Here is a 72089-nt window from a genome sequence, read left to right as displayed (position 1 = left end):
TCACAGTATTATGTTTGTTTGAGAGAATCATCCTGATGAAAGAAAATGGTCAGCAATCTATTCTATGCAAGGTAGAAATGATGCTTGTTGGCAGTATGGATTTATCTAATGATATGGAAAATGGCCATATCTTCTTAAAGATGCTTTATAGCTTTATTGCATCCATCACCCTTTGGCGAGTGAACTCTTTTTTAACTGCTTGTCACCCAGGAACCACTGAAATACCAATTTAGATTTAAGTTGTAGAAGTTGTTCATAGTCAGAGAAGCACAAAAGCAGTTGCCACCTATCTCCTAATGCAAAAAGAACTTAACCCTAAGTTAATAGATGCAAATGTATTTTAGCTTATGTCCTGGCTGATTGAGAAGACTTTTGTTCACATAAATCTTATCACTATGGTTACTAAGGTATAGGAAGATTGTCCCATGCTCTCATTAGTGTACAAATTTAAGAGTAAAACCAAAATTCTATTATGAACATCAGCAACACAGGGAAGCATTGTGTTTAATTATGGGTAAGTTGTTGTCTAAAGATTACTGAAACTTCTTTTTTACTTTTTCTCCAAGATTCATTTGATAAATTTTGGTGAAGCATTCATTACATGCAATGTATAGAGTTGGGTTGTATTTTACACAAATATATTCATTTCAATTCAATTTACACTTGTGAGTATCTACCATGTGCCAGGAATTTTGCCAGAAGCTGAGGATGTAGTGATGAATTAAATGGTCCGTCTCCTCAAGAAACTGACAGCTTAGGGAGACACTAATGTACAATTAAATAATGGAAATACAATGTGACATTTCCATCAATAAGAGCATATCCATGATCTTGTTGTAGTACCTGGGGATGAGGTATTAACTTAGATGTAAGAAATGGCTATATTTTTAAGGATCTGCATGAGTTTTAGGAAGGTGACAGGTACTATTTTGTATTCTCTTTCAAGAATTGGTATAGTCTCATCCTTTCTTCCCCTATTTCCATTCTTTTAAATTAATTTTCATTAACAAATTTTACAATAGCCTTAATCTCTCACAGAATCTAATAAATTGTAAACTCTGGAGGTGTGTCCAAGCTAGCATGTGAATGTACTAAATGCTCCACAGGCAATTCTATTGTCTATAGAGTGTGAGGATCCTGCCTTGACCACTATGATATACCACCTGATAAATAACTTATTTCCAACTGGAATCTAAATGAAGATTAGTATGGTCACAGAGACTAATCAATTTGTCTTAATCCTGGCTTCACATTTGAATTACTGAGAGTTCTTTTTAAAAAGCACCAATGTGCATGCCTCACTGTATACCTAGCAATTCAATCATGCTCTGCAGGATGGGCCCTGGATTTAATGCTTTAAAGTGTTTTCATATGCCACCAGGGCTGAGAACCACTCATTGTCTGAACCTCATGTTTGTAGAGAGGTCTGGTTATTAGTTAGGAAACTAACCTGAGCTGACTTTTTAGGTGGACCACGTACAGATGTGGAAAGTTGGTCAGGTCAGAATGAGCATTTTCAAGAAGAAATGACCAAGAAATGCATTAGATAATTGGATGAATGGATGGGTGAATGGATGGATAGAATTTTAATAAGTAGAGATCTAGATAGAGGGAATTCAATGCACACTTGTTGGGTATATAGGAGACCATATAGTGCAATAGAAATAACTTTTATAGAGAATACAGAAGATTGTTTATAAACTTAATATTCTCTTTAAATGTGTTATTTGGGGAAAAGTCATTTAACCTTTAGGTTTATTTTTCTCAAAAGAAAGATATTAAAGTATGAGTGCTATGTTTTTAGCTCTAAATTACTAATTAAGCATAATAATCACAAATACATACTTATCTGTAAAGTAAAGAAAGTGGGCATGGTCCTTAAATCCTTGAACTTTCCATGTGGTTTTCTATTGTCAAGTAATTCTGCATACTAACCCATTACAATTTAGGTTTTCCCATTTCATCAGACAGATTGTAGTTTAAATTTGGTTGCTCAAATAGGAATTAAATTTAAATTCAATAAGACATTTATTCCATAATGTGCTAGCCAAATGCCATCCAGTTATTTAAAATGTATTTAATTAAATTTGTCATCCAAGTAATTATTGCAGTATATTGCTTAAACTAGAAATTATGTACATGCAAATCACCTTTTAATATAGAATTATGACAATTAGATTCATCTCCTTACATTTACTTTAAAAGAATTTTATTTATCTAGATATTAATTGATCTAAACCCGCCTGTTTAACGCCATTTAAAACTAGTGCTTATATAACTTTGTCACCAAGATCTGGAGGTACTGACACTTCCTCCAAGGAGAGGAAACATGATATTGAACAGAGACTCTGGTTTTCAAATCACATCAGAGCAACGTGGATCCAAGCCCAGCTCTGATGTTCACTAGTCAAATGAATGTAAGAGAGATTCTTAAATCTCTCAATGCCCATTTTCTCAACCATAAGTTAGGAATGTTATCCCTTATCTTACAGAATTGATAGTTTAGAATTACATATAACATACAGTCTATAACACACAGGGAGGACAAAAAGGTGTGGCTACTATGATCATAATTATGCAAAATCTAAGCTAAACAAAAATGTTGTTAAGCCCAAATAAATTAACTGATACATGATGTTTAAAATACAGGTGTTTGTTTTTTTTGTTGTTTTTTTTTGTGTGTGTATGCATGCTTCATTCAATATATTATTTATTAACTAGAGGCCCAATGCACAAAATTTGTGTAAGAGTAGGCCTTCCTTCCCCTGGCTGCCAGCACCAGCTTCCCTCTGGCACCTAGGACCTGGGCTTCCCTCGCAGCCTTGGCTTTGTCTGGAAGGATGTCCAATCTAATTAGCATATTATGCTTTTATTATTATAGATTATTTATGGTAAATGCTCAAGAAATATTTATGTATTTATTTATTTATTCAAATTCACTTCTAATATATTCTTGAGCTAATGGTCTCATCATGATATTTATAAAGTGGTAGTTCACAATGCCAATAAAGATCTCTGCACTTTTTCTGTTTTGCAATTTGAATTTTCACATAACAGTCTTTCATAAAGTAAAACCACAACCAAATACCCTGTAGTTATCTTCTTTTATTTTTCGTTAACATACCAATGAACTATTTTTACTTCTAATTCTAACTTCCAATATCTAATCTGTGCCTACTAAAAATGCCTCAATGCAATTAACTTGTTCCTTAGCACCCTACCTGAATTACTTTTTCACTCTCACTTCATGGATGAGAAGCAGAATCATTCTTCTTACCAACTCGTCTTCTTTCCTTTGAAACAGGGTAACAATGACATTGTTCCTCCCTCCCTCCGCACTATGAGACAGTAAAGGGGAGACAGATAGGAAAAAAGATAACTTGGTTTCTGAAATACAGTCACTATAACAATAGGCAGATTAACATGATTTTAAAAAATGAAATGTTTAATCAATTACCTCCTTGATAGAAAACATGGTATAAAATATTTTGTTCTGACCCATTCTGTTCCAGAGAGAAACCAGAAATAAACTGTTATACATGTTTTATTCATTTCTGGTCAAATAAACAATAATTTATTCATCCTATGTTTTTAATTCCTATATCACAAAATGTATAGTGTTTTACTTAACTGTTGAGCTCTTACTATAACTTAAACAACTAGTCTACGCTGGAGGGAGGTGAGTAGGTTTTGGAAAGAAGGAGCTAAAAATATAAAATCTAACTTTGCCCTCTGGAGTGTCATGGTAGATACACTGGGGAAAGATGTGTGGAGAGAAGTGACACGTGTCACACATAAAGAGTGCAATTTGCTAAGCATTTGACAGCAGAGGAATGGTTTGTGTTCAGCGTAGCTGGAGCTTAGAGTTCATCTGTAGAATGGAGGAAGATGAGGCAGGTAAAGGAATTTGAAACTGAGCTGAGAAAATCCTTGTCACTCACAAGTTAAAGGCATAACCTTCACAAATAGGCTTTATTACATAGTAAGCAGAAGTTACCACAAGCACAGGAAGAACCATCTCCTCCTTCCAGGAGATAAGGCAACTAACTGACCCTCAGTATTGCACAAGCTTGAATATTTAGGTCACATACTAACTCATACAATCTCCATGCCTACATGGAGCCTGAAAGAATCTTAAGCTTTTTATTGTTGGACTAGTCCATTTCCAGGTTTGTAACACCTATAATCATATTTCTAAAATTCAGTGTTCAAGTTTTTAATAAAATAGTTCTTCATATTATTGGATGTTCAGGCCATATACTGGTATTTGGAGAGGATGGAAAATATGTACATTGTGGGCACAGATGAACAGGTAATTGATAAAAATATGAATTTTATATGAAATTCCTGTAAATAAATAAAGTTATAGAAGAAAACAATAATGCCTATAAGAGATGCATCTTCCAAGAAGTATATGGATCAGACTTCAAATACTATAATATCCACTAATTCTTAGGCATATGCAGGCGTTTTGACAATCTTCTGATTAAATCTTTCTCTTTCTCCCCTTTTGGTAGGCTCTAAATCAAAGTACTGACAGAAACAATTTCAGGAGGGAAAATGGAAAAGTACATAGGATAGTAGGAGTTGCATTCTTGCCTATGCATTCACATGATTTATATTCTGCTTGACTTCCGTAGTGCAAAATAAATAAGAATTTCAAGCCCCTTTTTACTCTGAAGCAATGATTTTGGCTGGTTGGAGAAAAACAGATTTTAGCATATAAAGTAATGGTTTTATTTGGTAACCTTTTATGTTACCATATAACTATTAACCATGTAATGACCTAGACCCATATATCAACTTCTTAAGGACAAAATGTCATTACTGAATCAGAGTAAGATCACCTTACCTTCAAGCATCTGAAAAACACACTTATTATACACCTACATTCATCCATTCATTTGTGGTTGTTTTTTGTTGTTGTTGTTGTTGTTTTTTCAACAAATAGGTATCCAGGCCCACAGGGATTGTCATGTGGACCAAATTTGTAATGAAGGGAGAAATGGGGCCGTAAGGGTCCAAGGTGGTGGATTGAAAAGATTACTAGTAGATTCAAGAACACAAGGGAGACGCAGTGAGTGGGATGACAGATCGGTCCAGCTGTACCAGCGGAGGTGCCCCATTCCCAGTGCAGCTCTGACACACCCTATGATAAGCAGGTACACAGAAGCAAGCAAAGGAACAAGACACAGCAGGAGACATTGCGTGATCATAGGTAAGTGGCTCAACATCTCTACTCCCTCAGTGTCCTTGTCTGTTAAATTAGATAGTAACCCCCATTTATACTTGTAGGGGGCATAAAGGCATTTGGTAAATGATCGGGTATTACTGATATGTAGGTTGTCATATCTAGTCCTCTTCCATCTTGAAAAAATGGTACTCAGGGATGAGGGGGGACCACACCTGAGCAGGTGAGGATATGCAGGAAGGGTTCTCCTTTGTAGGACAAACTGAAATCACAAATCATCTTCCATGAGAGTAAAAAGCATGTGCAGCTCAGTGAGGAAGAACATGCAGATGACAATAATTCTGATCATGGTGAAAAATAATTGTTCACAGGCAACATGGAAGCAGAAAGACAATAATCGGTTTATCAGACTGTTTTGTTTTTTTTTAAATATATAACCACTTGGAAGACCTATCAATTTGTCAGTACATTCATGTAACCCACTGCATAAAATTCTCCCTTCAGACATAACAAAAGCATGAACAAAATCAGTATTCTGCTAGGATTAGTGGCATTCGGCTTGATAAGCTGCGTGGGAAGCTACTTGTCAAGGCCCCGAGATAATGAAAATGTCTCTCTTCACATTACAAAGATACTACTTATCTCCCATAGTTTGGAAGCTATAAAAATTCTTACACTTTTTGTATTTACATTCGAGGCTTCCACATACCGGGTAAGTGCATGACATTTTGTTTCTGCTATTCTTGCCAGGATATCTGAAAGGATTGTGTAGGTTGCTGCTATGTTTGTTTTGGGAACCAGCCAAGAAGTGGTTGCCTGTAACTTTAAAAGACTTTTGAAAACTTCAACTTTTTAGTTGTGACTGTTGACTATTTTTTCCCTCAGCCTGGAGACAATGATAAGAAATTCCAGGTGTTTACCATGGCTCTGATAAAGAGGCTTGCAGATAATAGACTTCTGTGAAAGCACAGCCTCCCCGTGAACAGGGGTTAAAAGGGCATCTGCTGGTTTATCTGAAAGTAAGCAACCATAAGACATAAAGTGTAGTTAATGTTTTTTAAGAGCAAGATCAAAGGAAGGGACCCATGAAAGAGAATTTACACCGAGTTTCCCCGCAGAAGATTTGCCTCTTTGAGGACGGCTTTTTGTTTCACATGGACACCGTTTCTGTCCAGGTAGAGAAGCATATTATTTGAAACAATATCCTTTAACTCCATGCATTCCAGGTTATGTTTGCACAAACTGCTACTGTTTCTTAGTGTTCCAGGCTGTGATAATCATTGGGAAAAAAATAACTACATAGGCCAATCGATTTGTTAAAAATGGTAGTTATCAGAGGGAAGGGGAAAAGGGGAGTTAGTAGAGGGTAAAGGGGTCAAATAAATGGTGAAGGGAGTATTAATTTTGGGTGGTGAGTGCACAATGTGATAGACAGAGGATGTATTATAGAATTGTACACTTGTATGGGGAGTCCCTTGTGGTTTTCCACCATTATGAGCAGTTGCAGTGAATAGCTGCCTATTCACCTCTGTGTATCTTTGTGTTTCCCTGTAACTTAAAAGTGAAATTGTTAGATTATAGCATAAGCACATTTTAAAATTTTCTAGACTCTACTAAAATATTCATCAAAGAAAAGTCCATCTCCTGCATTTCCCAGAAGGGCGGTTTCAATTTCGCATGTGCATACGTGCCATTTATATATCATCTTTGGTGAAATATCTGTTCAAATCTTTTGCCCATTTTTTTAAAGTTGGTTATTAGTTTTTCACTGTTTCTTTTTTGAGTTTTTGTTGTTGTTATTGTTTATTTATTTATTTATTTTTTTAAATATCCTGGTGAGAAGGCTAACCCCTATTTTGTAAAACTGCTATTTGAAATTCTCTGCTTTTTAGATGGTCCCTTGTTCTGTGAGTCCCTTATTCTGTAAATTAACTTTACTTTTTAGCTTACTTGAATAATGATGAAGATAAGCTTGGCTGTCTGACCTTGCAAGCTGCTTTGCTGCCATCCCTAGCTACCCCGCCCCCATGCCAGGTGTCTCTTATCTGTGCTCAAGGTTGCAGGCTTCCAGCAAGATATCTATCAAGCATGTATAGGGCTCTTTTGAAAACTTGCAAAAGTGAGGAAGCCCCAAACAAAAACATTAGAAAAATATAAAAAAGAGAAAGCTTCCTCCATGTCTTTGCTCAGAATTTGAGAAATCTTTCCCTGAGTCTGCCAGCATAATAAACTGTGTAACTCCATTCCTCTGGGCATTGCTTGGTTTTTCTCCAGTCTTCTGTAACATTGGATACAAATCATTTGTTTTATATATGCTAGCAAAAATTTTATCTCAGTCTTTGGCTTATTTTTTCATTATATTAAGAATTCCTTTTGAAGAACAGAAATATTGTATTTTGATGAACTTCAATTTTCAATTTGTTTTTTATGTAATATGCTTCTAGTGTTGTATTGAAGAAATCTTCGTCTAATTCAAGGTCAGTATGACTGTTTTCTTTTAGAAGTTTTGTAGTTTTAGGTGTCACATTTAGGTCTCTTATCCATTTGGAGTTAGTTTTTTTGGATATGGTATAAGATATAAATTGAGGTTCACCTTTTTATATTGCTATACATCACTATATTTCTATACATCACTATATTTTATATTGCTATACATTTTATATTTCATCACTATATATTCAGAACACTATTCTTTCTCTACTGATTTGCCTCTTTAGTTTTTTCAAAAAGCAATTGTCCAGAAATATTTAAATGTACTTCTGAACTCTCAATTTTGTTCCAGTCATTTTTTTTCTATCTTTTTGCCAATGCCACACTATTTTTATTGCTGTAACCTTATAACAAACCTTGAAATCAGTTACCCATTCAACATTGGTCTTGTGTTTCAAAGTTGTTTTGACTATTCTTTGTCCTTTATATTTTATATGAATTTTAGAGTCAGATTATTTGTAATTTTAATTTCAGGTTATTTTTACAGGGAAATAGAGCAAGAGAGAGAGAGAAAGAGAGAGGAGAAATTTAATTTATATATACCAATAGTATAAAATTGTTTTTCTGTTTACTATTGTAACTTGCATCATAGTCTTTCCTTCTGGCTTTATTTTTCTACTTATAGATATAAGTCCTTTAGTAGTTATTTCAGTAAGAGTCTATTTTAACAAAATCTTCCTAGTGTTTGAATGTCAGAAAATGTTTTATTCATTCTCAAAATATAACTTTGCTTGGCATAGAATTCAATGTTGATAGCTAATTTTAATTAGAATTTTAAAGATATTTTCAACTCTCTTCTGGAGATCTGCCATATAGATGGGAAGTCTATTCTTCATCAGTATATGTCATAAGTCATCAAGGTCCAGAACCCACACAGCAATTAAATCGGGAAAATTAATATAAAGACTTATTAACTGTGACAGGGGGTTAGAATATCGAGAAGTTGGACGGTGAGAAGAAAAGCAAAATATAAAAGATACAAGAATAGAAAATATAAGAAACTATTTCTAATGTCAAGATTGAGATCCAAACCTTGTTGAACTGTGAACATCCATGACTCGCTGCCTGACACAGAAGCTATGGTGGTGCCTCATTGGTAGAACCTTCTGAAAGTCCACCGTCTAGGATGCTGAGAAAGCTGCTCATGGGAAGGCAGGCCATCAGAGGCACTCTGCTATGCAATCTTCTAAGTAGCAAAGATTGAGCCCTACCAAAGAGAGAGCTGGCCTTTGCCCTTGGCTCTTGGGTCAGATTCTCACAGATGTTGGGCTGTCCTGCCTTTGTTTATCACATATTGTCTAACAATATGAAGTATGTGGGCATTTTGGGATATATGGTATTGGCTCAACTTTCACAGAGTTTTGACACTAAGGTCAGCAACACAGATGGTCAACTATGTATATGTGACCCAATAAGACCTCTGGACACTGCGGCTTGGGTAAACGTCCAAGAATGGCATACACACAACATATTGTCACACATCATTGCTGGGAGGAGCTAACACTGATCTTGACTTCACTGGGAAAGGATGCTGGAAGCTCTGAGTCTGAAACTCCCTGAAATCAGCCTCTTCCCTTGGCTGATTTTAATCTGTATCCTTTTGTTTTAATAAACCATAACCATGAATATAACAGTTTTCAGTGTTCTGTTAGTACTTCTAGTGAATTATTAGACCTAAAGGTGGCTTGGAGAGTCCTCTAAACTTGCAATTGGTATAAGAAGTGAGAATAGATTTGTGAATTATTCCCTAACTTTGCACCACTCAAGAGAGATGCAGAGGGAAACACTGATTGGTGCTGCTGACAACTGCACCCTGCAGACCTTGGGTACTAGTGGAGCCACCTGTAGTGCAGGAGTGCAGCTCTGGAGGGCTGCCTGCACTGCACTGCAGAGGCGGGATCTGGGTGAGCTGCCTCTGTTGCTGGAGCCAGGTCCTAGGGAAGCTATTAGTGTTGCAGGAATGGGCTGTGTGCCCAGGAGCCCAAGGAGAGCACACTGAACCAGGAAACAAAACCTCTATTTCCTGCCATGTTTCTCCAGTGCCCCTTACAAAGTTTAGCATCATGCCAACTGGCAAAGGAACAGATTTAAAGTGGTCTATCTCTGGTTTTGCATAGCAGGTAATGAAGGGTAAATGTAGAACTGAGAGAGCATAAATATATAGTTGCCACAAAATTTTAATTTTTTTAATATATTTTCTTTGGTAATTTTTTTCAATTTATCTTTATTGTTTAAAGTATTACAAATGTCTCCTCCTCCCCCCCCACCCCATTGATTCCTTCTAGCCTGCCCTAGGCCTTCATCACACTACTGTCTATGTAGATGAGTTATGCATATATGCATATAAGTTCTTTGGTTAATCTCTTTGGTAAATTTTAAGGTGTTTTGTTTTTTTAAAACTCTACCCTTCTCTTCCCTTCTTTTTTTTCCTTCCTTCCTACCTTTCTTTCATTATTGTTCATTCTTGCTTGGCACATGGTGAGCTAATTTAAAGTAAGGATACATACTTTTATATATTTCAAGAAAATTAACATATATTATTCTTTTGATACAATCCCAATTTTATATTCAGTTCTCCTAAGACTGACACTGGAAAGTTCTTAAACACCTTTTTCCATCTTCAATGTCTCTTAAGTTTTCCTTCATTTTATTCTAGTTTTCAATCTCTTTGTGATGCATTTTGAAAGATTTTTCTCAGTGTTTTGTTTCAAGTACAAATTTTCTCTCCATATGTGCCACTCTACTATTGATAGTCTACTGAGGTTTTAGTTTTATATATATTCACATTGGTTCATTTTAACCACTTATTTTTATTTATACACCTAATTTTGTGTTCTTGAATGTCTTTACAGATTAGAGATTTAAAATATACTAAATATCCCTATTTCATTTATGTAAATTCTTCAAATTATTCCTGTGGTGTGTTTTTGCAGCATTTGTCTTTCTTATGTGTTCTATAATTTTTGTTTTAGAGATGATTTTCAAGTTCCTAATAGTGAACCTTTCTTTAATATAATTACCCATTGGCTTCGATCTTGACCCAAAGAATGCCATACTCTGAGTAAGCTCTTTGCTTAACATTTAGTTTGGAGCTCCAAATGCATGAACAACAGTGGTTTTCACTTTTGTTTCCTTTAGTAAGTCAGTTTATTCAAATTCATATGGGAAACCTAAATAATCAAACATCTGAACTTTTCTTTTTGAAGAGAAAATAAGTTTTTTCCTCTTCAACTTTCCATCTTAAACCCAGAAAATTCAGAGGCACCCTTCCCCCTAAGCATCACAGCTCAAAGGATGAAAACTTGTGGACTACTGTCTAAAGAATTTTGAGTACCTTGCAAAAAAAAGTTTACTAAATATATATATGTTTAGTGCGTTGACATGACTGAAACATTCTGAAGTCCCTGGATGATAGGCATCACATTGAAATATGTGCAGAGACTTGTTAGGAAATCATATTAAGATAGGCAATTTTTCAGATGTAAAGTGAAATGTTGAGAGGATGGATGTATTCAGATATTGAGTTTACAGAAGATATTAATGAGGTGTCATTTCTCAGTGCTACATATTAGAGAAGAAAGAACATGCAGAAAAGGTTTATTAGTTGCTAAAATGATGTGACTCCAGTGTTTAGCAATTCATTACATTGATATGTTTTCTCATTACTTCTAAGTATAAGTAACTCTGTAGTGCTTTTAGTTATAAAAGGTCAAGACAGGTATATACTGTTATATAGCCAGGTGGCAAAGTAAGGAAATAGTTGCTTCTTTTGTCTAATAAAGAGGGAAGCTTAGACTCAGTTTGAGGATTCCCAGTAATTGTGACATCCCTAACTAGTTAAAAAAATAATCAGATCTGAGTTTCTTAATGGTCCAATTCAATCTCATGCTAAGACCAGTGTCTGGGTCCTAGCCCCCTGACGTTCTCCCTATTGTGATATGCATCCTGCACTGATTACATTAGCTTCTTTCTAAGAAAAATCACTAAATTTATTGTTTATTATTACAACTTTATACATTTCTTTATAATTTTACTATGACTATCTGGACACACTTGCAATATATAGTTTTGCTATATATGTTTAAAAATTTTATGTAAATGCAGCTTGTGATTTTTTTATACTTAACATTATGCTTGTGAGATACATTTATGTTGATCTATAAAAATTTATCAGTTTTAATTTTTACTTCAACTGCCATATAATATCCTTTATATTGAAGATAACATAATAGATTTATTCCCTTTAATAATGTTTTTCTATTACAAACAATGCTGCAATAATTATTCATATGAATATACCTTTGTGCATCACCGCAAGAATTTTCCTAGGCATATGTTTATAAGTGAAATTGGTAAGGAGTAGCATATTTGCATCTTTAATTTATCTGATATTGTAAGATTGCTATATAAAGTGATTTCACCATTTGCTTCCCACAGCAATGTATGGTTTCCATTATCCTTTTTAAAAAATATATTTTTATTTTTTTCAGAGAAGAAGGGAGAGGGAGAGATAGAAACATCAATGACAGAGAATCATTGATTGGCTGCCTCCTGCACACCCCTCACTGGGGGTTGAGCCTGCAACCCCAGCATGTGCCCTTGACTGGAATTGATCCCGGGACCCTTCAGTGCTCTATCCACTGAGCCAAACCAGCTAGGGCTCCATTACTCTTCATTTTACTGAAATATGGCATTGTCAGGTATCTTACCAGGTGTACCGGTTAATAATGCGAATTTTTTTCAATAGGTGGAGTTACACATATGTTGATATATATGCGATTTGATATGTATGCTATTTTGTTGCATTGACAGCAAGCTTCAAAACTTCTTATGTCAAATTTTCTGAAGGTGTTAACATCATAGATATTTTTACTCTTAAAAATGTCGAATTTCATATAAAAAAAAGAGCATTTGCGGGAAGTTTTAATTCATTACTTTATTTTGAAGAAAAGTGCTGCTGAAAGTTATCGTATACTTCGGGAAGCTTATGGTGAACACGCTTCATCTCAAGATACTTGTGAACGCTGGTTTAAATGCTTTAAAGGTGATGATTTCGATGTGAAAGACAAAGAATGTCCAGGTCAACCGCAAAAGACCAACAACTACAAGCATTATTGGATGAAGATGCGTGTCAAACTCAAAAACAACTTGCAGAAAGATTAAATGTTTCTCAGCAAACAATTTCTGATCTTCTACAAGCAATGGGAAAGATTTTAAAGGAGGGGAAATTGGTGCCACATCAACTGAATGAACGACAAATGGAAAACCGAAAAGTCATCAGTAAAATGTTGCTTCAACAGCACGAAAGGAAGTCTTTTTTGCATTGAATTGTGACTGGCGATGAAAAGTGGATTTATTTTGAGAATCTCAAACGCACAAAATCATGAGTTGATCCAGGTCAACCATCAACATCGATTGGAAGGCCAAATCGCTTCGGAAAGAAAACAATGCTCTGCGTTTGGTGGGATCAGAAAGGTGTCGTGTATTATGAGCTTCTAAAACCAGGTGAAACCATTAATACTGATCGCTACCGACAAGACAACAAATAATCAATTTGAACCACGCTTTGATCATGGAATGACCAGAATGTGCCAGAAGACATGGCAAAGTAATTTTGCTTCATGATGACGCACACTTCAAAACCAGTTAAAGACACGTTAAAAGATCTTGCCTGGGAAGTATTAACCCACCTGCTGTATTCACCAGACCTTGCTCCTTCAGATTACCACTTGTTCCGATTGATGGCACACTCACTTTCTGGGCAGCACTTCAAAACGTACGAAGAAGTGGAAAATTGGGTCTCTGAATGGTTTGCCTCAAAACAAGAAAAATTCTATTAGGACGGTATCCACAAATTACCTGAAAGATGGGGGAAATGTGTAGCTAGCGATGGGCATAACTTTGAATAAAGCACTTTTGATGTTTCTCTTGAAATTATCATGTTTTCTTTGATTACAAAATCCGCATTATTAACCGGTACACCTAGTAATTGTTGCTAATCTTATGGGGATAAAATGTTATTTCACTATGGTCTAACTGGAATCCCCTTGATTATTAATGGATAACATATATTTTCCTTTTTACTGATCATTTGGTTTTCTCTTCTATGAGTATCTGATCATGTCTTTTCATTTGAACTATTTTTCTTTCACTTGCTTGATTTTTAGAAATAATTTTAATTTTCTTCTTCTAGCTGGTGAGCTATCTTTTACATTTTTATGATATTTCTTGATGCAAATACTTTCTAATTTAAATAGATGTTTATTCATTATTTATAAATTTATTGTATTTTTAATGCTTTCTGTGTCTTGTTTTAAAACAAGGCATATGTTGTCCTTTGAAAGGTAAAAAGCTTCCATCCATTTTCATGTTTTTAATCTAGCTGCTACTGATGTATGTGTGAGTAATGGAAGAATTCCAAATATATTTTTTCCATTATGGCATTCTGTATGTATTTGTTGGAAAAATGAGTGAATCCTCTCATCTGATTCTTATTAAATAATTTATAAATGTGTCATACTGGCCCAAATGGAAGGAAATTATCTTTGTACCATTACAATTTCAGTAGGTTGGCTGAGGGAGCAAGTATAATTTAGAAATGAAGTAAAACACAAATATATTAAATGTGGGTAAAAGTTTTTAAAATCATGTTGGTAAATAGATGAATAATATGTGATGAAAACTCTTTCACCCGAAATATTTTCTCTAATCAGAGTCAACGTTACTTGGCATGAAATGCAGAAACTTTGCAATTTTCTCCCCACCCTTCCATTATAAATTTGTATTTTCAAGAAATTAAGATTTTAAAAGTAGTATGTCATAAAGATATTTACCATATCTGGTGCTCTTCATCTGTTTCTGAACATTTGAGTCTCTCCCGTTTTATACCCTCTCTGCTTAGAATTTGCTGAGCTTCTTGAATCTGCCTTCATCAAATTTATAAACTTTCTAGTCACTCTTTTTTCAATTTTTTTTGTCCACTTCCCTTTCCCTTTCTTCTGTGACTATAATTACACATATGTTAGATATTTTCAGCTAGACTTTATGTGGCCTTTGTGTCTTTGTGTGTGTGTTTATTTTTATTTTTATGTATTTATTCCTTTTTCTCTTTTCGTCAGTTTGGATGATTTCTACTGACCTATCTAAGTTTATTGACTTTTTTTCTGTCATCTCCATTGTATTATTAAATCCAACTAGTGACATTTGAATTTCTAATACTGGATTTTTTTTGCTTCTAAAATATTTATTTAGCTGTTTTTATGTATTCTACTTATCTGCTAATGTTTCCCATCTTTTCGTTTATTACAAGTGTATTTTCTTTTACCTTATTAAATATATATTTATATCACCTGCTTTAACGTCATTGTCTGATAATTTCAACTTCCAATCCTCTCAGGGTTGGGCTGTTGATTGTCTTTTATCTTGAAAATGGCTCATATTTTCTTAGTTATTTATAGTTAACATAATTTGAATTGTAGCTTAAACAGTGTAAGTGCTATCCCATGTAGACTCTAGATTCTTCTATATTCCTTAAAGAAATTGAAGTTTTTGTTTTTTCAGACAATTAACTTGGTCATATTCAAACTAAAACCTTGACTCACCTGTGGTGGATGACATCTCAAATCTAAGTTCAATTATTTTATATTTGATGATCTGCTGGTAGCTTTCCCCATGCAGCCATAGTTCAGGAATCAGCCAGTGACCTGGACAGAGTTTATACAACTGGGAAATCTCTTTGTTTAGATCTCTCTTTCCCATTATTTTCTCTTATTCTCCATCATCCCTGGTTGCCAGCTTCATTCCTAATTTTTCAAGACATATGGACAGCCGGCTTTCTATCAGAATATTAGAATTTTAGCCACTCCTCACTCAGCTAAATCCATAAGAGAAGCAAAAATTCCTTTTTTTCTATTGACAACTTCTTTTCAGAATCTGCCATGCCAATCTTATTTCTTCTCCTCCAGAGCCCTCAAAATATTTTGGTATTTTGTCCAGAGTTTATAGCTATTATTAGCAGAAAGGCTGTTTGAAGCTTTTGGAGCTTATTCAGCCATTGCAGAACGGCACCAACATTTTTAAAATTGAATTTATTGGTGTGACAATGGTTTGAAAAACCATACAGGTTTCAAGTATATAACTCAAAACATCATCTGCACATGTGCCCATTGCCCCAAGCAAAATCTCCAACATTTTTTCTATAGATTAATAAAGCATTGGTATGGTATGAAGTTTTTTAAATAAAAATAAAATTATTAATTCTTATGATTTATTCTCTCTAGATAAGAATATAGTCATCTGTCCAGCTTGTGTGTCTCAGTGGTTGAGCATTGACCTATGAACCAGGAGGTCACGGTTTGATTCCCAGGGTTTGCGGGCTTGATCCCCAGTGTGGGATGTGTTAGAGGCAGCCAATCAATGACTCTCTCTCATCATTGATGTTTCTATCTCTCTCTCCTTGTCCCTTCCTCCCTGAAATAAAATATATATTTAAAAAAAGAATATAATCATCTTAAGAAGCTATTTATTTATTCTGGAAAATGCTACATTTTTCAACACACGTAATAAACTCCTTTTGGAATTACCTTAAGAGCCTTTGACATATTTTTTAACTTACTAAGAATTGGCGTTTATTTAAATAGTTTCGTCCACTTCAAGAAGAAATTTGATATTTTGTATACAGGCAAAAAAAAAATATGTGGATTTAAGTCAAATAAACAAGAAGAATATTATGTACTGAATTGTGTCCCCCTATAAATTATTTTGCAGTGCAGCACCCAGGTGACTATATTTAGAGGCAGGACCTTTAGGAGGTAATTAAGATTAAATGAGGTCAAAAGGGTGGACTCCTAATTTGATAGGACTGGTGTCCATATAAGAAGAGGAAGAGATTCAGAGTTAGCTCTCTCTCTGTGCACACAGAAGAAGGGCCATGTAAGGACACAGGGGAAGGTGGCCATCTGCAAGCCAGGAAGAGAGGCCTCACTGAAAATCAACCCTGTAGTATCTTAACCACAGCTTTCAGGACTGTGAGAAAATAAGTCTCTGTTGTTTAAGCCACCCAGTCTGTAGTATTTTGTTATATCAGCCTGAGCACACTAATGCAGTGGCATAACTTGCTTATACCATGTTTTGAAAGTTAAAAGCTATAAGCATATAATGCAATAAGAAAAAAAAAAAAAAGCTCAAAAACATTTGTACAGTGACAACATGCTTAGAGTCCCCAGAGTGTCCTAATGCAGCAACATTTAAGGGGAACAATCTCTGTGCTGACCACGTGAGCTTTGGGGAGGAAACAGCTTCATGATTTTAGAGTGATGCCTTGCATGTTATTTATTCTTTTAGTAACACTTTGTTAGACTACTCCGGAATGACACATTTCGAATTTGTTTTAGACTGTAGAAGGGTAAAAAAAAAATGCTATTTGTAGATTGCCAATTTTAGCTTTCTGCAAGCTTTCAACATGAACGAATTTCTGTTTCAAGCAGATATTTATTACCATGTTTAGGAACCCTTTGACCTTAGGGTGAAAAGATATTTATTTGGCTTAAATCTGCAGAACTGTCATGAATGCACAAGATAAGTTACTTAGAGAGCTTAGGAGAGATAAGAAAATAATCACTCATTACTCTGCCATCTAGCAGCTGTGACCCCGGTGCTAAGTGTTTGTATGTGTGTGTGTGCCTTTGAATTTGCTAAAGGAATTGCACGGTAAATCACCAACAATAACAGGAGAATCAATACTCTCTCTCACCTCTTTTGTGAGATGCAGAGCATGGCCTGAATCTGTCCGAAGGAATTAAAAGGCTCAGGGTGTCAGGGAGAATGGCAACAAATAGACCTGCCACGCTGTCCATTAGCAAAAGCCCCAGGTCTCCGCCATCGCCATTGTTCCCACTCTCAAAGGGGAACATTGGGGACCTGCCACTTGGAAATGAAAGGTGGTCTGGCTATTCACAACAGAGATTACTTGCATTTCTAACCAATAAAGTGTACACTCATTCAGCGATAACATTGAATAAACTCTGTGGAAAGGAAGGATCATTGTGTTTCACCATGATGGGGGAAATGACATTTGATCAAAATAACAGATAGAGGAGGTTACTTCGAAACTCAGGAATGCAGCCCCCAGCTGGATTGAAAGTTTCCATCACGTGTGCAATCCTTCCTTTGGCAACGGCTAATGCCCAAGGCTTTCTGGGTTCTTTTGTCTTTGTACAACAACAGCAGCCCATCATGCATCTGGCCAATTGTGCAGTGGGGTACCACAGGGAGGGATTCCATCCCGGCACCAGCTGCCGATGATTTTATGGCTACCAGCATGAGGATTGATAGCTCCCATAAATTTGACTCCAGCTAGTGTACCCACAGATGCCATTCTTATTCTTATCTTGCAACTTTACTAAATTTTAGCCTGAGAAATATCCTGCAGCAGTGAATTCTGAAAGCTGATTATGCACCACATAAAAAAGTCCTTTTATCCATTTTCAATCTGGTGCCATTTGAATTCCATCCAGTTTCTGCTCTTTCTCAAATTAAGGTGAATGGGAGGATGGTATATAATTAGGCGGTGTTATACAATTCATTACTTCATTCACCTTAATCTTATTATCTCTGCAGACATGCTAGGTCAATTCCAGCAACATTTGAGCAGAAGATGTGGTTAATTTTAAATGAACTGAATATAACTAATAATACAGTTGATTGAGATAAACTCTAAATTGAAAGAAATTGTCGTAATAACTTTATTATGATATTAACATTGGCAGGAGGAAAATAGGCATTTTATAGACAGGCTCCCGGGGCCAGGGTGTCTCTTTGTATTTGTGAAAAGTGGTGAAGACAAGGAAAAATATCTGTAGATCCCCTATGTACTTTGCATTGGTTGTAGGTGAATAATAGATTGTAAATTCTCAGTTGTGTGCTTATGAGCCTCTCAAAGGATGAACTGTAGCACACATTAGTAATAGATCAAAAGTTTGTAGTCAGCAAGTTCTAATATTTGACATTTCTAGAATAGAATGTTAACAAAGAAATAAGTGGAAGTATTTTGGAGAATTGCAGTCTGAAAAAAGATAATAAATGCCTATATATGCCCATAATGGAAATAGAATTAGATTGTTCTTCTGCTAAGAAAATAAAAGGAATGTTTTGTACATAGTAAGCATTGTGTTTAATACAAATATGAAATACATATAATTTAGGGTTTAACATAATTCTTCTTTCATCCACAATAGCATACTAGGTTATATGTTTGTGAAAAACTACATTGCATATTTGCAGTGTTCCTATACCCTGATTTCTGCACTAGTTTCCTCATTTATCCAGCATTTTTGGTACCCTTAACAACTTCTTCTTCTTCTTCTTCTTCTTCTTCTTCTTCTTCTTCTTCTTCTTCTTCTTCTTCTTCTTCTTCTCTCTCTCTCTCTCTCTCTCTCTCTCTCTCTCTCTCTCTCTCTCTCTCTCCTCTCTCTCTCCTCTTTCCCCCTACCTCCCTCAACTTTCTTCTCTGGTGTTGCTTATATAAGAGATTACAGAAATTCATGCCTAACCAACCATACTATTTTCTTGTTGAGTTTGCTGACTTATCTGTTTTCTTTTTAAAATTAAACTTATTGGAGTGACAATCCTATATAATAAAAGCCTAATATGCAAATTGTTCCCTCGACCAGGTGTTCAACTGCCTGCTATGATGTGCACTGACCACCAGGGGGTGGCGCGGAACATGGCAGGCATTGGTGATGCAATGCTGGCAGTGGGGAGCAGTGGAGGCTCTGCTGGCCCCGATGGGCCCTGATGAGAGTGGGATCATGGCAGGATGGTGGAGCAGGTGAGCTGGCAGCACTAGGCCAAGACAGGTGTGAGTGGGGGCTCGATTGCCCCACAGACATTGATCAGTGGTGGCAGCAGGGAGCAGGGCTGCTGCCTGGCTTCCAGGCTCTGAGGGAGGTGGACTGGGGCCCCAACCCCAACCGATCATCCCACAGATGGTGTCCAGCAGCTGGCAGGCCCTGATTGCCTGATCAGGGCCAGGCCCCGAGCTGAGACAGGGAACTGGGGGTACGTGGAAGGACCAACCTCCTGCTGTGCCCAGGTGGGGGGCTGTGACCTCTCCCCAGCTACCTGGGGGCAGAGGTGATGGAGGCAGAGGCACGGTGAGAATGTGAGGTGTCTGCCGAGCTCACTCTCACTCCCCCTGCTACCCTCCCCTGGTAACGCCATTGGTCTTGATCCAGCATCTAGAAGGGTTCAGGAAACCCAGAGAAGGGGCTGTGCATAAATTAAATAAGAGTCTAGAGACGAAACATAATTTTGGAAGGCATTTTGGGGCCAGAGGAGCTTTAGGTAAAGGAGCTAAGTTCTCCTCGTCTCAGGACCCCTTGCTTTTTATTAACACAATTTGTCCTAAGGCGAGGTGGAGATATACACATCAAAGGGTAGGGTTAGGTACAGAATCCATTGTCAGATTGGGGAATTACCTCCGGCTGTTCAGGTGTTTGGCCAGGAGGAGGCAATAACATGTAGATTAAGATGCCTGGAGCTGTCTGGCAGCAAGCAATCATCCTTTTCAGGTTTGGGGAAATGCCTTTAGCCATTCCCAACAGGCGATAACATATGTGACTCAGCCCTTGTTGAGTCCCCAAGTTCCATCAACCTTTTGATGAAACTCTTGCAATTATGACATGCTGGAACTGGCTTCCAGCACCCTGGGACACCAGGGCTCACATGCCAGGGTGCCCACAAGGAGCCCGCCCCACACCCATGCAGCCTCTTCCCGGTGAGCTGGGCTGCAGCCACTAGGACCACAGGGGCTGGTTGGGCTCTCTGTGGGTTTGCACAGGAGCCAGTCTGTGAGGCGGACGGGGAGAGAGCACACTGCCCACCCAGCTTCCGTGTGGTGCTGCTGGGTGGCCCAGAGGCCCACGCTGTGCCCCAGCCCACAGTGTCCAGCTGTACTCACCTCATCTCTGCATGGGCACTTGGGCGCCTTGACTGAGGTGGAGTGGGGTACATGGGGGCCCGGGGGCTTAGGTGCTGCCCAGGGCCCAGAGGTCAGCTGGGACCTGCCCTTCCATGCCAGATGCTCGCACTTCGATCACCGTCCAGGCCTAGGGACCGCATCCATGCACAAGTTTCATGCACTGGGCCTCTAGTTTATATATATAAAACCCTAATATGCAAATAGACCGAACAGCAGAACAACCGAACAATCGGTTGCTATGATGTGCACTGACCACCAGGGGGTGCACGCAAAACATGGCGGGTGTCAGCAGCAGGCGGCAGAGCGCAAAACATGGTGGCATTGGCTGTAGCAGGATGGTGGAGCAGGTGAGCTGGGGTGCCAGACCAAGGTGGGGCGCCTGTCGCTGTCATCAGGGTGAGCATCTAGTGGTTACTGAAAATTCTTTGCTCCTTCGAGCTGCGGTCCCGCCTGGTGCTCACACCTGCTGCTGGTGCCGGCCCCTTCGCACCCACTGCCAGCACCAGAACTGCCACTTGAACCTGCTGCCGGCGCCCATAGCTGGCCCCAATTGCTTGGTATGGTCAGCAGGTGCGAGCGGCAGCTGGTGGCCCTAATTGCCCCTCAGGGCTTCTCCACCTGCCCCTGCTCCTGAGGGATGATTGGGGCTGGAAGCCACCTCTCACATCCACTGCCAGCGATGGCCCCGCTTGCACCTGCAGCCAACACCAGAGCCACCGCTCGCATCCACTGCCAGCCCCCAGTGCTGGTCCTGATCGCTCGGCACCATCAGCAGGTACGAGAGGCAGCTGCCGTGCCCAATCGCCCCTCAGGGCTTCTCCATCTCCCCTGCTCTTGAGGGGTGATCAGGGCCAGCAGCCGCTGCTGGCACCTGATGATGGTACCAGCCCCGCTCATACCCACTATTGGTGCCGGCCCCAATCACTTTGTGCTATCAGCGGGTGCAAGTGGTGCCGGCGCCATCAGCACATGGGATCGGTGACGGGGGGAACAGGGCTGCTAGCAGACAGGGGACGGGGGCCATGACAGGAGGGGCCATGCGGGGCGTGGAGGGTGGGCCGAGACCCTCTCCTCTGCCCACTGCAGCCTTGTGGCCCACGGTTCCTTTCAAGGTGCATGAATTCATGCACTGGGCCCCTAAAGTTAATAAAATTATATAGGTTTCAAATGTACAGTTCTATGATATATCATCTATATAGTGCACTGTGTGCTTACAATACAAAGTCAAATCTTCCATCACCATATATTTGACCCCCTTTACCCTTTAATATCCCTTTTCCCTTTGGTAGCCACCATACTGCTGTCTGTGTCTATGAGTTTTTGTTACTGCTCAGCTATAAGAAAAGATGAAATATTGCCATTTATGACAACTATTGCCATTTGAGACTATCATGCTAAGAGAAATAAGCCAGAAAGAAAAGGTCAAGAACCAAATGATTTAACTTATACATGGGATATAAAACTGAAAGAAACAAATGAATAAACAAGACACACAAACAATAACTTATCTGCTGTCTTATGTGGACTCTGAACGGCCAAAACCTCAGACTGGTTTTTGTTCTAGCCCAGAGCATGTATGAAGCTTCCTGGCTAGAGAGCTCACTCTCAACATCCCTCTGCCCTCAGTAATGAGATTTTTATTCTTCCCCAGCTTCTGACTTCCTACTTGAGTACTTGACCACCTGTCATGTTTTATCCATCTGATCTTCCTTTGCTGATGTATCTCTTGTTTGTGCCTTCCAGTTTTCTGATTTCCCTAAATCATGACTGTCCTGACTCCTACATCACTAGCAGTGTATGCTGGCACTTTTGTTTCCCTGTCTAGTTTCTGGTCCACTGTCTCACCTAGACTCCAATTTCCCACCCACACCTCATTACTTCAGCTATGAGTTACAGTTGAAAATAATCTTGTTTTTTTTTCTAGGAACCATGTTTATTTTTATACCCTTCCTTTTTTATATAAATTATGGAATATACATGGTCCTTGTGAAATATTTGCAGATTACCAATAAAGTAGAAGAAATCAAACTAAGCAAAACAAAGCAGTTATTCTATGATCCAGAAGCAGTATGGACATTTTGTCATTTCCTTTCTAGTTTTTAAAAATATATATAATTCAGACAATGTTAAAGGGATTTTTAAAAATTCAACATTATACCATACACATTTTCATATATTATTTTAAAAATGTTCACCCACATAATTTTTAATAGCACATTGTTTCATTTTGTAAAATTTCTAGTCACTTAATTATGCCTATAAATCTACCACTAATATTATTTCTAAAAATGTATATAAATAAAACTGATAAATATCCTTGTTGGGAAGTAATTGTATGCATTTCACATACTTTTCTTGGATAAAATGAATCAATTTGAAATGATTTCTTTAAAGTATATAACTATTTTAGGGGATTTAATATATATAGCTTTATTATATAATGCAAATGGAGCACAACCACCTCTGGAGAACTACTCTCATTAGGTAGGAGAGTAGGTGAAGAACTTGGGCATTGTTATATGTTGGCACAGTACAGGAGAAACAACGTGTGCAAGTTTAAACTCAGTCAGGTCCTTATGATAGTACATGCACATTATCCTAAGATAATGTGTCCCATTCTCTATTTTGTCCTGTGACTGATGATGAAATGTTCTCCCTATATCTGATTTTTAGCAGTCATGTTTGGCTGCATCGTACAATTTCGAATTTCCAATATTTTCTCTATTCTCACCTCTTTCTCTGTTACATTATTATATTTTCTTCCTTCTTACTTCCATGTTTATTCCTGACCCATCTTCTGCATATGTCAGCTAGCATTGTGTCTAAATTGTTTCTGGTGAGAAACCTGCATTCAGCTGACCTTTAGCAGTTTGACTGATATATGTGGAGGCATTTGTTGGTGCTTACTCTGTTTGGGGTTTGCTGAAATCTTTGTATATTTGTTTTTCACCAAATTTTGGAAATTTCTGACTTTTTGGTCTTCAAATATTTTTCTGAAAGTCCCTCTAGGACTCCAAAACATCTATGTTCTACCTTTTTAGTATTGCTCCACAGATTCCTGAGGCACTATTTGTTTTTTAATTCTTTTCCCCCTCTGTACTTCTTCAGGATCTTGGTCTGATAAGAGCTACTTGGCCATTATCAAAGGTAGAAGCTTGGCTATGTTTTCTGAAAGAAATTCTTATTTGTGCATGTCTGACTTTCCTTCATTTGCAGATGAGATCTAGAGCAGGAATTGTAGAACCTGAAGAGACCAGATTTATGGCTCATCAAGGGAGAGTCCTGGAGGGGTGGCTTGGCTTTCCATCTCACAGCTGAGTCCAGCTGCTGGAGGGGAGACTGCTTCTTTGTCTAGATCCTGCCAGAGGCTTTCACAATGAGTCGAGGTATTGCTATTATAATTCTGAAGTAATTTCAAACCCCTTGTGTCTGTGAGTGGAAGTGGATTGGGGCGGGGAAGCACGGCAGAGTTGGAATATCACCCTCTGTTTTCCAGGAGCTGGGATACTCATTAACTGCCATGAAGCAGACAGAATGGTAGGTCCAGCCTATGTCAATGCATCTTATCTCAAAGTGCGGTCATTGAAAAATGGTGTCAGAATCTTCTGGAATAGTTTACAAAAAAAAAAAGACAAGATTCTTAGCCTCCCTGACCTGCTGAATAATAAGCTCTGTGGATCTCTGCATCTATAGGGGGTGCTCCCACATTCATTAAAGTTGGAAACCACTGCTCTGTGTCAGTGCGTCTGAAGCCTGGCTGCACATCACAGTCACCTGGGAAGCTTTTAAATCTTACAGATTCCCGCACTCATCCCGAGGTTCTCTTACTTGGTGTGGTTTGGGACACAGGCCTTCGTATTTTTAAAGCTACCTGGGTGATTCTAAAGTGCTGTCAGTGTTGAAAAGCACTGCTCTTTGTGAGTGGTAGTTGCTGTCTCGAGGGTCAACAGAATGACTTCTAAGACTTGGAGGCCAGTGGGACAAAAGATAACAATAACCAGCAACTCCTTCAGGATGTTTAGGCCGAAAATACACCCATGAATAAAGCACTGCCTTCCTTTCAGAGACTCATTGGACACATCCAGGAGGATAAGATGATGCTGTGAGGTCATTTCTGATTTGTAAATCCTAAGTCAATATTGAACATGTTTCTTTATTATAGAACCCAATTCATAATATTCCAGAGAGAGAGATATGGCATGCCCCATTTCTCAGAATTAATAAATGTGACCCTTTTCTCTTGTGCACCACAGTAACATCTTGCACAATCAAGTCTGGGGAGTATTTGTTCTAGGAGGCATTTATATAGAATAAACATTCTGGTTGATCTCACTTTGGACATTATTATTTACAATATAAGTGATGTTTTTTACTATCTGCATTTTTTTTTATCTTGGAGTTTTCCTCTTTAAAGACAATTTATTTACTCACATAGCAATCTCAGCATTTGCGTTAATTTCTCCCCTAGGTTGATACAATGACGGAAGATGTCACCTGGGTGCTCAAAAGGGGGTTTTACACTATTGTTGAGGAACTCCAAAATTATAGATTGCAGAGTTTATATAGAAACTGATCTTCCAGAAGCAGGGTCAGAAGATTTTCTCTCTAATGGGAACAAATTCTTTCTGGGAAGAGATGGGAAGATGCCTAGGTATTTACAACAGCAACCCTTTAAAATGTAAACAAATGACTCCAGATTTTATTACTCCATAAATCTTTCTGGAAAATAAATATCTATATTTTTCTAGAGGTTTCTGTGTTAGGATTGCTGGTCCATCATCCCTTAACCCAGATTTCTAGAAATCCTTGCTCTAAAAGCCCCAAGCAGGCAAAAACATGGAAATATTAATATTTCCTTCATAATGCCATCTACTCTCAACCTGGGGACATCCTCACTCATTCAAAAAAATGTTTCTGATTTAACAGCATTTTTAAATATTAATCCTGGCGAAGTGTTCCTTTCATGAGAGGACTACCTGGAATAACTCTGAGACATGAAGACAGACATACTAAGCACCTTGTTACTTGAAAAACATACATACAAATAGATTCCCAACTGTTTTAGAGTAGTTAGGGTGACTATAACAGAACACCATAGATTGGGTGCCTTATAAACAGAAGAAAATTATTTCTGAAAGTTCTGTAAGCCAGAAGTCCAAGATCAGGGTACCAGCATGGCCCTCTTTCTAGTTGCAAACTGCCAACTGCTCAGTTGCATTCTTACCTTCCTCAGTTTCTTTTACAAGGGCACTAATTTGGGACCTAATCGCCTCTCACTTCCTAATACCATCACATTAGGCATTAGGTTTTTAACATATGAAATTTGGGGGACATAAACACACAAACCATAACACCAATCATGCAAAATATTTACGTTTCTCCAGCTATACTTATCAACCTACCCTTTCTCTAAGACTGTCTCTCACCCCAAGATAGTAGAATTGTTACACAGTCTTTATATGAGCGCCAGTGCTAATTAATGGTTAATTAATTAAAGCTACTAAATCTCACCATATAACCTCCTTCTCTTACTTAAGTTCAATACAATGTTTCATTGACACCTCCATCCTCAGTCAAACATGTGCTGCACAATAACAACATCCAGTCCCTTGATAAGGAGTCCCAATTATACGTCTAAACAATCACATAGTCATACAACTTCTGTGGGCCTCTGCCTTTCTTTGAAGCTTTGATGGAATGGAACTAAAGAGATACCTGAAAAAACAGACAACCACTTCAGTGTCCTTAAAATTTTGGGAGCTTTCTAAGATTCTATCTGTCATTAAAAATTCTATTTGGTCTAGATATGGGTAATTACAGACTCATCCATCGAAGTTACTCCAGCTCTATAAAATCTAATTTCTTGATGAGAACATATAGGTTTGTAATGTTAGTAATCCATAGCTTGAAAATTATCATTTGCAATAAGAATTTACACAATGTCCTAATAACACCATGATATTTTTTTCTTAATGTTTTTCAAGTCTCAAAAGAATATCATACAGCATAATGGTTAATAGGATGAGCTCTGACCTCAAACTGCCTAGGTTCAAATTGTATCTCTGCTATTTCCTAGCAGTAGTAGGTATATTAATAGGTATGTTATTTAATCTCTTTGTCCCTCAGTTTCCTCATTACTAAAACTAGGTCATTGTTATCTGTGTCAAAGAGTTGTTACAGGATTACATAAATTAAAGCATGCGAAGTGTTTAAAACACAGCTTACCCTTAGTACTCAAGAACTATTAACCATTATAATACAAAATCTGTAAGTCTAGTTTGCCATTTTGTCTGAGTATATTACGTTTTTACTATTGTTGGATCTGTGTCTAATAACACTTCTTTCAGATAATGTGGAATTGACTGTAACAAAGGCATAGTTTAGGGGGTTGAAATATAAATGTAAACCAGAAATGTAAATGGGAAATTGAGTACCAGGCCTAATTCACCCTATGAAAGTTGGGTAGGTGTGGAGGGAGGATGGTAGCAAATGATTGGAGATGGGGTGGGAGTGGGACAAGCCAGGCAGCAAGTCAACAATAGATTTTTCCTGACAAGACATTAATAGGATTGAGACCATTTAAGCCATAAATCTCAAGTCAGAGCACAGAGTTAACCTGGGATGAAAGTGAATCAGTTATGACAGTGGCTGTCAGACAAGAGACTGTGTTGATAAATGCCGACAACTAGGGGTACTGCTCTTTCTGCTTGCTGGCTCTTATTGTCCTAATGGTACCGAAGATACTTTGTCCCTAAATTTTCTTACAGGCATTTCAAGGATATAGAATCTGCTGGAAAGATAATTTGGGAGAGAAATCTTTGATAATATTTTCTTCCACCAGAAGAAAAGCATTCACATGCCTATCTGTTTCCACCTCACTAGTCCTCGAGGCTCTGGGTATGCTGTGATCATGGAGTCCTCTCCACACCTATTCTGTAGCTGATATCCTCACTTGGTTTTATGTAAAATGTTTTACACATTGCATTTTGTGAGTTTATTCTTGGACAATTCTCAGTTTTATTGCAAAAAATTTTATGTATGTATGTATTTAGGGCAGTTTTTTAAAAAATATTTTTTATTGATTTAAGAGGAAGGGAGAGGGAGAGAGAGATAGAAACATCCATGATGAGAGAGAATGACTAATTGGCTACCTCCGGCTCACCCCACACTGGGGATCGAGCCCACACATGTGACCTGACTGGGAAGCAAACCGTGACCTCCTGGTTCATAGGTCGACACTCAACCACTGCGCCACGCCGGCTGGGCAGTGCTGTTTTAATTTTTAATTTGACTTTGACCTTGGTCAATTTGAGGAACTTCCTTTTCTCCATGGTTAAATACTTTATTTGTGTTTTAAAGACTATTTTTTTCTTCATGACAGTCTCACTAAAGTTTATTGATAAGCCATGCAGAGCTGATTAATTTATTTATTTAGGTTTATTCAGATATATCATGTCTATTTGCATGTTGGTAATTCTAATTCACGTGGTATGTATATACTAGGCCTCCAAGACAGGGGCCTGGAAATAATCTCCAAGTTTTGTGTCAGTCATTAAGTCACCTCCTTTTAGGTAACGTAGTGCAACAATTTAAATTGCTGTTCAATTGAATCATTTAATTAGTTCATTTTTTTCTCAAGGTAGAAAGGAGTTCACCATAATAGGAATTTATTGGCTTTACAAAAAAGAGTTTACAATGCACTAGCATTCTATTTAATAGCTATTGTTATTGTAAGCTATCTTCAGGCTTTATATGTAAATAGTGATATAAATTAGAGTTAAGAAGGTACATAAACATTGTATTCTGGGCAGCGGGAAGCAGAGTGCTTATCAACTAGATTTAATTCTGGTAAGGAATGAGCCATAGCTGCTATGGAAATGACCAACGGCATGACCAGAATAGTCAATATCCCTGTTAGGCAGAACCCCAGATTGTTGTGCATTGATTAAAAACTACATAGGACTGCAGCTTCCTGATTTAAGGATAGAACTGAGAAAGGCTCTTACTTCTGATGCAGGCCATTGACACATGCTGTGCATATTTCCACGGACCAGCCACAGGTGACCCAGCTGCTTCCTAAGCAGTGTTAAATTAAATTGCAGACTGGTTAGCAACTGTGTGTAGGAATACATGTGCTTTGTATGCATGTGTGGGTATGCCTGTGAGCACGTGTGCATCTCGGGGGAAAGGGGCACGGAAGAGATTACAGTGCAGCTGGCCAAAGACATTATATTTTCCATGACTGCTTTTATCTGAGGGATGGGGCTTCACCACCAGACCCTCTCATGGATCTGGCTTGGCAAGTAGTTGGATACAGTTTTTCCATATCTGTTTAAGCTCTGTATCCCAAAACATTTGTGCTTGCCTCCTCTGGCTCTAAATAAATCTCCTATTTTCATACCTCCATCACAGCAGTTGGCCAACTGATCCTTCAGAATAGCAGTAGATGGCCAAATAAGTCGCACCATCTGCTGCAATTTAGAGGAATCCTCAGTGGTGCTGTGACAGCTGTCTGGTTTTGAGGCCTGAACACCAGAATTCATTTGTCAGAGAGGACACATATCCACTGTTAAAATCACCATTTTCTATAAAAAGAATGGTTTTTCTAGCAATGCAATACCCTATTTTTTTAAATGGAGGTCAGACTTCTGCCAACTATTGTCCGTTCTTCAAAATATAGCCCCAAATTTGGATGTTGACAAAATAGTCCTTCTGAGCAATTAGATTTAAAACCCAAACTCTCAAACCATGCTTTAATGTATGAAAAGTCATTACACCCACCCTAAGTGTCTAATTACATTTATTTAATACACAGTTCTTAATAAGCTTGATTATCTGGTTTGTGAGCACGGAGTATCATAGAAGCCGCAAGCTAGAATTAGGGGAGTGTTTTAAGTGACACAAAGTGAATAATTAGACATAAGCCAAGAATCTGGTGAATTATTAGGCAGAAAATATCAAAACACAACCATGATTTTATACATATTACAAGGACATATTCATGTTTTCATTTAATAAACATCTATTAGTAACACAGGCAGTTTTCTAAATACTGCAGTACATAGAGGAGTTAATAAGACAAGACCTTTGCAGTTAAAGAGTTTGAAGTCTAGTCAGATGGGCTACCTCATTAATAATGCAAGGTAGGTTGTACAAATACCTTCAGAGGAGCAGATAATGTAACATGAGAACTCAGGCTAGGCTTAAATTACTGCAAACACAGGAACGATTCATTAAGGCTGTGACATTTAAAATTGACTTTGGAAAAAGTGTGTATAATCTGAATATACAGACAGAGGGCGGGTGACATTCTATGTAAATAAAAAGGTGTGGGAAAACTTTAAAGCCCAAAGAACTATGGGAATAGAGAGGACCACCAGGGGACTGAAAGCTCTATAGGGCAGAGGCTGTGCCTGCCCTGTTCATTGCTGCATCCACAGTAAAAGGACTGGCACATGGTAAACTCGTAATATTTTTGAATGACTGATTGAATGAATAAAGGAACAAGTAGCTTAACTGTATTTTATACAAAATGTCTAGCATTAGATTAATAACTAAAACGTACAGGACTAAAGGAAATTCTACACATGTAACCATCACAATAATCAAGATGCAGAACATTTTCTTCTCCCTAAAATGTTTCCACATGCCTCTTTATAGTCAGTTCTCTCCACCTGCCGTTGGCCACAGCCAAACACTGTTCTGTTGCCACTATAGATTAGATACCTCTCTTGGTTTTTTTTTTAAATGTTTATACATATACTAGAGGCCAGGTGCACGAAATTCGTGCATGGAGGGGGGGTTCCCTCAACTCAGCCTGCACCCTTTCCAATTGGGGACCCCTTGCGGGATGTCCGATTGCCATTTTAGGCCTAATCCCAGGGATCGAGCCTAAACTGGCAGTCAGACATCCCTCTCACAGTCCAGGACCACTGGCTCCTAACTGCTCACCTGCCTGCCTGCCTGATTGCCCCTAACTGCTTCTGGCTGCCAACCTGATCACCCCTAACTGCCCTCTCCTGCAGGCCTGATGTCGCCCCCAACTGCCCTCCTCTGCTGGCCAGTTTGATTTTGATTGGTCCATTCCTATGTCAGCATCAAAAGCTTCACCTCCTAGGCAGACATTGGCTCCCCACAGCACCCAGATTTGGTTCTCATTGTTCGGTTCCTATGCCAGTCATTGTCAAAAGCTCTGCCTCCTAGACAGCCATTGGCTCCCCACAGCACCCACCTTTGGTTCTCATTGGTTGGTTCCTATGCCAGTCAGTGTCAAAAGCTCCACCTCCTAGACAGCCATTGGCTCCCCATAGCACCCACCTTTGGCTCTGATTGGTCAGTTCCTATGCCAGTCAGCATCAGAAGCTCCACCTCCTAGGCAGCCATTGACTCCCCACAGCACCCACCTTTGGTTCTCATTGGTCGGTTCCTATGCCAGTCAGTGTCAAAAGCTCCACCTCCTAGATAGTCATTGGCTCCCCATAGCACCCACCTTTGTTTCTCATTGGTCAGTTCCTATGCCAATCAGTGTCAGAAGCTCTGCCTCCTAGGCAGCCATTGGTTCCCCACAGCACCCACCTTTGGTTCTGATTGGTTAGTTCCTATGCCAGTCAGCATCTCCAGGCCTATCTCTGGGCCTGATCAAAGAGGCGGGGCTTAACAGCAGCCCCTTCCTAGGTGGGGAGAGAAAGAAAAGCCTGGCTTCTGGTGAAGATCAGAAAAAAAGAGGGAGAGAAAGAGAGAGGTAAGTACACTGATCAACAGCTTCCACTGAGGCTGCAGATCAGACCCTGACTCACTTTCTGGGTCTCAGCCACCTGGGCAGTCAGTGCTGGGTTGACAGGCTGCAGCTCGGCAACCCAGCGCTGACTTCCGGATGGTCTGCATTTGGTCGCAGGCTCTGCCCGGCCCCTTCCCAAGCTCCAGGCTTTAGGCTTGGGAAGCGCCCCCCTCCCGCCCCGCCCCTCAAATAGCAGGCTCGGCCCCTTCCTCCAATGGCCAGCTGAGAGTGACCTGGGTGCCGAGGAGGTTCCCCGGACCCAGGTATGTATGCAAATTAACCTCCATCTTTGTTGGGTTAATTTGCATACTCACTCTGATTGGCTGTGGGCATAGCGAAGGTACAGTCAATTTACATGTTTCTCTATTATTTGATAAGATTGGAAACAGACACATTGGTGACCTAGTTTAGGGAGTGAACAGGCATGAACCTTTAAAAAACTTTAATATTTTCAAGAAAATGTTTGAGAAGATAAACATTTCACCAGACAAGAAGAATTTCTTTTTCAAAAAGGTATAAAATGAAAATCCTAGAAATGAAAACGAAATAATTGAAATTAAGAGCTCAATGTGGGTTTTAATAGCAAATTGAATCAGCAAAAGAAAGGACTAGCAAATAGGAAAATAGGTCAGTAAGAGGATATCCATGATGAAATCATAAGAGAAAATAATTTAAAAAAAAGAGCTTAATCATACGTGAGAAATAGTAAAGAGCTTTGGGCTTTTGTTTTAGCCTTAAGATGTGAGTGCTTTCTTTACTCCACCATTATGCTTCTGAGACCTTCCACTGGTTAAGTGTCTGCTCCCAAGCTTGCAGGGAAAGTAGTTCCAGTATTCTTCTCGAGCATAAAATAAATATGAGTCAGATGGTGAAGGTAGAGCCAGAGGGCAGAGTACAAATAAACATTTTCAGAAGGTGAGACCAGTCATAAAAAGCTTATGTTATTTTAAAAAGGTCAAATGAGTAATTTTTATGCATACTTTTAGTTAGTATTTAATCACATTAATAAAAGTGTAGTTTACATACAATAAAATATACACATTTTAAAATAAGTCAATGTGTTTGACAAATGTACAAAACATTTCTATCATCCCCCAAAGCAATTTCTACATATTTGGGGATTTTTCAGATATTATTTTTTAATTTGTCATTTATTTCCACAATGGTCAGATAATACATTCTGTGTAATTCAATCATTTTATTGAGATATGTTTTATGACTCATCATATGGTGTCTTAGTAAAGTTTTGTGTACACTTGGAAAGAATGTGTATTCTACTTGTTGAGTGAAGTGTTTTATCAATGTCTGCTAGGTGAGTCCACATTATTCATATCCGGTAAGGACTGATATACTGCTTACTTGTTTCACTGAGGGAAGAGTACTATAGTTTCACACTAGAATTGTGCATTTGTTTACTTTTCCATTCAGCTGTTCAGTATTTCCTTTAAAATTTTGGAGCTTTTCTGTTAGTCATATATCTAACAGAAATAATACCTAAATAGAGTTGTTATTCTTCTTAATGACTTGATCCTATTATCCTTATCTAACATAGCTCTATGAAAGGTGAAATTCCTGTCTACTTTTATAATATTCAGTAGAAACTGCTACTTTCTTATGATTAGTAAATTGTATTGTATATGATTTCTCATCCTCTTACTTTAAAAATATACGTGTTCTATATTTCTATGTTGTAAACAGAACATAAGTGGGTGTTGCCTTTTTATCAGTCTACCAATCACTGCATTTTATTTGGAATGCATATGCTGTTTATATTTTTATGTGGATGTGTTTAAGCCTAGAATAATTCTATTTGCTTTATTTTTATTGTATCTTTTTCCATTCATTTCTCTCTTTTTCTTGTCTTTTTTCAGATTGAGCATTTTTCAATATTTAGTTTTATGGCCATTCTTGACTTACAAGCTATATCTTTCTGTTGATTTTTAGTGATTGGTCTAAATTTAACAATATGGAATTTTAATGTATCATTGTCTTCAAATATTATTATAGTACTTCATGTATGACATATAAATCTTACAATAGACTTCCATTTTCCCTCCTGTTCTTTGTGCTATTGTATTCATATATTTTCCTCTATATATCTTACAATGCATTGTTATATCTAATGCTACAGACTTAAATGAAAAGAAATTTTTAAATTAGAAAAAATATATTTTTAGCACTTTTAACAATTCTCACACTCTATTCCTTTTGAAGTCCCAGCTTTCCATCTGAAGAACTTTCTTTAGTAAGTCTTTATAGTTCAGGTCTCCTGACACTGACTTTTCTTATGTATTCTTTGTATGAAAATGTTTTTACTTTCCTTTTATTTCTGAAGGATATTTTGGCTGTAGGTAAAATCCTAAGATGATTTTTTTGTTTATTAGTTTTCAGCAATTTAAAGATTGTTCTTCCTTGTCTATTGATTGACTTTTTGTTGTTGTTGTTGTTGTTTGGCTGATGAAAAGGCAGAGGTCATTCTTATCTATGTTCTCCTACATGCACCATGACTTCTTTCTCTGGCTGCTTTAAATGTTCTCTTTATCATTGTTTTCCAGCACAGGCATTGGTATGATTTTTCTCTCCATTTATTTTGCTTAGGATTCATCAAGCTTCTTGGATATTCATCGGTTTTGAAAAAAATTGTAGCCATTATTTCCTTATATATTGTTTTGGCCCAATCTTCCTTTTCTATTTGTATAAAATGACATACATGTTTGGCCACTTGATATTGCTATACACATCATTTTGTTGTTGTTTATTTCTCTCTGCCTGTACTTCAGTTTAGATAGTTTCCATGTCACTAAATTCACTGATCTATTTTTCAGTATTAAGTACACATATACAGTTAAATCCACCAGTTAATTTATTATCTGAAATATAATTTTAATCATCATCTATTAATTCCTTTGTTTCTGTCATTTCTGTGCCTGCTTCATGAACAGATTTTTTTTCCTGGTAATGGATGACAATTTTCTATATCTTCACATGTCTATGCAGTTTGAATCATATGGTTGGCCATTGTGGTGTTATATGTTATACACACACACACACACACACACACACACAAATCTTTTTGTTTTTTAATCGTTGAAGTTTATTTTGGCAGGCAGAAAAATCACTTGCCAATCAACTTGAGCCTTTTAGGCTAGTTTTAATGGTTGTTAGGAAGGTTTTAGAATATCTTTTTTCTGAGACTAGTTTAGCATTACTAAATAAGGTCTGGCCCTCTGAAGTCTCTAATGAACACCTGAGATTTTACAGAGGATTTTACTCTCTGGCTGGTTGGAAGATGAATATCTCCTACTCCTGTGTGAACTTGGGAATTATGTTGCTTACCAGATCCAGATAGTTTTTGTTTATTTGTGTTTTGCTAAGTATCACAGAGTTTCAGTTTATGAATGTACATACTGGTATTCAGCAACTGACCCAAGTAGACTCCTCTACAGATTTTTGGAGAACTTCCTCTGCATAACCACTCCTTCTAGTTTACTGGCCTGAAAATTCTTCCTGCCTCAACCTTCTCACACTTAAGTCACTGTTTCCTCAACTCAACAAAACTACATTGCTCTGCTTCAGTCCCACCTCTCAGCACTGAGTTCTGATAAGGGCCTACAGAAGTAAAGCCAGGAAAATTATAGTGCTTAACTCATTTGTGCTCTTTCTCTGAGAAATAAAAGTCCATCGGCTCTTATTTTTCAGTGCTTGATAATTGTTTCATACATTTTTATTAAATTTAATTTGGGGTCAAAGACAATGTATTCTCTTTTTTTGAAATTTCAAGTTAAGTGTATATGGTGGCAATAAGAAAAACAATTTCTTCCACATTTGATTCAGAATTAAAATTTTTATTTGTTTTTAAGGAAATTAATAATGCAATATCCTACCTAATAAAATGGTAATATGCAAATTACCATCACTCCACTACGCCCACGATTGGGCCATTGGGAGGCTGGGGGCGGGATTCGGGGTGGCCAATTGGGCTGGCGGGGGAGGACCGGCACTGCGGGAGGACCCATGGGGCAGGCGGAAGGCGCCAGTGGTGGAACTCGGGGTTGCTGATTGCGTGGCTGCCGGCACCAGTTTTCCGCCAGCACCAGTTTTCCTCTGGCCACCCGCCGATTGGAGCGCCTCCGGCCAGAGCGATCAGCCACCCCGAGTTCCTCCACCAGCAGCGCTGGAGGAACTCAGGGTGGCCATTGCGCTGGCGGGAGGCGCTCCAATCGGCGGGTGGCCAGAGGAAAACTGGTGCTGGCGGAAAACTGGTGCCAGCAGCCAGGTGAAGGAAGGTCTTTTGCACAAAACTTCGTGCAACGGGCTTCTAGTTTTAATATAATAAATCATTGAAATGCCAAAAATTATAGACAGAAATAAAATGTAAAGTTGATGCAATTTTGTTTTTTAAATTCTATTCTTTGAAAATTAAATCTAGTGTCAGAAAAGAATCCCTAAATAGTTGGTTCTCAAATTTATTAATTTATAAAAATCAGCTAGAATATTTGCCAAGGATCAGATTCCCAAGTCCCATGTCCAGATATCTAATTGATTGTTTGGGGGAAGGCCAAGGTAATACCATTCTTTAGTATAATTCTTGTTCATTCTGATGTCGAAGATCCAAGAAAATATACAGATGAAATGTCCTTTGCTGTTGATATTTTCCTTTTGAGTGACTATTTAATGACAAATGACCATATTGATTCTGCAAGATGAAAGCATAATTTATGTGTTGCAGTGCCTAGAGGCTATGTGGGTCTTGTGTTCAATCATTCCAAATAAGCAAAAATGAAAAATGAAAGTTATATTTTCTTTCTTATGTGAACTTTTCTCCTCTCAATTCAGAAAACAAAAAACGATGATATTTAAATTTAAAATTAATTAAATATTATCACACAGGTAAGTTAGAAGATGTTTTAAGTGCCTTATAATCACACTGAAGATATATTTGAAATGTTTAATGCAGCTCAATTGAAAGCCCAAACCACCTTACATTTAGAAGATAATATTTTTTAATGCTATTTGTGACAAGATTTTATAGCATGTCAATTCTGGTTTTAATTTTTTCCAAAAGGTTGTTGACATCAGGCAATATGACATTTGCTACTATTATTTACTCTCTGATTAGTTACTTGGTTAACAAAATAAAGAATATTTTCTCAGAAGTAAGTCTCTGAAGCCCACTGTGTCCAGGCAAGTATGGGAGAGTGAGCACATTCTCCCCAGACTGAATCCTCTACCTTCTGTCCAAATCAGGTGCCTTGGGGTGGGGCTATGGAGTCACCATACCCCAGATAACCCTAAAGAATAAAAGCTGCAGAGTTTTGGCTTTTTAAAATTTTTATTATTTTTCCCATCACCATTTATTCCCCCTATGCTTTATCCATCTCCACCCACCCTCGTTCTCCTACAATCACCACACTATCGTCCATGTCCATGAGTTCTTTCTCTTTTTATTCTTTTTTGCTCAATCCCTCCACCCCCTAATCCTCCCCACCAGATCTGTCTGTCTGCACTCTATCTATGAGTCTGTCTCTATTTTGCTTATTAGTTCAGTTTGTTCATTAGATTCCACATGCAAGTGAAATCATATGGTAGTTGTCTTTTTCTTACTGGCTTATTTCACTTAGTATAATGTGCTCCAGGTCCATCCATGCTGTGCCAAGGGGTAAAATTTTCTTCCATTGTGTCAACACCCCCACAAATGATAAAGAATACATTCAGTGTTATTGGGGTACATTGTATTCCTACACTGTCACCTCTTGGATGATGCAACTCCGTGGCATCTTTCAACATTCCTATATTTGCTTGTGAGGCCAACAAAAGTTTCAGTGGAAACAACAAACGCCAGGCTTTTTATACGACCTGCAATTACATCAATGGAGACTTCATCCTCTCTCCAAATTGCCAGTGGGTGTGCAATCTACAAAGGTTAGCCAGCGAGTGCGGAAGGGATAAAACAGGACCATTTTGAGTGGTGTTCTCCAGACCTACAGAAATCATAAAACTGGGAAACCCAAGTCAGGTCAGGGACCAGACAATTTGCCGCCTCACTGGTAGAATTCCAGCCACTAATTTCCTTTCCTCTTGACTGTTCACAGCATTTGACAATGCTGTGTCAAAAAAAAACATGTAGTTACTGCTAAAGAGGAAGCATTGGGAGATGCTCAAACAGCCAGTTGAATACCTAGTCTTTCCAGGATCAGCCCCCCTGATACAACTTTTTTCTTTAACAAAAAGTAGAAAAGCTTCTTTGAGTGACTGGTAGTTACAGTTAGTCTTTGCTTTTGCCATGTCCATATTGGGAAGATTTGTGAACAATGCAGAGAATGAAAATGAGACAGATGCTACAACTGAGACTTACTTCCTTTAAAAGTAACAGAAATTAGAAGAAAAAAACACATGCTTAAAGATAGAGACTTTATAGATGTACCACAGACACTTGCATACCCCTCACTTACACAGGACTTTCCAGGTGCAGAGAGCTCTCATGATGTAATTACCTAAAATGTCTAAATTCTGTTTGTTACAAAATTCACCTGGGCTCTGAAAGCTCTCTCCTAGAGGAGTTTTAAAGGCAGTATATTATGCTAAGTGAAATAAGCCAATTATTTGGAATCTAATAAGCAAAATAAACTGACGAACAAAATGGAACCAGAAGCTTGGATATATGGAACAGACTGATAGCTGTCAGAGGAGAGGGGGAGGGAAGACTGGATAAAGAAGATGAAGGGACTAGCTAAGGAACATATATGCATTTCCCCATGGACATGGACAATAGTGGGGTGAAGGCCAAGGGAGGGGGAGCTGGAGTGGGTGGAGCTGAACAAAGGAGCAGAAAAGGGGACACCTGCAATAATGAGATGCATATGGACCTCAGGATATACTCTAGAATGTAATTTTTAGAAGCCATTATACGAGTTTCTTCTGTTACTGTTCTTTTTGCTTTAAGTAGCGGGTACTAACATTTTGCTGTTAATTAACCCAAACTGAAAGAGATGTTTTCTCTAGAAATACAAAAATGGGCAAATTGTTTCAGTACTAACTACCATGCTGACCAAGAGGATGTTAGATTGAGTGGGAAGTCCTTAATTTAGTTCTATCTAAGTCAGTGGTTTCCAAGTGTGGGTGCTCATGAGAATTGTCTGGGACTTAAAATAATAGCAAAGCCCAGGCCATATCCCCAAGATGAGATTCCAATTTAATTTGTTTGCTGTGTTCTCAGGGTATTGGCATTTTTACAATAAACTTAAATTTTTTTTAATACTTTCAGATTCACAGAAAAGTTGCAGATATGTTACAATGAGATCCCATGTGCTGCTCACCCAGTTCACCCTCTTGTTAACGTTCTACATACCACGGCACATTCGTCACAACTGAAAAACTAGCACTGGTTCATTACTATCATTTAAACTCCAGACTGCACTCGATTTCATTCTATTATCTACCCAGGCCCTTTTTCCGTTTTGAAATCCCACCTAGCATATGTTACACTTTGTCCTCATGTTTCCTTTGTCTTACCTGGTCTGTGACAATTTCTCAGTCTTTCCTTGTTTTTCACGACCTTGAAACTGTTGATGAACATTGGCCAGGTACTTTGAAGAATGTCCCTCAATTTGAGCTTTTTTGATGGTTTTCCTACAGTTAGACTGGGATTATGGGGTTTTTGGAAATAATACCACAGAGGTGAAGTGCCTTGAACATTACTTCTCACCTAAGACTGAACTTTGGTCACTTGTCCAAGGTGGTGTTTGCCAGTTTCTCCCTTGTTAAGTTATTTTGTACCCCTTTACCTCCCCATACTCTAGTTTTTGGAGGCAATTTATTAAGTGGGAGTTTGGATTTACCTCCTGCAAGTGTTGCCAGTGAAAAATGAGTCCTTTCGCTGTGTCGTGAGAAAAGAATTTCAAAGGTATATGTATGGAGAAGTTTAAACTTGAGGGCAAGATTCTATTGGGATTCAGGGCAATTAATACACCCTCGGGGACATAGAGGGTGGGAGCTCTAAAGCACTGCCACCAGGAGGCTTTAGTTAATCCTCCATGTTTCTTCTTGGTTCAGGTACAGAACAAAGCACCGTTCATACTATCCGACCCAAATTTCTAATTTTTCCAGGGGCTGGGTCAGGCCCTCCTCCCAGAGAATTCTATTGCAGTTTCATGCCCTCTATCTAATCTGATTACCTTTCCGATGGTTCCCGGGCTAGGCCCTGCCCCTCTATTTCATCACCCTGACTGTCATTGTACATGTCCAAAAGTTCCCTTACATCACAAGGGAGGAGGTAGCAATATCAATTATTTGCAATCATTTTTATAAGGAAGATTTGTGTTTTCTTCCACATTCATTTGCTTATTTAATCATTTATTTATATAAATAATGACTTGTGAATACATGTTGTGTACTTTGAGTTATAACCAAAAACTACGTTTTTATATTTCACTCAAACTATTACCTCTCTGGCTATTGGGGCCTCTTTCAGGTTGACTAAATACATATTGTAAAAGCCTACCAGGTGATTTTTAAGTGCAACCATGCTAGAAAACTGATTTATATGCAGCAGACTCATATTTCTCAAAGTGTAGTTCCTGGACAAAGAGCATCACTGCCACCTGGGAATTTGTTAGAAATGCGAGTTTGGGCACCCACCCCAAATCTACAGAATGAACACCACGGGCTGGAGGCCAGGTGACTCTGTTGTGCACTAACATTTGAAAACTACTGAAGTCAATAATATCAGGGATACCTTCAAGACTGTAATGATGTACTTAAAAAGTCGCCACAGCATCACTCCGTAAAATGCCCATGTAGTTTAAGATGAGCATCACATTTGGGGTCTAGGGTTGCAAGCCTGGCAATTAGCAGTGGCCTAATTTCTCCCAGGCAGTATGCACGGCTTCAGAAAGCCTTGTCAAATAAAACGTTTCTGCCCTGACACAGGGCTCTCTCTAATTATGGACAACTGTGCATAGAACATGCACAAGATCCAACATTTCCCCCAAAATATGCCCCTTTATTATGATACCATAAAAGTTGATGGACTACTAATTATTAAAATGTGAAAAATGACTGTGAAGAAGGAGACCTCATCTAACCCTTTATGATTCTCAAAGCAGAACCATTAGCTTTCTCTAACTTATGCTTCAGGTGTTGAAAAGCTAATTCACAGCTCCCCGGCCGCCTGCTTGTGGGGACAGCTTTCTTCGGCTAAGGCAATAATTGCTGTACTGCTAGCCTAAATTGCCCTGGAGAAAAAAGCATAGCTTTGCTTGCTTTATCTTGTGGACTTAAAGCAGTGCCTATACTTGCTTTGCATAGAAGCAAACTTCTCCTACAAGTATTTTTACTTTAATCCATGTGACGCCTTCCAGTTGGGACATGAGAAACAAGGTTATGAAAACATGTGCTAATATATGTTTTGTTTGCACCAGTAATGTTTTGAAAACAAGGGATTATCTTGTTGAGGGAAAGGGGCAGAAACTACCTCCACTGGGCCAGGTTCGTGGAAATAGCCTGATAGGTACTGTGGATAAAAATTCACATTTAATTGGATGAGCCACTTAGAAATATTTGAATGAATAGGAGCATTGATTTGGTCACACAGGCTAGACTGAAAACCAGAAACTTTTTAAGTATAACCTGTTTTTTTGTGTGTTTTTTTCCAGAATAAACCATGCTGTAAGATTAAGAAGAGTATTTCACTGATTCTGCTCTGACATAATGCACAGGATTGGATTGTGAAATCAGACTGACAAATCTTACCCAATACCAAACTTACCTATTAATTTCAAGGGTATAGGGAATCAAGAGGCACAGAGGGGACAGGCAAGGACCTGGGACATCCAGGACAGCCAGCTAGGTCTTTTTTATCTTTTTTGCATTACACATGTGCCTCTGGATCAGAATAATAAGTGAAGTCTTTAAATGAGATTCTTAGGGTTACCTCAAACAGCAGCGAGCATTTAAATTATGAAATGTGGCCATTTTATACCCTAGGGCAGTGGAGCTTATGTGAAATTCTGTGGAGAGCTATGTCTTACAATTCCAGAGGTTCTGCTTTATACATCATAGATAAATCTTCAGCTGGGGACATCTTACTAAGGACGTACTGAAGTCAAGGTCTCCTCCTCATAGAGCATATTATTAGTCTATCTATTTGGAGATTCAGTTGACAAGGAGATTAGACTGGGTGACATGTATTATTTTGTTTTTCCTCTGAGGGTGTGCCTGGCACTGACAGTAAATGAATACAAGTCCAGTCCCTATAACCTCCTCAACCCCATGCCTCAACCTGTTGTTGCAGGAACTCCAACTGCATCCATCAATCTCTACCCCCCCCCCATACACACACACACACACACACACACACACACACACACACACACACACACAATCACATTACCAACTGACTCTGCCAGTTCTTCAGGTAGACCTAGAAACCCAGAGTAGTTTGAGTCCTCTGTGGGGTTTACAGTGGTTATTTCCCTTTTCTCTGTCCTTCCACCTTGAGATCTGCAGCTGGACCTTCCCAAGGCCAGGGCACTGGCATCTACATCCACAGCAAAGCTTTTGCAGTTAATGGTGCCTGATGCTCAAGACTATAGGTGCCCATATGAAGGCAGCCCTCCCACTGTTGCGATAAGGGAGCAATGCACTTCTTCACCTTGTTGTCTTTCTCGGGCTGGGTTACTGTAAGTTTGTTAACTGGCCTCCCTCCTAGTTCAAGCCCTTAGGTCTGTCTATCTCCCACACTTATGTAACCCTAAGAATCTCATGTAGAGATCTCACTTATTATTCAGAAGTTCTTTCTAAAATGTAAATGTGATTGTACGCTTTCCATGATGAGAAACTTACAATGGCTCCTCAGTGCCATCAGTATAAAAACCCAAACTTCTATGCCATACTTTGGAGTTCTGATGATTAAGTACTTGTCCTGCTTCACATTTGTCCACTCCACCTAGATAACTCAGCTTTAGATCAACGCTTTCTTGTTTTTACAATTCTTTGCCATTGTAATTGCTGCTTGCTCTGCATGGGATGGTTTTGTGATCCAGGTTAGTCTTTCCTTTCTGCATGATTAACTCAGGCATCATATTCTCTGGAACAATTTTCTGGACTAGTATTCTAGACTAGATACTCTTGTAGCAAAAAATGAAAATGACATATACTGTGGTACTTACACATGTCTGCTCTCTGTCTCTTACTACCCTTGAGCAAGCATTTTATGCTTTATTTGGTTGCAACTTCAGTGCCTGGCACATGACTAAAGACAAGGATGGATGCAATGAAGAGCACAGAGGGAGCTTTACCATGACAAAGGGCACATATTCCCTTTGGAATGGAGGGAGAGATGTGTCTATAGAAAGAATCCTGGGAATTGGGAAGGTAACTTCAAGTGGCTCAAGCTGGGTGTTGATATACAGGTGATTGAGTTATTTGATATGAGTATTAGAATAAGGACTTGGAGAGAAAGTTTGAAGTACACATGAGCATAGGATTGGCTGATGAACAAAGATACATAATAGGGTTTAAGAAAAACAGGATTCCCTCCAGGCAGATTGCAAATGGTAACTTTGCAGAACAGCAGGGGAGGTGAGTAAATCTCTGTAGTGCTATTCAGTTGACTTTATGTAGAACAGGTGACAGATCTTAGGGCTGATGCAGGGTAGGGATCTGCCAGGTTTGCATGGTGGAAAGACAACTGTCTGTGGGAGTTGAAGAGGCTGAGAAGACAATGGTTGAAATCATAGCCTAGGAGTTTAGCCCTGAGTAGAAAGGATAGGAAATCAATAAAAAGCTGAGAAATCATGAGAAAAGTGGAACCACTTCACATCCTTAGCTTTTACTGTGGTAAAACAAAATAAATTCTCATTGCAGACAAGAATGATAAGACTCCCCAAATGGGATGTGTGTTACTCATATCAATGTCAGAGGTCTGCTTTGAATGGTAAGAAAATGCAGAAGAATAACAAGACTTTATCCCATGGGTAGAAGTAATGGGGGAGCTGGAACTAAATTAGTTCTATAAGAAAATTGGTAACATCCTTACATTTTAGTTGTTCTTTGGCTATCTGAGTGTTATCTGGAACAGAGAGGTAAGAAAATAATGAAGCTTTCTCTGTTCAGTTACCTTCTTTGAGTTCAAATATTTTCATTTCTCTTGTCTCTTGGGCTAATTGACATCACAGACAAGGGCTCTAGCTGCTAAGTTGCTTGCCCAACACACTGTGTAGCAAAGATTAAAAGATAATTGGATCAAAAATTTCACAGGAAAAACACCAAGATGAAACATCTCTCTGTTAGGCATATCCCCGGAAGGAACACTGGGATTAAGTGAGCCACAAATAGTACATGACGACCTCACCAAATGCCACGCTACCAGTTATGACTAAGACAGTTATATAACAAGGAGAAGCTGCTTTACTTGTGATGAAAGGAAAAAGAAGAGCTCTTCAGACTCACCCATCTCAGATGCCAGACAATCTGAGTTGTTTTTGATCCTCATAAATAGGTTGATTTTGATGTGGTCATTTTTTAGGATCTTTATAGACTCAAGGTGTTTTTACTGTTGGAGACACTCCACCTCCTAATAAACAAATAAAAATATGGAGCGGTCCCAGAGAAATCCTAATTTGCACATTTATTTCTGTAATAATTATTGTAGTTATTTAGTTAACATATTATATATTATCACAATTTAATTAAAATGCTTATTGCTTTTGGCTTTGCAGTGTTCTTTTATTGTTTTGTAGCTGGTAATACTTTTCCAGGTCTCAAGCATTCTGTTGGTGATTATAAAGTTCATAAATCACAGGCACTGTGCCTGAAGTGACTAATGGATGAGAGACTCTGAGCATAGAGGGAAAGGCTGGATTCTCTGAGGAGGTACACAAGATGAAGTTAAGGTTGCTATGAAAGTGTTCAAGTCCAAGCTTTGTATATAACCCATGTGACCCAGGCCAGCCCTTTGTCTCTTTTTCAATCTCATTGGCCAGTGCCACCACCAATGTCATTTCTCTCAGCTTTTAGTAGAAACAGATAAACAATAGGGCAAATACAATAAAGTGATAGCACTTATGAGATATGAGATTATTATGGGAATAAATAGCAAGAAGTCCAAGGAAGTCATCCCCCCCCCCTTAGTGAAAATATAAATAATGCCTTTTTAACATGTTTTATGTGGGGAATCAAATAAGATTATGCTGTATCAGATAATTTCCATACTTTCTGGTACAATACAAACAACACAGAATTGGAGTCAGAAGACTTGGTTTGAAACTCTAGTTTGTTCCTCTGAATGATCTGGGGAAATTGCTCAGCCTGTTTGGACCTCAGTCTCCACAATTTTAAAAGGAGGATGTGCTGAATTAAATAGTGCCTCTCCTCTATTCATATCTATCCAGAACCTGTGGATGTGACCTTATTTGGGAATAGGGTCTTTGCAGATGTAATCAAGTTAAGATAAGGTCATACTGGAATTGAGTGGACCCTCACTCATGAACAGGTGTTTTTATAAGATGAGGAAAATTTGGACATGGACATATAGGAGAAAAGGAAGAAGATATTGGAATGATACATTTACAAGCCCAGGGATGCCAAAATTTGCCAGCAACCAATAGAAACAAGAAGAGGCAAAGAAAGATTCTTCCCTGGAGCCTTTGGAGGAAGCATCGGCCTGTTGACACCTTGATTTCCGGCTGCTCGCCTCCGGAACTATGCGAGAATACATTTTTGTTGTTTTAGGTCACCCAGGTTGTGATAATTTATTCTGGCAGCCCTAGGAAACTGATATAAGGGGTGATAAAAGAACTTACCTAAGTCACAGTGAGTGCAATATCAGGTCTAGTAGGGGTCTGACCTGGTAGAGTAGGAGTTAACAGGGGTTCAGCCACTAAAGTTCAACATCCAGGAGATTCATTTTGGAGCAACCACACTGCATTATGACACCCCTATCTGCCTTGGTCACCGCATGTCATCCTTCTCACTTCTAATTTTCCTCTTCTGGCTTCTAACCACCCTGTATTCAGTGACTCATGATTTATAACTCCCTTTTCTAGCTTAATATTGCATAGGCTAAGAATCAGTGATTTGATTTTTCTGAATTGGCCTTCAGGGTCTCTGCCTATATCTTCCTTCATTCCTTGTCCCAGTGGGCCAGGATAGTTATCCTTGATGAGTTCATAAAGATGAAAGCACAGATGGTATTGTGAAGCCTTTTGTAAATGTTAGTTATTTGGGTAAAAAGTTAGCCATCTCCAAAATGGAGAAAGGAAGTAGCGCACACCACGTACACCCATGTAGAGACACAGTGGGACAGGCACTGGCTGGATTCTGGTAACAATACTGCAAATGGCTAATGTGGCCATGTCATATGACCAATTGGTGCCTGTAAAATAAAGGGGGCAGGAAATGTGGGGTATATCAAGGCACTTTAAAGAGCACCATTTAGTAGTTTTCCTAGTCATATTCAAAAGGGACTTTTTTCCATATTATGTTTCTTTGATTATATTCTGCTTATCTTCATTGTTTTGAATAATCATTCTGGAAAGAGTTTTCAATTTTATTTTACATTTTAAATGTGATGTTGTTGGAGGTTGTTATTATTCATAATTATCTCTAATAGAGAAGACCTTGAAATCAACTCAAAATACCTTGATTTTAATAATATAAATCCTGGCTTTACTTTTTACTGATTTAGCTTAGGCTTCTACAAAATGGGAATAAAAATACAGGTCCTAGATAGCCTTATTTCAGTATTTGTGAATATCTGATGAGCTAACGTATAATGAAATGACTTGCTGTAAATAGTTAGGTCTGTTGATCATGTCCAAAGATTGACTTCATGCTTAATTCTAGAGTAATAATAATAATAATAATAATAATAATAACAACAACATTTATAAATAGCATTTTAGATTTACTTGTTTAATTTTCATTATAATATATGATAATCCTATTTTACAGATGAAGAAACTGAGGCACAGAGACTTTACCCAGGGCACACACAGCTAGAAAGTGGGCCTAGATGGAAGATAAACTTGCCTTAGGTCAGCACACTTAATCAGTACACTAAAGCTGTAGATTTCAAATATCTCTTAGCTGCAGTTTCATGTGTCTTGTGTTTTAAAAACAAATGTGTCCCATTAAGAAAATAAAATAATGAACTATAGCAGAGATTGCAGGTGCCCTCCCCCCCCCCCCACGTCCCGCGTGGTTCAGGGTTCAGGTTCAGGGTTCGGGCTCTGGAGGAGGCCACACGCAAATGAAAGAGACTAGACAAGAACATATTAATTTGGGAATTGGGGGCCAGGTGGAAGCCCAAGAGAAGACTCCACTTTGCTCTGGCCTTGCGATCCCTTTTATTCAGGTTTGGGATCCACCCATAGCCCTTAGGCAGGCGATTTCCAGTAACAGGCAAACTCTCTTATCAGTAAGGATTTACATGAGACTGAAAGGTGGAAGTTGCTTCAGCTCCCTTTGTCTCCACCAGACAGTGGGTGTGTGGCTCTGACCTTTGCCAGAGCCTCAAGGTTGACCAGCCTTCTGGACTCCTTGTCCACCTCCTTCTGCTAGTGAAGACAATGGGCAGCTTCCAACAAGAGATCATTTCAAAATGGAAAAGAGAGCCCATGGAATATTATGGCCCCTTAGTCTAAAAGTGTAAATATTCTTCTGAGGCAAGTGAGTGCATGAATAGACACATATAAATTGACTGTCTGCAATGGATGCATTCTCAGGCATGGAAGTCAAGAAAAGGGTCCTCTAGCAGAAAGGGCTCATCAGGACTGAAGTCAGCATTCTGTGCCCTGAAAAAAGAGAGCAGACATCCAATGGGGATGAGCAGTTTGAACTTTGAAAGAAAGTCTGAACCATTTCAAGTTCCCTCTTTGCCACCCAGTAGAAAACCTTCCAAACCAAAAGGCAGAGGGGAAGGAAGAGCTGTGAAGAATGGCACTGCTCCAGTCCCAAGTAGGAGGGAGGCAGGACCATAAAGACCCCTCCCAAATTATATTATAGACTTATTATTCCTATATATTATGTCAATATCCCTTTCTTGTCCCCAGTACCCCATTCCATAAATACATGAGCATCAGGATCATTCACCATTCATTATTATTTAATCTATATAGGTTAGCTGAACTTGTTGCTGTCATAAAAGTAGAGGAATAGACTTTTGAAATTGTTACAGGAGCTCTTCTATATCAGTGCCATTAAATTAAATTTCTTCTCTGGATAATACATAAAAATGGCTTGTGAGTTTTTTTCCCCTTCGGTGACTCCTTTTGTTTGAACTCCAAAGCAATTCCTCAGAAATAGGAAGAGGCAATTTAAAAATGAGCTGAGAGATTGTCATTTAAAAATCACTTTTTAAAGTGAGGAGATATTCTCCACCACAGCGTCAAACAACAGAAGAGAAGTTTGAGAATCCTAAAGTCAGTTGTCTCAAAGGTGACACCTTTGTAAAAGAAATTTAAGAAATGTTAAGTAGCCTTTTAAAAAGCAATTTGAAGGAAGTAGAGAAATGAAAATAAAAATTTTTATCTTTTAAGTGAAAAATTATACCTTCCTTTATATGAAGAGTTTCTTGGTACCTCTATCTTATGGAATTAGGAGCATTCCACAGCAAAATGTAATTCCTCCTCCCTGGCCTTGGGTGCTCAGTTGGTTGGGCATTGTGTAGCTCATTGAAAGGTAGCTGGTTAGATTCCCAATCAGGGTACATTCCTGAATTGTGGGCTCCATCCCTGGTAGGGGGTGCAGGAGGCAGCAGATTAATGTTTCTCTCTCACATCAGTGTTTCTCTGTCTCTCTCTCTTCCTTTATCTTTAAATATCAACTTTAAAAATCTTTTTAAAATGTAGTGCCTGTTTTAAAAAATTGTGATATAAGCCATGGCCACTATATCTTCGGTGGACAGTATAATAACATTTGTAAATTTTTACTAGGCTTTAAGCTCTTGGAGATATTCTGATGGCAGAGCACAGTGTGAAAGGTCACCAACAGAGTTCAAATTATGCAGTTTTTCTTTATCAAAATATACTCCCTTTTTCTTTCAAAATGTAATTTAAAAACTGTTCCTCCATGTAATGTCTTGGACCATTGGGAGGACTTCAAATTCCTACCATCTTCCAGCTCCATCCACGCACACTTTTCCAACTCCCCCTACTTGCTCATGAAATTATTCCATAACATTCTTATCGTTTTAGTTAATTTGTACTAAAATAGAAATATCTCTGCATGCAGTGAGTCTTTAGGTGGATGACTTTCCAACTTTTTTTTTTTTTTTTTTTCAGCTGCACAATTCAACTTTCAAAGGAACCTTTTTCTGGCATTCCCACCAGGAGTAGATCCGGTGAGAGAAGATTGGGGAGATGTTGGAGGGTGCCAGGTCACCAGCTTTCTGCCTCACCTCCCACGGTCCCAGAGAGGGGCCTGGGAGCTCAGGTGCAGTCCTCGGGTTGCGGAGGTATCCAGTCTGTGCATATTAAAGCACAGGTGCTTACACCCTTTTCTGTTTGTGCTAGAAATCCTTGTTTTTTTTCCAATAATTCTGGAGGTGGTGAAGTATTTACTTTTTTTTTTTTTCTTAGTCACCTCTAGCTTCCAAAGCCCATCTCCTCTAAATTTATTCCATTTGGGCATCACTTCACCTTTGTTCACTAGCTGTCCAGGTGTACCTGTTGTGACCTAGACTTGTTACTCAGACCTGGTCCTTCCATTTCTACACACATAGATAAAAAAGAAAGGCCTTGGTGTGGGTGGCTCTATAACCCAGTAATGTGAACAGCTTAAGAGTGAGTGTTAGATTGTCTAAGGCTTTATAAAGTGTCTCTGTTGTTCTATCAACTTGGATGCTGACTCTCCTCCAGCCCTCTGTTTTCCTCTTCCACCTCCTCAGTTCTTCCTTCACCTCACAGCATCACCTCTTTGAAAAATAGTTTAGTTGGCTTCTTCCTACCTATTCCTGACAGCTTCACCTTTCTATTTAAAACATTAAGTCAAAAATATTCTTTTCTCAGAAGAAATTCTGGTGCCAGCTTGTAAAATAATGCCCTTTTTGATTTACTACTTAATTCTGTGTTAGCACAAATAAAGCATCTCAGAACCTAAGGTGGCAAAGAGAAGTAGAGAAAGCCCCCCGTAGAACGGAAGTAGAATGTATGGAGGTATGGGGAAGACACAAAGCAGGAGAGGGTCAGGGAAGGTTGTGTAGTGATACTGGGTACAAGCATATCTCATGGTACAATACAGCTCAGACTTGTCCCTGTTCCCTACAATGGCTCTCCGTTTCCTATGTCTCTGTTAACAATTTTTTTCATTCCAAGTTGTTTAATTTTAAGCAGAATTGTGTCATTACAAGTTTATTTTGTTACTGCCTCCAGATTTCCAAATGTTGCCTTTCAGAATTTCTTTTTTCACCCCTCTCTCCCAGCTAATATTTTCTCTCTACAGATTCTTGCATTAATGACCCAGGATCATAACCTCCTGTGACTCATGTATCATTAAATATCTTTTCCAGCAACTGAGATTAGAATAAAGAGAAGTTAATAAGTTGCATAGAATCACAAAATGAGTCATTAGAATCAGGGACAAAATCCAGACACTGAAGAAATCACAAGTACTGCTTCTCAGTAGACCTGCCGGCTGCATATTAATTTAACTGACATCCATAAAAGCTGAGTCACACTGTCCTCTTCTGTGTCATTATCCCTACTCAGATAGGGATCTCTGCCTTCAATGCTTCTTTCTCATTCTGTCATCTATCTATCTATTATCTATCTATCTATCTATCTATCTATCTATCTATCTATCTATCTGACTGATTTTTAAAAGGAAGTTTACAAACATTCCTAGGACCTTCCATTTTACATAAAAGTTGAATGCCAGTCTTTTCAAAGAAGTTTAAATAATCCCACCTTAAATAGCAAAGTACCTTATTATTTTTCTTTGCAAGTTGCTCACATGCATTCTTTTCACATAAGCCCATTATTGGGGGCTTTTTACCTTAGGGTACTCGAGCTAAAGGGCCTTATTGTTAAAAAAAAAGGTTTGAAAGAAAAAATTAGAACAAGAGTTCTTGGTAATCTTCAGTACTTGGGAAAAGGTAGGGAGGAAAGGACTTTTGAATTAGAAAATAACCATACTCAAAGGTGCCAAAGTCAAGGTTTGCCAAATCCAAAAACTTGCTTGGAGGCCTATTTATTTTGAACCACTATTTTCATTTGCTATATTTCCATGAAAAGTATTATATATCATTGCACATCCTTATTAATCATGGAGGAAATGAAATGACTGGCTTTGGAAACTGATATTGGAGAGAATGTTCAAGGTAAGAGTCAAAAGATTAAATACACACAGCTAATGAGATGATGTGAAATCAGACGTACTAAGAGAGGGAGTCAGATGATAGAGAGAGTAGACTAGAAGTCAGAGGGCCTCATTATTCTTGTGATGATCAACACGTGGTAGTCATGGATATCAGGTCAGAGAAATATTCATTGTGAAGTTGAAATTAGATAGTGGATGGAAAATAATCATAAACCCTATGAATTCCATGGCATGGCTTTGCCCTCAATATGAGCTCATACCTGTATGATATCAAAAGGTGCCTTAGAAGTTGGGTAAGTTGGCCATGCCCACACGGGTTGGGTTACTAGACAGAATATAGGATGCCCAGTTTACTTTGAAATTTAGATAAACAATGAATAACCTTTTTGTATAACAAAATTATTTATCTGAAAATCAAATTTAACTGGCATTCTGTATTTATTTCTGCATCTGGCAACCCCATCAACCAGGGAAATGTATTTGGCTCAGAACTGACTATCAAGATTGAAGCCCAGAAACCTGATGTTGTTGGCACAGACAGTAGGCCAAGTCATTTATTACTTGTTAGACATATAGCTGTCAAGAAAGCCAGATATCCATTATAAGCTATCTATACATTTCCCCTGGAGGCAAGTTAAGTATGAAGCCCTTTTAAACAGCTGATGGCATCTTGGTGAGCAAGTTCTCTCCTCCCATAGGGATGCCAAGCCAAGGAGATGTCAGGTTCAACTGCCTGGGATGAGCATTGTGAACATTTTCTTCGACAATTCTTTCTCTCAGTCTCCATGGATGATTCACTCACCTATCCTCCTCTGACCGACACATTATATTTTATATTTAAAATGACCATATAATTGCGTATAATCCATTCTTACCTAATGTAGAAAAAACCTGCCTCTTCAGTTTGACGCTATATGTCTTTGCTTGATCTGTTTTATCTTGGTTTAAAAGTTTAACCTTTTACATTAATCTTATTTTACAATATTTAATCTTCATGGTGGTAACCTTCCGACAGTCCACATACTAAAAATGGATTCCAGGTATATGAATAAGAGACACACCAACATGGAAGGGCACTTTTTTATAGTTCCAAAGAAAATGCAAATCAAAAAGAGAAATATTTTTGAGATATTAAGATTATTTCTTTTTCTGGCTGACTTACTATAGAAAATAAAGGAAGATGACCTTGAAATAGACTAGACCAGTGGTTCTCAACCTTTCTAATGCCGTGACCCTTTAATACAGTTCCTCATGTTGTGGTGACCCCCAGCCACAAAGTTATTTTCGTTGCTACTTCATAACTGTAATTTTGCTACTGTTATGAATCGTAATGTAAATATCTGTGTTTTCCGATGGTCTTAGGTTCTACAGCAGCGGTTCTAAACCTGTGAGTCGTGACTGTAGAGCCTAAGACCATCGGAAAACACAGATATTTACATTACGATTCATAACAGTAGCAAAATTACAGTTATGAAGTAGCAACGAAAATAATTTTGTGGTTGGGGGTCACCACAACATGAGGAACTGTATTAAAGGGTCGCGGCATTAGAAAGGTTGACAGACCCAGAAATATAATATGCAGTTGCATATAATTTAACCCCCCTCTACAAACAGTCTGCAACAGAGTCCCTGTGACCCCCATTTCAAACTCAGGAATCAGCTCCAGATATGAGCAAAAAGATGAGTAAGACAGAGTTTCTTTAGAAGTCCTGCCAAAGCAAACCTCTGCCATCAAAGTGGAGTAAGTAGTGGCCTCCTGAGTCTCAAAGTCATCAAGGAAATTTGCACGGTAGGTATATTAGCTAATCCATCCCATAAAGGGAAAGGCATTTGTTTTTCTGCGTATTCCTGACAAGCAATTGATCTAAGGACAAATTCACCCAATAGACAAAAAGCACTCCATAGAAGCTCTGAGTGTGCCTGCGCATAGTTCAGATATTTTGGGAGAGTTACCTTAAATTTAGCCATCCACATAGTAAGGGTTGGATTTCCAAAATTGAGACTAGGCATTGTTAAACCAAGTAAGCTACTTATCACTGAATGCTTTTAGATAACTTTTGGAAACATAGGCACATAGTATAATATTTGGAAAAGAAAGGATACTTTACTTATAAATTATGATTATATACGACTATTTTTCTACTTTAACTTTCTCCATATGTCCCAAATTAATTTTTTGCTTATAAAGAGGAAATTATTCTAAATTTTTGTCAAATGATAGTACACACTTACAAAATGTTCTATCTGAAGAAATGAGAAATAAGAACTAATTAAAAGAAAATTCAAATTCAAGAGAAAAAATAGTTGCAAATAAATTAACTTTTTAAATTATAGAACATCTTAAAATATATTCTCAGTGGACTGAAGCAATAGATGTCATCTATAAATAGGCCATATACCTTTCTTACAAGGTTTAGGCAATTCAGAACTTCACACAAAAAGCATTTCTTTGTGTTGGGAATGTCAGATTTAATTTTCTATAGTGGCGGGGGGGGACACCAGAGGGAATATCTCTAATGGAAAAAGAAAAAAGACTTCCAGCTCTTTTATAATATTAAAGTATATGGACATTGGAGGGTTTATTCCTTTACAAATATTCCCTGAGCTCATATTATTTACCAGACGCTGTGATAGGAGCTGGGAATGCAGAAACTAGTTGCACTGTCAGGCTTCTTTCTTTATGGAACTCAGAATCCAGCACTCCGCTGTCCAGTATGGTAGCCACTAGTGACATGTGGATATTGAAATTAAATAAAATTTACAATTCAGTTCTTTGGTCACATTACTCACATTTTAAATGTTTACTACTATAAAACATTTCCATTATCACAAAAAGTTTTATTGAATGGCATTGGTAATGAGAGAACCAAATAGTAATCAAATCATCACATATAAATATATTATTACAAACTGGGATGAATGCTCTGAAATAAAAGATGAAGGTGCTCAAAGAGCATGAGGCAAGGTGATCTGAACTAATCTGGGATATTAGAGAAAGCTTTCTGGATGAATTAAAGTTGATCTGATAGTGGAAGAATGAGTAGGAGGTCAAAGAGGGAAAGGAGTGAGCAAAGATCCTGAAGCAGGAGGGACTCTGAGGATGAGAAACAACAGAGGGTCCAAGAAAGGCTGGGAAGCAGGAGAGGGGTATGCAATGAAGCCAGAAAGGTTGGTATGGGCAGGTCACACGAAAGACCGAGTCTCTCTCCTTGGAGTGGCCCACAGCCATTGAAGATCTTTTAGTGTGGCAGTAGCTTGATCATATCCCAGTTTTAATGCAGGACTCTGACCCTTTCAATTCTTTTGCTCTTCCCATCCTCAGCCCTGGTAGAAAGATGGTGGCTCACAGCAACATGTTGAAGATATTCCATGCAAGGTTATCTCTAGTAGCAAGAGAGCAATTTGCGGATCTCTTAGATTCTCTATTCTGAAGAATGAGAAGATCCAGGGGAAAGGGAGCCTTCCCATCTGCATGTACCAAAGAAAAATACCCAAAAGGGTGCAGGGAGGACAGGGAGGAGGATGGCATATCATAGTGGACCTTCCCATGACAATTCAAGGTCAACTCAACACTCAGATTTGCTTCTAGAGAATAGTCATAATAATACAAAGTGACATTTCTGCAATGAACTTTATGTGCCTCTAGCACTGTATTAAATGTTTTACCTACCTGAAGTCTTAAGACTTTAAATATGTGTGTGTGTATATATATTCTGCAAAATAACTCATTATTCTCATTATTTAAACCAGTTTTCCTCCTCAAAGTGCAGTCCCCAGACTACCAGAATCAGCAGTATCTGGGAACTTGTTAGGAGTTCAGACTCTGAGGCCCTATATCAGACCTACTCAATTAGAAACTCTGGGCATAGGCCCAGCATTTGAACAAGACCTCCAGGTGACTTCGCTGTACACTAAAGTTTAAGAACCATTGATCTATAGCAAAACTGCATGAATTAAACTTTTAGCTCCACCCATTTCAGCTGTGTATATTTTTAGGCAAGTCACTTAATAATTTTAGAGAAAAGTGACTAAATTGTTTCAATAGTGCCACTCTCATCTCCCTTGCTTCATTTCACTGTTTTTCTATCATTACGGAGTGATTCTCTTTATCTCAGGTAACTTTTTTGCATCAACTCTATTTTTCATGATAACAAATTAAATAATGATGAGAGCATGTTTAAAATGACATAACCTGATATTATAATCTGTAAATTTATGACTCTCTCAAAAAATGTTGAGAAACACAGGAATGGGAATGGAAACAAAATCAAGGATGACTGATAAATAATACAAATTTACTGTAAAGTGCCTGTTTTTAACTTTTTAAATGAAATTATAATCTGAGTATTCTTGTGTCTTCTTTAGTTCAGAACTGTGCTGTTAAGTGTTGTTGAGGTTTGGCACTTTTATTGCTGTATAATTACTGTATTGCAATTTAGTAGTACAATCTGGGGGAGCAATTTTTGATAATTTTAAAAAATTATTGCTAATGAAACTTTTATGAACATATTTTAACATGTATTTTGCCTCAGTGTACAGGTGTTTTATAGATACCTAGGAGTTGAACCCCAAGGTCATAGGATATGCACATCTTTAGTTTTACTGGACAATGCCAGACCCTGTTGGATCAATTTATACTCTCCCAACAAGTGTGTGGTAGCTCATTGTTTTATACCCTCAGCCACATTTTATTGGCTCTTATCTGTCCATCCTCTAAATATCTAGTTAGTCACTTCCACATTTCTGCATCTGCCTAGTTCCCTAGGGGACTTTAACATCATGTTAATAGTGTTTCTATATATTATTGATTCAGAGATTATTGGTTATATTAGTGACCTTTCTCTCATAGATAATCCATTCACTGGTCATATTTTGAGTACCATCACTACTCATAATTTCTCCACCTCAAAAGCTTTCTACATCCTGGCTCTTGGAATTTTAGGGGTAATAATCACATCCTGTTTGATCCAAGTTCAAAATCAAATGAGAAATTGATAAAGATATCAGACAGATGAAGCTTTATTTTTGTTGGTGCTGAATTGGAGATTGTAGTTTGGGCTCCAGCATCATGTAGGGATTCCTACTGCTTATCTTCATAAATTAAAATCTATCCACCCAGAAATGTAGGCCTCCCATATCCTATCTAATAATAGACAAATATGCAAATTGACCATACCTCCGACACACCCACAAGCCACGCCCACCATCCAATCAGAGCGGGCATGCAAATTAACCCAAACCAAGATGGCTACAGCCACAGAGAGCAAGGTTTCCTAGGTAACAGAGGAAGCCAAGCTTTCCGCCTGCCCTGGACAGGCCTAAGCCTCCACTCAAGCTACAAAGTTTCAATTATAGAAGGTAAACAAATTCAAACAAATGGCGGCAGAATGGAGCTTGAGAGAGCAGGCCAGGGTTGCCGCCGGCAACAGGGGAAGCAAAGCTTTCCGCACACCCTGGCCAGGCCCACCCACTTAAGGCAACAAAGTTTCGATTATAACCCCAACAGAAATGGCTGCTGGCCTCGGAGGAAGCCCCAGGCTTGGCTCTGCTCCAGGCTACAAAGTTTCAATTGTAGAAGGAAAATAAATTCCAGATACCAGGGCCTCCACTTGGGTTGCCAGGGGGCGTGGCCGGCCTGCAAACCACTACAGGCCCCTCGCTCAGGCTGTCCCACACCCCAAGGGAACCCCCACCTGATCCGGGATGCCCTTCAGGGCAAACCAGCTGGCCCCCACCCCTGTACCAGGCCTCTATCCTATCTAATAAAAGAGTAATGTGCAGATTGATCATCACTGCAACACACAATATAGCTGCCCCCATGTGGACACAAGATGGCCACCACAAGATGGCCAGGAGGGGAGGGCAGTTGGGAGGCACCCGGCCTGCAAGGGAGGGCAGTTGAGAGGGACCAAGCCTGGAAGGGAGGGCAGTTGGAGGTGATCAACCCTGCAGGTGAGGGCAGTTAGGGGTGACCAGGCCGGCAGAGGAGGGACGTTGGGGGCAAACAGGCTGGCAGCAGAGTGGTTTAGGGGGTGATCAGGCTGGCAGGCAGAAGCAGTTAGGGGTAATCAGGAAGGCAGGCAGGCAAGCAGTTGGGAGCCAGCCATCCTGGATTGTGAGAGGAATGTCCGACTGCCCGTTTAGGCCTGATCCCAGGTGGCTGAGGGACAACCCTCCTCCGTGCACGAATTTTGTGCACCGGGCCTCTAGTATATATATATATATATATAAAAAGAGAATTCCTGCTTCCCTGATGACAAACAGAAGGACAGCCCCCACACAGGCTTCTTTTCAGATGTCATCAGCAAGAAAGGAATGAAAAGTGTTCCTACTACACTTTTTTTTTTCTGTGAAATGAGTTACTTCTATTCCTGGGAAATGCCAGGGATAAGCATGCCTTTAATAAAGATAAATTTTTTTTCCCCTTTCTCTTCCCCACTCTGTTACTATCACAGGTGAGCCTGTATTTCATCTTCATGCACTCACAGTCCTTAGTTTATTCCACTTTTTTCCAAAGTCATCACAGCTCCTCTGAGCTCACTCATTCTCCAGCCCAGCTCTACCTCCTGGCTATGCAGTTCAACAATTACCTGATATCACTCAAGAATTTTTGTTCCTTTGCATACTTCCATTCCTGTGTGATCAATCTTCACCTCTGAATCACCCTCAATTTTGCTTTTTCGTTCCATTCCCATTTCTCTGCTTCACAATGTTCTTGAGGTATAATTGATAAAGAAAAACTATGTCTTTAAGGTGTACAATGTGATATTTTGAGATATTTTCACATATTGTGCAATAATTATCACAATCAAGTTAATTAACATAACCAACCCCTCACATAGTTACTTTGTGTGTATGGTGAGAAGTTAAGATTTGCCTCCTTAGCAAATTTCAAGTATACGATACAGTATGATTAACTATAATTCTAGGCTTCTGGATATTTTTTGGGATCATCATAAATTTACTGATGTGCTCTCATAATTTTTAAACAAGCATTTAATCTGATTACTCTTTTCCACGTTTATCATATCAGTTCTTTATAAATTTATTGTCTTCATATCCTGTTTCAATCCATCACTATCACCCAACAGATGACCGCTCTCTCATAGTTATCTACAGCACCATCATTCTTCCTTTTCCTGGTATGGCCTAGTAGTCCTTCCTACTTTCTTTTGCTGGATTATAAATACCATATTTATATGAAATTTACTGTATCCATTTTTGTGCTTACCGTTTCCTTATGTATATGGCCCATAAAATGATTTTTAATTTTTTAATAAAATATTTAATGAAGAAAATAGTTACTGAAACCCTGAATTTTGTAGATTCTATTAAGAAAAGGCTGAATAGTGACACAGAATCTAACTGTTCCTATGATATATCAATGAAGCAGATCCCGAAATAGCAACTTCACTTGCTATTAACTCAGTGGCAGTTTTCTGTATTCTACAAACAGTATTATGTCCAACTTAATAATATTGTATTGGTTTCTCTGCTCAGTATTGCCGTACTTTCAATACTTACCCCCTCAGCATGTGTATACTAACTAATCTATATAGTAAAAGTGAACTCACTTAATATCTATGGAAACTCACCAATGCCTTAAGTCAGAGTTCTGTTGTAAAAAATGACCTGCTGAGCCTTAAGTTATATCCTAGGCTTTACTGGGAAATAAATGAAGGTATCATATGATGATACTAGGAAACTTGGAATGACAGATACAATTGTCATTTACTTAGGAAAGCACAATTTTTTCTTATTAACAGGAAGCAATACCAACAAAGTACTCAATTTAAGGCAACACATGATTTTAACTACAATTAGAAAAAAAAGTGCGTCCAGTCAGCTTGCTAAGAATTGTTTCTTATTTGTGAACTTTAAAAAAAAAATCCAAATCTTGGTTGAATTTTAAAATTATCATCTAGCTTTTATCCAGCATATTGTAAGCAATTTCTTTGGATACTATATCTTCAATCATTCTTGCTTCCATTATTTGGCATAAGGTGAATTGAGTTGCCAATCATTTCTGAACACTAATCTCACCTTTGCTATAAACTAAGTTTATGGTTGAATAAAATATATTTTTACCCTTTCTGTGCCTTTAATACCTTCAAAGAGAGGAACCAACAACTTGAAAATAGTTCTCTCAGTGTATCCTCATTGAACAATAATATTAGAACATCAAAAGATTTGGGAAGTCATGCAAATATAACATAAACCTTACTTTTATGTCAATAGGAACACAGATGTACTAGATAGATGCAAGATAGAGAATCTATTTCTGAGGCTTGGCCTAGAGTTTCAGACAAATTACAAATCTCCTCATGCCCTTCCTAAAGGCTTAGCACTTTCTTCATTGAAACATTTGACAAATTGGGATCAACAAGATGGACCTGTAGTTACTTTTCAGAGAGCTATTTACTCTGGGTTGTTAAATCTGACAAATGATGGAGGGCACTACAGAGGCTCAGCTGCTCCGTGGGAAAAAGAGAATTACCATTCGAAAGGAGGAATTGCTCTCACTACACATAAATATTAGTCTTGTATTTAAATCCATATAAAATACAGCCCTAATTGCAAATTTACCCCTTATTAGTATCTCATAAACATTAAGAGAATTGTAGATGATTCGTCCTTCGAGAAGCTTTCTTAAATACAGTACTTAACCAATTCAGCATTAAAAAGGAGATTTATTACCAAATATCAAAGTCAAATCAAATGTAGTGGAAAAAGATTTTGTGAGAAATTAGCTGAAGAGTTCATTTCAATTACAAATTCTAATCCTCATAGTAGAGAGCCTGGACTTTCTCTGTATTTTTCCTTCTCTGTTCTTTTTATATCTCTTATTCAACCAGAAATTAATTTTAGATTTTCAGAAGCATAGCTATTATACATCCAAAATTTAAATTAAGCAGGCCAAGTTTCAGCTATTTTCTGTCTACTGAACATACCCCAGAAAAAGAGAATGCAAAATGTAGGGGCAGAACCAGGGAGAGCCCAGAAGCTGTGGAAGAGCTGAGAATCCGGGGTCTCTGAGTATGCCAGGCCAGGCTTTCATAGACCAGGGAGAGGTCTGCTGGGAAAAACCTGAATGGGCCTGTTGAGGAAGATGCTGTTCTCCCACCCTTTTCCTGATGTGCTAAGATTCCATGACAGTACCTACAGGACCAAAGAAAAAACAATTTGCAAGCTTGGATCCAGGAAAAGGAGTTGAGGGTCAGGGGAGGTGATTTCTAATCTGATATAGGAAGAACATACAGATACTATTTTTTTCAGTCCCATCAAACTTCAACTTCCTAAGACAGAAGAGCTGAATTAAACAGTGACTTCAATAAAAGGGCTGTATCACATGGGATAAGTGCTTTAATTGATGAAGAGTGCAGGGAAATAAAACATTTTCAAGGCCATAGGCTTTGGAGTAAAAAGTATCTGAGTTCAAATTACAGCTCTATCTTGCAGTAGCAATGTGCAAGTGGACAATTTACTTAACCTCTCTAACTCTCAGTTTCCTCCTGTGTTGAAGAAAATGAACATGGCATTGTTGTGGAGTATAAATGGACTGTTATATAAAAAGCGCTCAGAATAGAACTGAAAATGGTATCTACTAAACTGATAGAGTAGTCATTGAAGTAATGAGAATAATTTGCCAACATGTGGGTGAATATTTCTCCCTTTTATTATTGGTTCATCCATTTGCTCATTTGTTCATCATTTGTTTAGTGATTGAAATGGGGTAAATACTGTGAATATGAGGCACATTAAGATACAGTTGTTATGTGTGAGAGACTAGTCATTCTATACTGCAGACTAATGGGTCACAGTTTAAGTACACTGGTATTGTGCAGGCTGTGAAAGCAAAATGTATGGTGAACTTTGGGGCTAGGATGGGTGTGATCAATTCCGTTAGGTGAGGGAGAGGGGTCAGGCAAGATTTTATAAAAGAGGTGCATCTCTGAGCTGCATCTTGGCAAATGAAAAGGCATTTACTCTGTGGAAGGGGTAGGAGGTTATTTCTGTGATTAGGATGAGAGCATCTGAAGGCATGGGAGACATGCAAAGGATTTTGGACCCTCAGGAGAGTAGTCGGGAAAGCAGAGAAGGGCCCTGATGACCAGGCCACTACAGTCATGCCTTATTCAAGAAACAGAAGTTAGAACCTGATGTTCCTGCCATTTTACTGGTAGGTTTCAAACTCCAATGAGCTGTGTGACATTACAACACATTTAATCACTGTAAGTCTCTCCTCAGTCTATAAAATTAAACTCAACTACATACCCTACAGAGTGATTGTGATGATTAATTAGGTGCTATATATAAAAGGATTTAGCAAATTCTAAGTGTTCAAAATGATTGCAAATATGCCATGCCCAAATCAGTTTGACTCAGTGGATAGAGTGTCGTCCTGTGGACTGAAGGGTCTTACTTTTAAAATGATTTTACTATATATAAATAACATGAAGTAATAGTGATGAATAAATAACAACATAATGTGGTGTCTTCATTCATCATAAGATTTTCCTGGCTTTTCCACAAATTATATATACTTTTAATAATTTATGTTCAAATGATATAACTTAAAGTTATATCAGTGCTCTTGTCAAATGCAATCTTATTATTTTGATAATTTTAAATTTTCACAAGGTTAATTCTTCTGATGCAACTTATTTTAAAGGTTGTGACAACTTTGGGATACATTTCTGATAAATTATTTTGAAATATAAATTTTACTACTTATAGAGCTAATTATTCTTTTGGAACATTTTTTTTCTAAAGAGACTTAACTCCTCATACAAATCAACTTCATGTAAATATAAATTTAATTTTAAATGTATACAATGGCATTTTAGATTCCTGTGACATTTCTTATAACTTACTAGAGGCCTGGTGCATGAAATGCGTGCACTGGAGGGGTAGGGGTGTCCCTCAGCCCAGCCTGCACCCTCTCGCAGTCCGGGGTCCCTCCGGGGATGTCCAACTGCTGGCTGGAGATTGGGCCTACACTGACAGTCAGACATCCCTCTCACATTCGGGATCCCTCGCTCCTTACTACCCGTCTACTCGCTCCTTACAGCTAGACTTGTTGCTTCTTAGTGCTGCTGTGGAGGCAGGAGAGGCGCCTGCCACTGCTGCTGTGCTCATCAGCTGTGAGCCTGGCTTCTGGCTGAGTGGCCGCTCCCCCTGTGGGACTGCACTGACCACCAGGGGGCAATTCCTGCATTGAGTTTCTGCCCCCTGATGGTCAGTGTGCATCATAGCAACCGGTTGTTCTGGTCGTTCTGCCCTAATGGTCACTTAGGCTATCCTATATGATAAAAGCCTAATATGCAAATTGACCAAATGGCAGAATGACCGGTTACTTTGATGTGCACTGACCACCAGGGGGCAGACATTCAGCACAGGAGCTGCCGTGTCGTGCACTGGCCATGTACAGAGAAACAGCACTGCAGACCTGGTGCCCACAAAGCAACATTTGGCTTCCCTCAAGTGGGACACAGGCCCCATCACCACCCTGGAGCAATAGCCCACCAAATTGCAGCTTACTCTGCCGAGACCCCATGGCGCAAAATGTGGCCCACAGCCCAGCCCAGCCAGGAAATGGTGGCTGTGGGCACCGGGTAATGATGTCACATAGCAACACCTGGTTTCCTCTCCCTAGCAACTAGCCTCCTTGGAGTTTCTTCACCCCAGGAACATGACTTGCTTTATAGCCAGGTGGAAACATTTTACACTGTAACCAAATGTCTGTGAAGTGTTTTCCCGTGCCTCATCTCATTTGATCCTCACAGAAGTCCTGGAGTAGCTAGATAGGAGACTTGGTGGAATCCTATTTTCTTTTCATTTGCTGAAAAATGGAGATTTAGAAAGCTTAGAAACTTGACCTGACTGAAAAGAAGTAAGAAATAATGGACCTTGAAGATGACTTCAGGTTTTCTCACTGCTCAGAATATAGTCAAACACTGCTGCAGTTAAATATTTTATCCTTGATTCTCCCTGTGTGATCTACAATTTGCTTTGTGTTGATATTTACTGCAGTGTTGCTGACAATTACCTGAAAGAGAAGTTGGGGTGCTTCACTGGGCTGGAAGCAGTTCAGCTAAATCAGAAAGCAGGTCTAATTAAGCAAGTTTATCTATATATATAAAGCTCTCGCTGGCGCCAATCACACGTGTGTGTTTTGATCTGTCATTGTCGATTGTGAATTTGGTTGACACTTGTATTATAAAGAATGGGTGAATAGCAATATTAAAATATTTCTTCTAATTAATTTCCTTTTAATGTGCATGAATTCGTGCATTGGGCCACTAGTTATATATATATAGATTATACAAGAAATAAAAAGTGGCTTTCTGATTTGTATAGGATTCAAAACACCTGTTTCGCATTCAATTGTTATTTCTTTAATTATGAAGAAAACGTCATTATAAAATGACCTTCCATGTTGAAATTAATTCATTCAAAGCAGCAGCAATGTTCCTTTCTTTCAAATGCAATAATTACACTTACTTTCTATGTCTAAGCTTCTGGATATTTGCTTTGCAATATTGAGGCTGTTTCAAAGCCAAAGATTCTAAACTCTTTGAAGAATTCTAACTCCCTAAGTTATTTACTTCCTGACTAATTGACACATGCAATGTTCGTGTACATGTGTTTGTTTTGTAATAATTTGCAGATTAAGTTTACTGCCCAGCATCTGCAGATCCTGGCACTGTGCAGTCTGGAGAGTTAATGTTGGTACAGATGCTGTGGGGACAGGCTCCAGGGTGCCTCCTCAGGGGTCCCAGGGCCATCCTCTGCAGAGCCCCTCCTCTCACCCATGGCCGTTGGTGCTGGCCTCCCTCTGCTGCTTCTGCTGCTGTGGCCACTGTTCACTGCCATCAATCTGAGACCCCCTGTTCCCCCAGACTGCCCCTGAACATGTGCATATGTGCTGGGCAGCCATGCCAATTGCTTGGTGCCTGGCACTGCCTGCGATGCCCTTGGGCCTGAGCCTGCATGTGTCCACAATGCTGCTTGGTGTATCCCCTGCTCATGTTCATGCCCTGTTGTCCCATCAGATCTCACTTACAAAACCCACATTCAAAGACAAAATTTAAAAATTGGGTAAGTTTTCTAACTCAGATGATTAAGGCTTTTGTTGGAGTACTCCACACAGATCTATTTTACAAAGTTGTTTTATAAACAATTATTTTTCAAAATCCCCTGCCTGAACTAAGGGCAGTTTATTATTTTATTGGGAAATGAATTTGTGAAGCTTGGAATTACACCTTTTCCAAAACATGGATATTCCTATATTTTAGTTCTAAGAGGACCACGTGGTCTCATAGAACCCCTTGGCTTCTATTCCCCTTTACATAACCTATGCTTTACTAAATAAATAATTAATTGTCTTCATAAATCCTCAAAACTTTAAAATAAAGTCCCCAGGGTATGATATAGGTATGCAAATTACACACAAATGGTGATTCTACCTTATCGCCTGGAAACATAAAACACAAATAACATTCCTTTTAATATTACTAACTCTAATAATTTTAGCAGAGGTAGAAACAGTTTAATATACTCTTGAATTATTAACTAATGTTTTACCAGCTCAGCACATCTTTACAAAAATGCCTCAGATTTTTAAAACTGTAAACCTTAATTTAAAATAGCAATTTCTGGTAGGTTGGGAAAAACTGACTTAAATGAAATGATGAACTAATTTTATTGCTATGGATGTAAATTATCCATTAGTATTTACTTGGAAAAAGCATTCCTTTGAAATGCCACACACAACAAAATTGCTATAATGCTATCATTAGCATTCAAAATATACCACTCTCCAAAAAATTTACATCTGTAAAAGGGTCTGAGTCAGGTTTTCCTTAGAAAGTATAATCAAATTATTCCATGTTTAAAGTGCTCTTTGAATCTTACAAAAAAAATAGATTTGTACCCTGATGTCAGATATTGAGAGACACTGTCTGCCATTCTTATTGCTTTGGGAGAATAAGAAAGCATAGATGAAATAGATGCTGCTCATTGCCCATCCAATATACATTCACTGTTTATTCTTCACCAAAAGAGCCCAAGTTTTGTTTGGAGCAGCACTGAGCCCAGCAAAATGACACTGCCTTACATTCTGGGGTGTGGGGCAGGAGACACAGAAGAAGATGGTGAATTTTTTAGAAAAATTTTACTTTCCTGATTCAGGAGCTCCCCCATCCTCCTCATTCTTTATTTTTTTCTGTCTGGTATATAAGACTAGATACTGAGGATTCAAGCATGAGAATGAAATTATGCTAGGGAGAGTAGACTAGAAAGCGAGATGAAAAATAGAACACTGGTCACTTCAAAGGAAGGTTCTGCAGCAGCCCTGGATAGTCTAGCTTTGTCTCAGCTACCTCCCCACCCCCACCCAATACAAAAACATTTATTTCATAAAGCAAAATGAAGACACAAAATCAGTGAAATCCCAACGTGTTTCAGTATCTATTAAAATAAATATAAGTCTAAAGTTCTAAAGTAGTTTGGCTAGTCTGCTGTATGTGGACACATTTACCAAGAAGAGTATGAAGTTCAATTTCCAATTCTTAAGATAAACCACAACTTTCAAGATGTATGTTGAGAGTTCCAGTTCATAATGGACTAGTTCCATACCTGAATAGGGAGACTGAATGTGGTTCTATTTTTTTAATTTCTTTATTGAGTGAGTTATTACATATGTGTCCTTATCCTCCCATTACCCCCCTCTATCCTCCCCACTCATGCCCTCACCCCCCTGTGTCCATTGGTTAGGCCTATATGCATGCATACAAGTCCTTTGGTTGATCTTTCCCCCTTACCCCCTCCCTGCCCTACCTTCCCTCTGAGGTTTGACATTCTAATCAATGTTTCTCTGTCTCTGGATCTGTTTTTGTTCATCAGTTTATGTTGTTCATTATATTTCATAAATGAGTGAGATCATGTGATATTTATCTTTCTCTGACTGGCTTATTTCACTTAACATAATGCTCTCCAGTTCCAGCCATGCTGTTGCAAATGGTAAGAACTCCTTCTTTTTTACCCCAGTGTAGTATTCGATTGTGTAGATGTACCACAGTTTTTTATTTTTATTTTTTTTTGTTTTTATTTTATTTATTTTATTTATTTTTTAAATAAATCTTTATTGTTCAGATTATTACAATTGTTTCTCCCTTTTTCCACCCATATCTCCCCATAACCCGGTTCCCTCCCCCCCGTTGTCCTTATCCATAGGTGTATGATTTTTGTTCAGTCTCTTCCCATAACCCCCACACAGACACCCCTTTCCCCACTGAGAATTATCAATCCACTCCCATTCTATGCCTCTGATTCTATTATGTTCACCAGTTTATTCTGTTCCTTAGATTTTGAATTCACTTGATTTTTAGAATCACTTGTTGATAGATATGTATTTGTTGTTCATAATTTTTATCTTTACTTTTTTCTTCTTTTTCCTCTTTTTAAAGAATACCTTTCAGCATTTCATATAATACTGGTTTGGTGGTGATGAACTCCTTTAGCTTTTTCTTATCTGTGAAGCTCTTTATCTGCCCTTCAATTCTGAATGATAACTTTGCTGGGTAGAGTAGTCTTGGTTGTAGGTTCTTGCTATTCATCACTTTGAATATTTCTTGCCATTCCCGTCTGGCCTGCATAGTTTCCGTTGAGAAATCAGCTGACAGTCGTATGGGTGCTCCCTTGTAGGTAACTAACTGTTTTTCTCTTGCTGCTTGTAAGATTCTCTCTTTGTCTTTTGCCCTTGGCATTTTAATTATAATGTGTCTTGGTGTGGTCCTCTTTGGATTCCTCTTGTTTGGGGTTCTGTGCGCTTCCTGAACCTGTAAGTCTATTTCTTTCACCAGGTGGGGGAAGTTTTCTGTCATTATTTCTTCAAATAGGTTTTCAGTATCTTGCTCGCTCTCTTCTGGCACCCCAAAAATTCGGATATTGGTACGCTTAAAGCCATCCCGGAGTCTCCTTATGCTATCCTCACACTTTTGGATTCTTCTTTCTTTCTGCTTCTCTGGTTGGGTGTTTTTTTCTTCCTCATATTCCAGATCTTTGGTTTGACTTTTCGGGTGCGGTGGTCTACTCTGTATATTCTTTATTTCAGACAGTGTATGCATAATTTCTGACTGGTCCTTTTCCATTTTTTTGGTATTCTCATTTAGGTCCTTGAAGGTCTCTTCAAGTTTATCAGCGGTTTTTAGAAGATTCTTGAGTAACCTTATAAATATGGTTCTGAACACTGTGTCGTCCATTCTCTCCTACTTGTGACATACTTCGATGTCTCCACATTTTGCTGCCTCCCTGTGTTGATGGAGTGGCTTTGTGTGGTCGGTGACCTATAGGGGCCGGTAGCTCAGCTTCCCCAATCACCCTAGGTGGTCACTCTTGGTACTCCCCTTTGTGGGCTGAGTGGAAAGTCTTGGTGTAGTTAAAAGCCCTGATTGCTGTTGGTACACTGGGAGGAATTTACCTCCGGTCCAATTGGTTGTGAGGGCCTGCTTTGTCTATAATGGAAGAATTGCTGTGCTGGAGACACAGTAGGGCTTTGGTGCTCACTGAGTCTGCCTCTTGAATGTGTCCCTTATGAGAGTGGTTGAAATATGGTGTCGTCCACACCGACAGAAAAGTCACTCTCACTCTCCGACCGATGGCCGAGAGTCCTGTAGGTGTCTGGTCCCCTGCGTGTCCCCAGAAACTGGAGTTCAGAGTGGTTGGGATTGTTGGTTTCACTGGGGGGAATTGATCTCCAAGCCAGTTGGCTGTGAGGATCAGCAGTGTCTCCGCTGGGAGAGCTTCTGTGCTCAGCTTGGATGGGGAGGAGTCTCAGGGTGGCGCAGACAAGCTTTGGTTTCCCGTCTGCTCTGCCCTAAGAGGGGCGGTTTCTCCGTGCCCGAATTAATGGCTGCGCGCCTCTGAGAGAAGGCAGCTTTCGAGCCTCTCCTGCTGCCTAATAGACCAGTTTCTCCCCAGCTGGGGCTGGATTTCAGTGCAGACCGGAGGTTTTGTTTTACTTCCGAACCAGAAATCCAGTCACTGGGAGGGCTGTGCTCAGCTTGGATGGCGCGGAGTCTCAGAATGGCGCAGACAAACTTGGTTTCCATCCGTGCTGCCCTAAGAGGGCAGGTTTCTCAGTGCCCTAATGGCTGCGCGCCTCTGAGAGAAGGCAGCTTTCGAGCCTCATCCACTGCCAAACAGCCCAGTTTCTCCCCGACCGCAGCTGGATTTCAGTGCAGTCGGGAGGTTTTGTTTTTCTCCCAAACGAGAAAGCTAGCCACGCAGCGTCTGCTGCCCTCCCTCTCCGCGCGCTGCGAGCAAGCCTGCCGCGTATTCAGCCGCCCGCCCTTTCCGCGCTCACGGATCTCCGCACCTCCACGGCTCCTGAGGCTCAGCGTCCCCCTCTCTTTTTTTCTCTAGTTGCAGGTTTTCCACTCTGCCAGCTTTCCTGTGGTTCTGGACGGTGTGCACTCTGTTTTCCAGTTGTTGTTTCAAAATTGTTGTGGTAGGCAACAGTTAGGTGTTTACCTATGCCGCCATCTTGGTTTCTCCTGTACCACAGTTTTTTAATCACTCATCTACTGATGGGCACTTAGGCTGTTTCTAAATCTTAGCTATGGTGAATTGTGCTGCTATGAACATAGGGGTGCATATATCCTTTCTAATTGGTGTTTCTAGTTTCTATACATAAACAAATTGAGAGATAAAAAATCACATAGTCATATCAATTGACGCAGAAAAAGCATTTGACAAAATCCAATACCCTTTCTAGATAAAAACTCTCAGCAAGGTGGGAATAGAAGGATCATACCTCAACATAATAAAAGCCATATATGACAAACCCACAGCCAACAACATACTCAATGGGCAAAAACTAAAACCATTTCCCTTAAGAACAGTAACAAGATAGGGATGCCTACTCTCACCACTCCTGTTCGACATAGTACTGGAAGTACTAGCCATTGTGATCAGACAAGAAGAAATAAAAGGCATCCAAATTGGAAAAGAAGAAGTAAAACTGTCCTTATTTGCAGATGACATGATACTGTGCATAGAAAGCCCTAAAGACACCATCAAAAATTATTAGACTTAATAAATGAATTCGGCAATGTAGCAGGATACAAAATTAATGCCAAGAAATCTATTGCATTTCTATACACCAATAGTGAATTTACAGAAAGAGAGACTAAAAAAAGCAATCCCATTTACCATAGCACCAAAAAAAAAATTAAAATACCTAGGAATAAACTTAACTAAGGAGATAAAAGATCTATATGTGGAAAATGACAGGACACTGAAAAAAAGAGATAGAGGAAGACATAAACAGATGGAAGAACATACCATGTTCATGGATTGGTAGAATCAACATCATCAAAATGTCCATACTACCCAAAGCAATCTATATAGTCAATGCACTCCCCATTAAAATACCAATGGCATATTTCACAGACCTAGAATGAACTATCCAAAAATTCACCTAGAATAAAAAAGACCCCAAATAGCTGCAGCAATCCTGATAAAAAAGAACAAAGTAGGTGGGATCTCAATTCCAGATATCAAGCTGTATTACAAAGCAACTGTTCTCAAAACAGCCTGGTCCTGGCACAAGAACAGACATAAATGTGGTTCTATTTTAATATAAGTCAAGTAGGGACATTACCTGATTCTTATATTTTTAATAATTATTTTTATTCATGTATGAGTGATATTTGTACAGGTCATAAATATACAGCTTGATGAATTTTTTTGAAGGAAACAGCTGTGTAACCATCATCCTGATCAAGAAATACAATACAAGCAACACCACAGTGGTCCACTTGTGGCTTATGATCTTGATGGGCTGCAATGGGTTACCTCCCCCAAAAGTAACCATTATCTTGACTTGTAACACCATCAATTAGGTTTACCTGTTTTTGAAAACTTTATGAATATAATTATAGCAGTATATACTCTGTGTTTGGCTTCTTTTGTTCGACATTGTTTTTGTGAAATTTATCCATGTAGCTTCATATAGCATAGCTTATTTTCATTTCTGTACAGTAAATATGCTATTATTTGAACAGACCATAATTTGTGTGTGTGTGTGTGTGTGTGTGTGTGTGTGTGTGTGTGTGTGTGTGTTTCATTCTACTGCCGGTTGGTTCACATTTGGATAGCTTCCTATTTAGGACAGTTATGTTTAGTGCTGCTAAGAACATTTTGTTCATGGATTTTTGTATAGAAAATACACATTTTTTTGTGAGTATATGTCTAGTAATGGATTAGAAGGTGATAAATTATGTATATATATTCAGCTTTAGCAGATACAGCCAAACTATTTCCAAAGTTGTTTTACCAATTTATCTCCACAGTGGATATAAATTCCAGTTATAACACATCCATTCTCACTGACACTTTTTTTTTTGTTAACTTTATTTTAAAATAAAAATTTGTTTTGGCTAGTAGTATCTTCTTTAGCTTTAATTTGCACTTCCCTGATGACCAATGATATTGAGAACTTCTTATATGTTTACTTACCACTTGGATATCCTCATTTATAAAATACATGTACAAGAAAAGACTATTGTCTATATTTCTATTGGCTATCATTTTTTTATTCATTTGATTAATCTTATATATTACTAGAGGCCTGGTGCACAAAATTCGTGCATGGGTAGATCCCTAGGCCAGGTCTGTGATCAGGGCTGATCGGGGCCTTCCGGCTGCCAGCTGGAGCTTTCCTTCTGGCTGCCATGCCAGCCAGCACCTCCATTCATTCTGCACCACTCACTGGTGGTCAGCGCATGTCATAGTGAGTGAACAAACTCCCAGTCTCCCAGTCAAACTCCCAAGGGGACAATTTGTCTACTAGGTTATATATATATATATATATATATATATATATATATATATGAGAAGGGCTTTTTTATTTAAATATATTGCAAGTAAGTTCTTCAACTCTGTCACTTGTCTATTTATTTTTTAAAATTTTATCTACTATTTAGTAATCAATAGGGCTAACCATTTAACTTGAGATCTGTTGAGGCTGCTTGTCATCATGGGAAAAATCCTGGACCTTAAATTCAACTTGAGTTCACACTGTCTTTGACACTTTCTAGTCATTTAACAATAGGCTAGTTTCGAATTTCTCTGGTATTGAATTTCCTCATTCATCATTGAGGAAAATAAATAATAACTAAACCTTAAGGATAATGTGGGAAATTAGATACAGTTTATGAAAAACAGCTAATGTAGGTCCTTCCACATAGCAGAATCTGAGGAACAGTAGATGTCTTTAGAATTATAAGTAAACTTCTCTTGGACATATTTCTCAGGCTGACAATTTATATCGTTTGTGATGAGAAATAAATATGAATAAATAACATTCTTTGTATTTCAGGAAAGCTATTTTATGTTGTCTTCATGGAAGTCTGAAGAAAAGACAGAATAGTGTTTTGTTATTTTACAGAAGAAACTTTCATCCAGAGACAACACTGAATAAAGATTAGGCAAAACAACTGTCATGATTAGTGTTGCTAGGATTCTTTGAAAGTGTTGTCCTTTAACCAAAGTATGAATGAGCTAGTGTAGTTAATCAGAGCACACAATCTCTGATTTACGTTGTTTGGGGAACTACCTGTAATTCAAACTTTATTTCTACTTTTAAGTTCTTTGCATAACCTCAAATATCCAAGAATTGCTTGTTTTCTTTGTTTGCTTTTATTATCGCCTGTCATTAACGAATTACCATTGCTTTTTGCAATGGTGTTCTAGACATAAACACATAAGCCCATGATGATGGTTAAGGTCTGGTGTCTAACGCTGACTTTGACAATCATTTTAAGTCACAGAAATTGACCTTCCTTGTGTCTGAGTTTATATTCTATATGGATAAAATGAGGGGGCTTCAATATATCTCTAAGGTCTTTTTCAGAGCTACAATTTCTTGAGTATATAGACCCAATGATTGTAATGCTAACAGTAAGTTAATAGGAGAGTTCATCATAAGTTCCTTTTTGATGTTATTGTGTTTACTGGTTAAGCAACTCATATTCAGCATGAATAACAACACTCTGCCTTGAGAATTCTGTAAATAACTCATTGAACTACTGTAGAGTTCTCCCCAGTCTACAGAATGTTTTCTGAAGGGATATTCAATAAATAGTTACTGATATATCCTTGAATATAATAATGTTTCTGAACACCTGATGCTTCCTTTTATTTCACAGTGGGAACAATCAGTATGGACTCTTGTAATTGCTTTCACAGTTTTATGACTTGTTTGGAACTCTTCATTCCACTCTTAAAGAAAAATGGGCATATTCAAGTTCACCTAAGATGAACTCCAA

The sequence above is a fragment of the Cnephaeus nilssonii genome (genome assembly GCF_951640355.1).
Source record: "Cnephaeus nilssonii genome assembly, chromosome: 3".
Classification (NCBI taxonomy): domain Eukaryota; kingdom Metazoa; phylum Chordata; class Mammalia; order Chiroptera; family Vespertilionidae; genus Cnephaeus; species Cnephaeus nilssonii.
The sequence above is the reverse complement of the archived record's forward strand: the minus strand, read 5'-3'. Positions refer to the sequence as shown.